This window comes from Amblyomma maculatum, chromosome 10 (genome assembly GCF_055883805.1).
Source record: "Amblyomma maculatum isolate TAMU_Amacu chromosome 10, ASM5588380v1, whole genome shotgun sequence".
Taxonomy (NCBI): Eukaryota; Metazoa; Arthropoda; class Arachnida; order Ixodida; family Ixodidae; genus Amblyomma; species Amblyomma maculatum.
Window position 1 is genome coordinate 9,340,538 of NC_139353.1, and position 72,089 is coordinate 9,412,626.

General features: G+C 43.4%; 1 protein-coding gene across 1 annotated transcript; it reads right to left on the reverse strand.

The window, feature by feature from the left end:
- Window positions 1-10,394: 10,394 nt before the first annotated feature.
- On the reverse strand, window positions 10,395-43,199 carry LOC146175534 (uncharacterized). Its single transcript, XM_084581926.1, has 7 exons — window positions 43,045-43,199; window positions 37,188-37,265; window positions 34,793-34,864; window positions 32,015-32,074; window positions 20,229-20,318; window positions 12,925-12,975; window positions 10,395-10,579 (listed from the first exon to the last, which is right to left on the reverse strand). Exons 1-7 carry the CDS (start codon window positions 43,112-43,114, stop codon window positions 10,473-10,475), a joined length of 528 nt encoding a protein of 175 aa, XP_084438052.1. The 5' UTR covers window positions 43,115-43,199; the 3' UTR covers window positions 10,395-10,472.
- Window positions 43,200-72,089: the final 28,890 nt, after the last annotated feature.

A 72,089-nucleotide genomic window follows, 5' to 3' on the forward strand; every position in this document is an offset into this window, starting at 1 on the left:
GGTGAACGTAAGAAACCCTCTTTAAATATTTCACTGCTGCCTATTGGCGCTGGTGCCCATGTACACTATTTAAACAATGCTGGCGACGTCATTTTCAGAGTTCTGTTTGCATGATGCACAGCTCTATTGCGTCTGTGTCTCTGAAAGGGGGGGGGGGGAGGAATAAATCCGATCTGGCGACCTGCACGTGGTCCCCCCTGCACGTTGAGTGGGCTAAGGTGGTTTCGGCTGCCTGGCTTTGCTCAATGACTGACAGCCAGCGGTCGGTATGGGTTGAGCCGGGGCCCATACTGAAGCGTGGCAAATCACCGGGGTGTCCCGAGCGTACTCCCTTAGCATTGCGAGCATGTCATGCACACGTTAGCTCGTCGCAGGCGGCGGCGGCGGCAGGTCCATGAGTGGCTCTGGGCGGGGCGCGTGTAATCCTGAAATTGAGTCTAGTGTTCGTGTCGGTTGGCAGGCCAAGGGAACGCCCTGCCTGCTGCCAAGGAAACGGCAGCGTAGCTGCGGAATACGCAAGGAAAATCGGCTAGCTGATGCTGGGCTCTTCTTCAGTATTCAGGTTGGTCGGGAGGGCAAACGAAATCTCTGCCCGCTGCCGACGGAAAGGCGGTGTAGCTGCGGAGTACGGTTAGGAAACGCTGTTTTGCTAACCTCGAATGCTGAACAAATGCCAACATACGGGGCGGTCTGTGGGCCGAGGGAAAGCCCTGCCCGCTGCCTAGAAACGGCAGCGTAGCTGCGGAGTGCGGTTAGGAAACCGCAGCTAGCTGACTCTGTATGTTGGATGGAAACTTCCTCTCATGCCTAAAGGCACTACCTAGCCGCCAACGCTTTGGCTTCCATTACCGAAGAGAATGGGGCCTCGACGGAATCCTGGCGGCTGGGACGAACCAAGCTTGGGTTCTGGGGAACTCACCTTTGGCTTGAAAGAGAGGAAAAGACAGTGGAAAATAGCTAAAAGCGAGCAAAAACCGAAAATTGGGAAAAGGCTGGTGGAAAACAGGTGAAACGCCTAGTACGGAAAGGCCTAAAGGCTGAGTACACACTCCGAAAGGGGCCGGGAGGGAATAGGGGCACATAACTGCGTTAAAGCACTTAATAATGTCCTGAAAGCGACCAGCACAAGTAGGGGTGCAGGAACGGCGGGAAACTGACCTCGGCAACGGTTAGCAGCCCGGCGAACATTTCGCCACGCGCTCACGCGGGAATCATCCTCTGTAGGATGCAAGGCCCTACAGCACGAGAGCGAACACAGGCGTGTAGCTACGGATTGGACTTCAAGATTGTCCACCCTGTATGCTTTGCCATTCTATATGCAATGTCGAGTGAACACCGGGAAAGAGTATCCATTAATGTGCGCCAGAGACCAAATTCTGGCCACTTGCCGAGTACCTTGAAGTAGGGATGAACGCTAAGCTAAATTCCCCTCTCTAATACCTCAAGTAGAGTCAGGGTGGGGGAACCGGGCTTGGGGGACAGGGAACCTGAAAAGTGGCTTCATCAGGGGAACCTGTGTCAGACGCCGGAGACCCTGCAAACGCCTTGTGGTGGTGGAATGATCTTGGGGCCAAGGGCCGTAGCACATTCGGCTAAGAGCGAGCGCTCGCCCTCTACGGAGGCCCGGAAGGGAGCTCGACTCAAATTGTCAGTCAGTCAAAATCTTACGATGCCACATTTCCTCCATATTCCCATAACCCTATCCTCACTTCTACTTTCCCTTTCCCTACAACCTTTTCCTGCCGCTACGTCCCAGGGGAGATACGTACGATCTCCTCGGGCCCGCTCCTTCGGCTGTGGGTTGCTGAGTAGAATCCCCAATTTGATTTAATAACTTCCAATCAAAAACATTTGTCCCAATGGGCCCGTTTATTTATTCTTTACCCCCGATACATTACTGGGTGGGCCTCGGGCATCTCTCAAGCTATCGCTGTAGCTTTTCGCCCGAGGCCCATTTCTTGTATACTACTGGAAATAATTTTTTTTTTTTTTAATTTTCAATTTTCTTACCAAATGTGTCTCTGAGGATGGGTGCGTCGCGCCGCCAGCTGACAACGTTTCAGAAGGTCCAGCACATTTTCGAGACAGCTTCAGAAAGTTGAAGACTGCGCGGAGTTTCGCCTGGTCCAGATGTATGGCCTTTTGGGCACAATGTGACTTAGTATGGTACGTTGCCAGCTCCGAAGTGGCGTTTATTCAAATCGAACTGCAATCCTGTGGAGGTCAGGCAGATCAACACTTGGAAAAGGCGAGTGAGATATGTTGGAAAGTCGGCCGAGAGCACAACAACGTCGTCCAGGTAACACAAACATATCTTCCAACACAGGCCTCGCAAGACGTTGTCCATCATTCGTTGGAATGTTGCGGTAGCATCACAGAGGCATTAAATCATGCATTAAACGTATATAAACTATGAGGTTTGAACAACGCTGTCTTATCATGGTTGTAATGGACCATCCGGATGTGGTAGTATGCTGACCTCAGGTCAAGCGAAAATAAGAATTCCGCGCCTTGGAGGCAATGCAGGACGTCATCGATGCGAGGCAAACGGTAGACGTCTTTTCTAGTTATCGCATTCAGGTGGCGGTAATCGACACAAAAATTGATAAAGCCATCTTTTTTTTTTTTTTGCAAACTACCAAAACCAGAGAAGCCTATGGGTTATTCGAAGGTCGTACGATCCCGCGCTCCAACATGTCGATCATTGCCCAGTGATGACACTACGCTATGGTGCTGAAACATAATACGGTCGCTGTCTCAGGGCTTCATAAGAGCCAATGTCGATGCTATGTTTGATGCTCCAGCGCGGACAAAGGGAGATTGGCGAGCACCAAAAGATGAGCGGAATTCGGGGAACAGGTGGGACAACTCGTTGAAGCATTGAACTTAGATCAGGAAACATGACACGGGACAAGACATCAAACATTAACCGGGATGATTGGTATACAGGCGAACAGAAGCACTTTTCTAAGACGGAGCAGCTCAGTTGGTTCGATGCACCTAGATATTTACCGTGAATCAGTCAGAGGAGATGGGATGGGTTTACGATACACATGACCGTGGTTCCAGAGGTCACCCTAATTTACTGCGAAGGGAAGCGGCAGATTTTGCGGCGAACGAATAACTCCGACGGAGTAAACAATACAAGTGTTTTGCTGAAGGCGACAAAGCGCCCGTCAAGGGACGAGGACTGACGAGAGAGCAGGAAGGTGCACATCGAGGGCGACAAAACATTTTTCCGGGTTCTCAGCAGGAAGTTCGGCCAAAACAACGTCGGGAAAGGCAACTTTGGCTTGGGCACACTCGAAAACGGCAGAGTGTGCAGACAGGAATTCCTATCCTACAATGACATCGTGCGAGCAAGAGGAGAGTACGAGAAACTCAGTCGTATATAAGACATCCCCGGGCTGTGCATGCTGCAAGCGGTTCGACGTTTTGGATGTTAGCAGTGCGAAGCTATAACTCCCTTGAATGGCGTCATCAGTTTCTAGAGTCGTCGACGGAGATTCGCATGCATAATTGACACAGCAGCACCGGTAACTACGAAACCACAAATCACAACACCTGTCACAAACACGGATGACATAAGAGGCCGTTTAAATTTCGACTGTATGAAACTCTTGCCTCGGGAACTGCGTGCTCTAGTTTTCCGCTCTATTTGAACCGACGCGACGACTCATTGTTAATACGGAAAGAAGCCGCGGCAAAGCGAAGCGGCGATTGCGACGAACTCGTTTTCATAAGTGGACCCCATCCCCAAAGAAGCTGGTGAACATCTCACTTGGTTGCTGCGCCCGCTCCCGCACGCGCTGTTCTGTGCGGAGCTTGCCAACGCCTGGACGACCAAATGCCTCTGTGAAGCTGGTTTTGAAAGCAGCCCAGGTAGTGATCTCAGCTTCATGGCTTCTGTATTAGAGATTGCTGACGTCAGCCAGGTAGAAGATGGTATTGTTCAAATTCATTGTGTTGTCCCCGCGGGTTGTGGGTGCCTACCCGCTAGCAGGAGGCCAGGCATCAGAGTCGCAAGTCCCACTGAAGACGGCTAGGTGGTGCTGGCGAGGTGTGCCAGAACAGACAACCGGCCCCGGCGTTGGCTGTTCCGACAAGGAGGCATCGGTCGGCAATATGGACTTGAGATGGGCTGCTGCGTAGTACCAGCATGGGATTTCAAGTGGTCTCCGCCACTTGTAATAATGGCTTACTACCTCTCCAAGGACTGACCATTAGGATACTTCAATAAATGGGTGCCGTAAGTTCAGAGCAACGGGTGTTCTATGGCAGCCAGCAGCTCGCGCTATGTGATCACGCGTTGCGACTTGTGCACATCGTCTCCTTTACACTGCTTAGAAATCTTCTGCTCTCTTCCTTAATTATTTTTATAATAATGAATCGTTCCTTTACCACATCCTGCACAAAATATATTCTTTCTTTTCGTTAATTGTTCCCGCTGTGCGCTACCAAAATGTCGCACTGAGCGGGAACTCTGAGCCGAGCAACTCGGACCTCCGGTCACACATATAGGTAGAAAAATTTGTTTCACAGTGGTAACTTTAAATGATGAGCGTTAAAAGTGTGGCGCGCGATGCATGCTGAAATAAAATGCCATGGAGTATACATGCTAACATGCCCGAGTTCAAGCTCCACAATTATTAAACTATGTGAAAAATGTTTGCGTGAAACGGCGTAGTCAAGAAACCAGAGGGATTACACTATCGTCTCTCCGCTCTTAAGACCCCTCGGAGTTCATTATCACTGAAATGGAATCGGCACTTTTCACAAAATAATATCTTCAGCATATTCAAATTTAAAAGCATCAATTTCCTTTTTCATATATCTTAATTGCTTCCCTAGTGCTTATGAAAAAAAAATTAATAAGGCACACGATTCTACACAATATTGGGTAGTGACAGTGTTCTGAGCGAAATATCACGAGCATCCCTCTGAAAAGTGGTTATTTACCGGTGCCATAACCGGGAACTGATTTGTCACCGCATTGTCTCCTCAGGAACCTGTATGAAGGGCAAGAGGCCACAGTCAGAGCTGGGCATGGTCTTACTGATTGGTTTCCGATCGAGAAAGGAGTGAGGCAAGGCTGCATACTGTCGCCCTGCCTATTTAACCGATATGCAGAGTGCATCATGAGGAAGGCCGGTCTGGACGAGTCTTCAGCTGGAGTGAAGATTGCTGGAAAATGTATCAACAACCTTAGATATGCGGATGATACCACTTTAATGGCAGAAAGTGAAGTGGAACTCAAGAGACTTCTGATCCGCGGACAAGAAGAGAGTGAGAAGTTTGGGCTTAAACTGAACATTAAAAAGACAAAGATCATGGCGTCTTGCCCTATCAAGTCCTGGAGCATCAAGGGAGAAGAAGTGGAAGCTGTGACAGATTTTCACTTCTTGGGCTCCAAGATTACCTCGGAAGGAGACTGCAGCCATGAAATTAGGAGACGCCTGCTTCTGGGAAAGAGAGCAATTGTTAGCCTTGACCGCCTAGTAAAGAGCAGAGACATTAGTCTGCCAACCAAGATCCGTATAACTCGTGCTATGGTCTTTCCAGTTGTGATGTATGGATGCGAGAGTTGGACTGTGAAGAAGGCTGACCGCCGAAGAATTGACGCGTTTGAATTGTGGTGCTGGCGAAGACTCTTGAGAGTTCCTTGGACTGCCAGAAGATCAAATCAATCGATATTGTCGACCATAAACCCTGACTGCTCATTGGAGGGTCAAATTTTAAAGTTAAAGCTCAGCTACTTTGGTCATCTGATGACAAAAGAGGAGTCGCTGAAGAAAGATTTGATGTTGGGAAAGGTTGAGGGTCGCCGGAGAAGGGGTAGGCAGCGAACGCATTGGTTAGATGGCATCCTCGAGGCACTGCAGATGAAGTTATGTGATGTTAGGAAAATAGTGAGAGACCGGAAAGCGTGGCGTGACATGGTCCATAGGGTCACGAAGAGTCGGACACGACTAAACGACTAAACTGAACTGAACTGTGTGGCGACATGAGACCGCATGAAATAGAAGAATTGGCAGAAGCTGCTAACCCGCGTATATCCTGCGAGATATGAGAAAGGGGATGAGAACGGCACTATTGGATCACGAACCAGACAATTCAGCTACCCGTAAGTCGCGCAGTCACGTTCCTGCGTCTTTGTTGAAGCGTGACTTCATATCTATGTCCAGTGGTCCTTTGTATAACGTGTTTGTAGTATGCTGATGATGTGTGCTGTAATATGAGGCAAAAGAAAGGGATTACTTTTAGGCCTTTGACAACAAGCTTTTACGCGAACTACTATCCTCGGACAGAAGCCATTAACGTTCTCTCATCATACACGTAAACAAGGAGCTTTGGTTTCCCCAAATTTTCCAACTCCCTTATTGACTGGCTAAATTACTCTGTAAAAAATATACATGTTTATGTGACGTTCAAACAATAATTCACCGCGAGACTTTCCATTTTATCCTATGTAAGAATATCATTTTTCCCCAGTCCTGCTTTACGGGTCGAAAACAGTGTTAATATCTGCACATGGGGCAACGTGAATAAAGAGCGAATGGAAGGAACTGGAAACTTCAAGCTGTCAATGGTCGCAAGTTGTGCGTGCAAATTATGTGATCGCACTTTGTCGTGATTCAAAATTATTCTAGGAGAGTGACACGCACGCGGCTTCTTGTTTTAGTGCCGGCCTGTTACTATTCTTTGGCACTTTCTGAATCGAGGTGATAGTGACTGCATGCTCCCTGAGAGTGCACTCCTCCTAACTGCACTTTCTATGAAAAAATAGCGAAAGAATGTTTTATGCGTAAAGAGGAGAGGAGAGTTCTAGCGTGGTTTGCTTTGAAAGACTGAAGGCACCAAAGCCGCTCAATCCACCAGGGAGACCAGTAGGGGAGAGCTTTCAGAAACTTCCACCATCGATGGTTGTTTAATGTGTCGCAGACTACCCGGAAGTCTTCCTTTTCTGCTCAATCTTAAAGCGGCCATCGCGGCTGAGATTGAGCGCTTCGTCCTTCGAATCGGCAGTTGGACGTGGTGAGTGCCGCCATTCAAATCATGCTATTTTTGTTTCTGAACTACAGTGAATCACTTATGTGTAATTTTTCGTTATGGGATTAAAGAGAAGGACTTCACTCTTTTGGTAAAATGACTCATGCGTTTAGCGCTAAGTGAGCACTCCAAGCGATGCGCTACGCTTTTCGTTTCCGTAGGAAGCATTTTTGCTGATACCTTCAGAAACAGGAACATATCATATCTAATATAATCGACGGCACCACGGCATAAGCGCACATCTGTGGCTAATTCATTCGTATTTTCTGAATAGTTTGCACCTGTCATCCCATCGATAGCTGCGAAACCGTCCGACACCACTTCTCGACGAGTTCTATACCAGCAAAAATCACCGCTCATATGCGTCACCCATTTCTGAGTTTTCCATGTCATTCAATGAAATTCTCCTCTGCAAGCTCAGCTGTCATTCAATGTTTCATTCTAATTCCCATAAAATTCTAACTTTTAAAATAGTTGATAACACATCTGTTTTGTTTCCTACATAAGTCACGTTTGTCAGCTAATTTTGCATCTCTAATATGACAGGCCCCGCCGGGGTGGCGCAGTGGTTACGGCGCTCGACTACTGTTCCCAAGGACGCGGGATCGAATACCGGCCTCGGCGGCCGCTTTTCGATGGAGGCGAAAAGCAAGGCGCCCGTGTGCTGTGCGATGTAGTGCACGTTAAAGAACCCCAGGTGGTCGAAATTTCCGGAGTCCTCCACTACGGCGTCTCTGATAGCTTGAGTCGCTTTGGGACGTTAAACCCCACAAACCACAAACCACCACTAATATGACGGCACTTCACTATTTTTTCCCTGCCACAAATTTGGCATTATATGCAGAGCTAGGAGAGAGAGAGAACTTTTATTCGTCCAACAGAGTGACTATCCCGCTCTTCGGGGGTTAGACCCGGAAGGTGGGACAGTCGCCTTAGTTGCAGGCCGGTAGTTCTTGGACTCCGGCGGCATCTTCGGCCAGTCGAACAATTTCTCTCTGGGCTCTTGGGTCTGAGCTTCGCGGAAGGGTCTCCCAGGTGTCTTTAGTTATATTTTTAGCCCTGCCTGGTGACTTTGCCCATTCCCATATTATGCGATCTAGAGATCCCCTTTGTTTTATTGCGAAAGCAATACTGCTAGCACTTTTCTGCCGTCGGTGCGGGTGGAGGTCGTTCCTTCGCTTTGGCGCGGCTGCGGCGCACGACCACGTGACAGTGTGACGTCACGACCACGTCACGACCACAGGAGAAAGGACCCTAACAAATCTCGGTGGTGTCGCCCTAACTCGTCTCTTCGGCCGTAGTCGTTTCTTCGCTCGGCGCGGCGGCTACCACTTGACGGCCTCCTCGGCCCGCCGCGTGAGGGCGCTCGCTAGGAGAGGATAAACGGGGCGCCGCAGGTGCGCTCCGCGTAGTCATGTCTTAGGAGTTCTACAAGGCGTCGCTGGAGCGACGTGCTGCGCGCAAACGCCGGCGCCGTGCCGAGGAGACAGATGAAGAAAGGCAAGAGCGGTTGGCTAAGCAACGGGCCTATGCCGCAGAATGGCGAGCCCGGCGGCGTTCTACAAGTTCAGTGAGCGAGAGTAGTTTCATGTACTCTCTGAATGCCGAAGAATCGTCTATGAGTAGTGCAGAGCGATATAATTACCACAGTAGAAAGCGCCGTGTAGAAGAGCCACCGGAGCGCAGAGAAGAACGGCTTGCTAAAAGAAGAAAGACGTATGCAGAGAAGAAGCAGAACGTTGTGGTGAACCGAGGCGGCGACATTATGGCTCAACTACTGCAAGAACAAGAGATGAGAGTCGGCGAGTTTGAGTGAAAAAAAAAAAAAAAAAGGCGAAGCCACGCCAAACCACCAGCAGACCCAAGCGCAGCCAAGGAGGTATTGCTCAGGCTTAACCAGAGCTAAGCCACAGCTAAGTTTCAAGCCTTGAAGATTATATAGCAAAAGTTCAATTTTTTAAAATGAATTCGCCACTTTCAGTTCACAAATCAAGAAAGCATGTATTCAAACACGTATGTTTTAGCACTGCCGAAAAAAAAGCGAAAGTGTGCGTCTTTACAGTGTTATTCACACATATAAAGGACAAAAACCAGCCGTAAAAGCGCATCCACGATGGATGCCTCCGCCGCAACGTGATGAACGAGATCAAGCAAGTGGTGAAAAAAGATTTTCAATAAATTAGCTTGCCCTATTCTAGCCATGAAAATGAAATTGGTTCACAGGAAGGGAAAGGCGCAGTATTTTTCACACTTGCTTTGTGGACGCCTGAACCGCGCCGTAAGGGAAGGGAGGAAGGTGGGAGTGAAAGTAGAAAGAGAGAAAGGGGAGCCGTAGTGGAGAGCTTTGAAGTAAACATAAGACAATTTCATGCTTTATTCAGGAAACGCAGGCGCTGTCATACTTTCAAAAACTGAGAGAAATGTGATTGTTAGTGCAGATGGTGCTATGTTGTTGTTGTTGTTGTGGCTGTAGGAAGAAGGAAAAGAAAATGCACGGGCCTGCTACTGGCTCTGTAGCTGAGCCACCTCCGCTGCCTCGTGCAGACAGAAGAGAAAATAGAGAAGAAAGAAAAGGAAGAGGGAAAGAAAGATGCGCGCCGCAACAACAGCCGCCGTCCACCACCGAAGCGGTGGCGGGTGCAACGACGGCCCACAACAGACAAAAATTCGGTGGCAGGCAAGCCCCCGCCGCAAGCGGCGGTGACATATCTGCCCTAGCCCTATCAGGGAAGTTGAGCAATCTCGCACTCAAGACCTTTTAAAATCCGCGATATCTTTACAGCACTCGGTTCGAGGTCTTCTCAGTATTTTTTTTTTTTCTGTTCTGCTTTGGAAACTTCATGAATAAGTGATGCACCTCTTAGCCTTTGCTTATTTCTTAAATACAATGAAGTATAAGTATAGGTCGTTGGCAGAAATATGAGCCATGTCTAGATGATTAAAACTCATGCGCTTTGATATGGACCAGAAATGCTGTGTACACTAACCTCGCCATAGCCCAGCTGGTATGAGAGCCTTGACGCAGATCGCAGTGTAGGTCTATCCGAAAGCTAGTCGCTGGTTTTGCTCACGGAGCAGCCTTCTCCCCACTGCTGCACACATTGAGGTCTTTATTCTCACCTCCTCCACCGTCACCCTTCAAACACTGATGTTGACTTGTTTTACCTCTATCAACTCTTGCTAAGGGAACATTAGCGAACAGCAGTGGTCCTGGGCTTCTTATGACTTCTCCTTCCCTCTATCTTTTAGACATGCTTTGATAAGCGATACATTCAAGGATGCATAATTCAACATGTATATCTTTTCCTCCTTGTGATTCCATATTTTTGAATAAACTACAGTCAAAAGATGTGAACTTTTTTATTTTCGGCCAGTGGTCACGAAGCTTCAATGATGACTTGGATTCATAAGAATTTTGGGAATTACTCGGCTCTTTTTTCACTTGCCCCGTTTGTTTCCTCCTTCGTCTTTTGCTCATCTGCATCTTTGGGATCTATTTGATCTTGATATTCTTCTCCATACTGGCCTTCTGTAAAACATATAGTTATTACAAGTCCTCTTGGAGAACCTTCCAATCACCTTACCAAATAGAAATTTGAAGATTTCTTGCCACAATCATCACTAGTGTTTGCAAGAGCTTATCTACAAGCAGTAGCCTTCAAGTCAAAAGGCGATGCTAATAAATCGAAATATTGTTTTGCTTTTCACCACCAGCACACGGATAGGTTCTACTACACTGGTGTTACAATCAAAGAATTCTGTATAGGTTGTTAGGACAAATCAACTTTAATATTTGTCAAAACCCCTTTTTTCGCACATTGGCTGATTTTAAATGTTATAATTTAAATTAACTGCATCCAATATGGAACTTAAATCTTAGTTATAGCATCCCGGAAATTAAAAGCAAACACACTGGCTATAAATAGCTTGCACTTCTTCGCCAAAGCGCCGTGAAAGCAGCGCTTCTACTGAACGCTGTTTACACCTTTCGTAGCCAGAAGTACGATTGAGTATTACCCAATAAAGTTTACAATTTCATAATGGTGATTTAGAAATAACATCCTAAACCCCCGTGTTGCAATAGTTTTTGCCCCTTCCTTGCATCGTAGAGCGTGGAAACAAATATCGTCTTCCCAAGACACTGAACGCGTTATTTGTTTGTGCGTCCTGCCTATAACTGCGCACGAACTGACTGCTTCAACAACCAGCAACCTCATGTTTGCCGGAATCCTCACACAAACTTAAGACAGTTCCACAATGTTCTCGCCCTTTGAGTAGATCATTCATTGACTAAAGCCTTCTTTCGCCTGCTGCTGCCTGTTTTCAATACAAACATAAAATATATATTGCATTGAGAGTGAGAAAAACTTTATTTGTTGTCCAGCAGGGTTTAGCATAGATTATTAATAGAGAATATCATTTCAGGTATGATAGTACTTGCAAGCATCGGTCGTGGAGCCCAGACGTTTGCCAACAACCATAGTAGTCTTGAGGAATACGTGCACTTCTTCAATTTACAAAGCCAAGTTTAAACGTCGACACAGATGTTTAAGTTCTTTCTGAAGACGTGTTCGAACCAGAGCAATTTTAAGCACTTCTCAACCATAACAGCCCAGTCGGAAATGTTTTCTTGTAATTTCTCTCCTATAAGGACCACCTCCACTCGCAGAGATGACTTGATGGCTTACTCTCTCTATCTCTCTCTGTTTAGTCGGTATATAGCAGTTTTAATATTAATCTCGACCTTGCGATGATCTCAGAGCAACGCAATGCGAACTGAAGGGTACTATTAACACGAAAAAGGGAGTAGATAGACGTGAGAGAAATACATTCCTAACCTATGATTCCTCGTGTACAACTATCTTATAAAGCTTTATTAAATGCTAAAAATGTTTTCAGTAGAAAAAATGCTAGAGTACAGCCGAACACAGCTAATTAGCCTTTGGTGTTGTAGCTGCATGTTTTTTTCCAGCCAGCATGTTTATGCGAACCCCTTACCAGCTTCAATACGAAAAAACACGTATTGCGAACTATGTGTACGCAAAGTGGTAAATATGGGCATAGTTTTCAAACAAAGTTTTCTTGCATTTCATTATAAATACATACGATAGGAAAGAATCATTTCTATAGTTTCGCGAAATCTTTGTTAATATTTGTTATTTTATTCGTTAGATTTTATTTTGTGAACGTGTCGTGAAAGATTTTTTTCTCACAAATGTTGCGACGCAATTTATGCAACAAAGCCACTAAATTTTCTAGTAAATGAAAAGCATCGAGCGGAATTTTCTCACTGCATTGAGGTTTTGTTTTTCATCCTGACTCACAACGAATAAGAATGTAAAACAAAAATCCTCATCAACTCCTCCAACACACAAAAAAAAAAATAAGGAAATATTCTCGGTTATTAGGCTGTCACTTCATCAATCTCTTTTGCCTCTTTCTACACCTTGCCATCAACCTGGAGTGTATATTTTTTAATAATAATGTTGCTTCTGGTGTTGTTCTCTTGCATTTATGCATTTGGCGTGCATCTGGAATACTCTATACCCTTTTGGCACAGCAATAATTGTTTCCTTTCCGGCTACTGTGGCAGAATATTTCTTGTAGTGTTCTTTGGCTGTTTAATGCTGTTTCTTGAATTGTCTTTCGTATCGTTCATTTTTTCCTTGCTTTTGAGAAAAAGCCCGTTCCTCACAAACACCTAAAAAGAGGCTGAGTGTGCCTGGTATATAAATAAATATTAAATATTCTTTTATCGAAAACACTTCTTTCGAATAATTGGAGAAAATGATAAATATATAGCAACGTGACGTTCGTTCTTAAACCGAAAATGTTTTCTACTTTTATTAAATATCAAGCGGATTGAATACTAACCAGGATAATAGACAAAATTCAAAGGGCCGGAAGGATACCTTTCGTCATAGCCTGAAAGAAAAAATAGGCGTAAAAAATTTCGAACAATTTGATCCAGGGTATAAAATGTTTGCACGGCGCTCGTCAGAAACGATTTTACTGTAAGCCAATAAGAGCAAGGTAGCAGGAGATTTGGCGCCTTCAAACCTCTAGTTCCCATAGTTTAAATAGTACACTTAAAGCAAACAGCAATCTTGAATGGGAAACAGCGCCACAGACAAACATTAAAGCAGAGCACAGCAAGACGAGCGCTGAGCAGGCGAGTTGGTGAAACGTAATAAATGAAAAACAACGCAACTGACAAACGCCCCAGCAGAGAACAGGACGAGCGCTGGCTATAGTGTCGAACAGCATTTGCAATACAAGTCATATATATGGGCAGTTTGGCTCATATCTGGCAGCAGAAGAGTGCTGAGGGCAGAACGGAGCAGAAAAACGGGTTGGCGTTTTTCTGTGTTCCCCTTCCTCCATCTCATTTTCATCTGAGATAGGCGTCATCATACTTTTAACAGGGACTAACTTAACCAGCTTACGTCTTAAAAAGTAGCCTGTGCACAGAGTAAGAGAGAAAAAAAACAGCAGGAGATGATAATGTTTTTCTTTATAGCAGGTAGACGCAATAGCTGTGCCCATTCTGCCGTCTTGTTTTTTTCTCCACTAAATGTCTCGCGATTTAGTCAAATCCCACTAATGGGCCTTATGTATCGTCGTGGCCACTTTGACAGGAATTCCTTAGTTTGTTGGCTTTCCAGATTCAGATACGCTAACTGGGCTTGCCAACTAAGCTATAGATTTTATGATTTGCCTGAGGCAAGATGCAATCTCTGGAATACATTACAGTATGGGAAATGGGCCCATATCTCTTAACGCGCACCCGCCCTAGGGTCATTATTGCAGTACTACACCCAATGCGTTCAATCAGATCTTAGAAAAGACGAAAAACAGGAATTTCAAATTTTCTTCTCAGATCCCTTCAAAATGGAGCTATCCTACACGGGACGCACTGCAGATATTATTCTTTGTAACAATGTCCAACATTATATTACTCCAGTCAGAAAAGGGTCAGTTATAGCTATATGTGTTCGTAACCCTCGTGCACCCACGTCTGCTGTGCACGAGCTTCTCAATCCCTCTCAGTTCAGGCGGAGATAATGTACAATAGGTGATATCATTGTGTGGGGCAGCTTTGGTTCTGGTATTGAACTCTAATTAAATTCTCCTATACAGATCTAATATACCGTCTTTCTATCACGGCACCAGTGGTGCCTCTTTTCTAGTTATTTTCACTGAGTTTATCCTTTCCGTGTTGCCTATATTTATTATTGAAATGCAGCGTATAGTTAAGCCAGCGGGCTTAAAAAGAAAATTCGGCATAATAAAATACAATATGCTATGCAGCTTTCCGCGCGTTAAAATTCGTTGTATTAAGCTTTGACATACAAAAATTTGCATAGAATGTGGAATGGCGTTGATATCCGAACTTTTAAGCAAAATGTTCCCTTTTATATTAACTCGAGCAATTCGTGCATACTAATATTCCTTTAAACTGCGCGCTCTTAAGACCTTCAACCTTGACGTACATAAAGACAAAACCGCTAATTCACACAACACTCTGATATTGAAAAAAAAAAAAAATATTGCGTTTAGTCTGGCTTGAAGTCTCATTCCAAACATTTTTACTCACGACTTACGAATCCAATCCAATCGTAGATCCACTGAGCATCGTAGAGCGAAAGAACACCAGCCAAATATCAAAACGGAAAAAAATTCGGACAATGACACGATGAAGAGAAATTTCGCATAGTCAGGCTGCAGGTTGATCCTAATATCAGAACTGTCAAATTTTGGTAGCACATGGAACAAAATTTTGACTGGCTCGGTCAGATGTGGGGTGTTATCTAATTCAAAGCGGTTAATGCAGTTTTGTTAGAAGTACAAGCAGGCAACCCCATTTGCAATGATTCCACATATTAATAAAGGGATAAGATTGAAGGAAAGTAGCGCAAGCTTTCCCGCAAGTAGCGAAAACTGAAACGTTTTGAGCTGATAAATCTCATTAAACAGCAGTGTGTGCCCCTTCCCCTTCCTGTTTCACATTTTGCTAGACTGATAAAAGGACAGTAGAAGGTACATTGCGGAAGCTTCTTTTTAGTGTCCGCCAGCGACAAAAAGGCGGTGATAATTCCAAAATTTGACTAGTACGTGTTCCTTCCACTCCGTCCTGATATCAGTGAAAACGCATCAGTTTGGAAATTTGGCACTCAGGTAAATTCAAATCAACAAACCTCGGACAAAACGTCATATTGCTGCCAGTGTGAAGAGGAGAAGGAAGAAAGGCAGAAGACTACGAAGTTCCCGTTTCGCACTCGCACCGTTCGTCCGTGGACTTCGCCAACACCGGGCTATCTGTGTTACCGGCTCTGCGGCCTTCACACGCCTTTTTGCTACGTGACAATATCACCATCTTCCGTTTAGGCAAATGGACAGTAGCGACCCATGGCCCTCAAAAAGTCCTTAATATCACAACTTTAGTGACAAATTGCTATCCAACATATGGTTATGCTCATGTTTTAAGGCGAAAGCCTTTAATGGCTCATACTCGCAGTCATGACCCTGTCCGTCCGGCCACGAGAAGTGTCATACTTCTTCGCGAGATTCCGTGGGCGACCGCGAGATAGTGCCGTCATCACCTGGTCCATAAATCTCCTTGTCTACTGTGAGGGAAATAGCTAAAAACAAATACATAAATCCTGCCTCCACTGTGAATCGAAAGTCCAACCCTCGGATACTACGTCGAGCGCTTTAACCAACTGCGCCATGACCGGGATTGAGAAACGCACATCGTAATTCTTGTCTACGGTGAGGATGATAGTAGCAGGATTCCGCGAGTGACAGGTACATCGTCTTTCCTTTTTTGTAAACAAATTATAAAACGCCGGTGAATTTGGTGCGATCAACGGAACGCTCGTTGTGTTCGGCAATGGCAGCGCTATGTACCATCACGACTCAAGTCGTCACCAGGCAATTCACGCATATAACTAAGGTGACCCTACCGGGCGTCCGACCCAGGCGTCCATGCGGCGCCTTTCATTTGCCGCTTCCTCGAATGATGCACCACACAGGAAACAGAAACAGACCCGGTACAGAAGGAATCAGCGGCGTCTCAAACTGCGTTACAGCAAAGAAAAGGCGCAGTATCTGTCACACTGCGGACACCTGACCCGCGCCGTTAAGTAAGAGGTAGGTAAAGGTGCCATAGTGGAAGGCCAGGATCCACCAATAGCCTTCGCCTCGTCGCATTTTGGTTCTCCACAGTGCCCTCTAGAATTTCTTCTTCTCAGTAGACGTCTGTTATCTTGCAATCACACTTATTAGAAGCTTGGGCGCATGCCTGGGGCAGTACACGCAATCAACCATTATTTATCAATAAATACGTTGTGTTGAGTATACAGGTAGAACCCCAAAACTCATGCAAGAGTTGTGAAAAAGGTTCGTATGAATAATAATGTCATAAACAAAATCATGCAAAAGGAAGAGAAAGAAAAAGAACAATACATGGCTATATAAACATCAAATGTTATTTAGTCAGGAAGAGTGAAATATTCAAAATAATGTAGATATTGAGAGAATGTGCCGCTTTAATTGATTGGAAAATTGTTGGTAGCTTTTATTGATTGTAATGTGTGGTGGTAGTGCGTTCGAATAATTGACTGCAGTATACGTAAATGAATGTGTGCCACAATTATTTCTAATGAAGGGGACATGTAGAACAATATAGATGATCGACTGGAGTAGATACTGCTTCGTTGCAGGAGTTTCACAGCAAGGCAAATTGCTATGTTATTCAGTATTTTGAACTTTAAATTGATAATACAGTACTGGATGCTATTGTGGATGTTCTGTTGAGCGATACGTTGAGCAGTACATAGCTACTGCCTAAATTATATGTGAATTTATGAAGCTGTTGTATAGTGTGAGCAGTGTTTTTATAAGAAAAAATCGTAATTTATAAAATATCGGTATATTTCTGTAAACCTTTGAACATACCTGTTGAACATGTGAGGGCCACTTTAACTGATTACCAATCAAAATTCTGAGAAATTTTCTTTCGTTCACTCTCTGCAAAGCGGTGTTATTGAGAAGAAGGTTGTAAGTCTTTGAGAGACGGGTGTTTTGGATGTGTTCGAGGGAACGTATTGAATTATTGTCATAAAGATAGTTTTAGTAGTGTTTTTTGAGCCATGGTGTCAATAATGCCGTCATTTTCAGCTGTTATATATATATATGTTAGTGCCGTCAGCTTATAGTATACAGTTCTGTGATAGCTATGATGGTAAGTCGTTAACAAATGTTAAAAATAGAAATAGGCCCAATATTGATCCTTGAGGTAACCCAATATTAGTTCGAGAGTTATGATGCTGTGTCATTAACGACCACATAATACTGCCTATTGTTTAAAAAGCTTTTAACCAAATCTAGCTGGACTCCTCTGGCACCATAGCCACATTTATCTAATAGTGTTGAATGGTCCAAAGTATCAAAAGCCTTGTTTAGGTCTACTATTTACCTTTCGTGAGACGCTTATTTGCAATATTTTGCCGTATTTTTTCTGTAACATTTAGTAAAGCTAATTCTGTTTACTTCCCTCCAGTATACCCGTATTGCGCGGAATCTGAAGGATTACTGCACAGGAACTATTGGTTCAAGTCTTGATGAAGTACCTTTTTTTATGGGTTTAGATATAGGCGATAAAAAAGATATCGGGCGAGAGTTTTAAAACTTCAACATAGCCGCAGCGAAAAAAACACAATCACAGAAGGAAGACACGTACACAAGGACCAACGCTGCGTTGGTCCTTGTGTACGTGTCTTCCTTCTGTGATTGTGTTTTTTTCGCTGCGGCTATGTCGAATGTAAGCTACCAACTCGCCCAAAAGCTTGTTTTACTTTAAAACTTCAGTTTATCCCCTTTTTTTAAATACAGCCAAAACTAGATTTAACGAAACCAGATTCAATAAAAGTTCAAATTCAGCGAAAATATCTCGATTCTCCCTCAGACGCTCATATGGCCCAATGCTTTGAGTACCTAGAAATACCGAAACTAATTAAGCTACCTGTCACGATTTAACAAAACGTTTAGTGAAAATTAAAGGTGAAAAAGTCTATATTTGGTGTATTTTGTACAAAACGCTCAATAATGTATTGACTGCGAGCCAACGGTAACATCGTGCAGCAACAACATCCCGCTTTTGCCGAACTACGCGGTGCGAAACGCGAGTTTTATTGATTTAATTTCACGAGATTTCGCCAGCAGCAGAAAACCGGCCCATCGACCCGGAGTCGGCAGCGGTGCCCCATGCCAACACAGGCACAAATTATGGCTGCCCTTAATCTGCTCAGACAGTTTGCCGACTGACGACAAAAGATCGCACAAAGAATCCCTGCAGATGTTGCTTACAAACCGAAAGCAAGCAAAGATCAGCGGCGTCTTTTTCAGCGGGAAAGAAATTGAGTCCCCTGGGACCCTCCCTGCCGAGGTAAAATTTTCGTTGCTTCTTTTTGTTGCTTTTTAGGTGCTTTTTTTCCTATCGGTGTCGGTGGTTGCGCGGGCCGCAATTTCATTGTAGCAACATAGCATAGTGGATAAGTTGGCATTTTACTTAGAGATGACTTAACAGCACAGGTTCCTTGGGCCTTAGTTTAAGTTGGCTGTTATGTCCTTTGAAAACATGATTTCATTTTCAGCGCATAACACTTCGCAAATATGATGCCGCGGTATTTCCTTGATACCGCGACACCATATAATAATCGACTTTATTGACTTTAAGTGACCGAGAAATGCTTTCCTCGATTTAGCGAAGTTCCCAATTGAACGAAATATTTTGCGGCTCCCTCCAACTTGGTTAAATCGATTTTTAACTATATTGGTAATAGTTTTGATATGTTTGGCGCTGTAGGCAACACCCCAGTGTGAAAACATGTGTTAATTACATAGCATAGAGGCAAAGAATTGTGATCTGCAATTGCATTGAAGGGTTTTGTAGATATGTTATCATGAGCAACTTATGATGTGTTATTTAATATTAATATAGTGGCAACTACATCCGCTTCGTTGACGGGACTAAGGAAGAACGATGATGTGTTACGTTCAACATTTGGAACCTGCAAATCATTAAAATCAAGGCTAAAGGCTCTAGGTGGAGAAGGTAAGTTAGAGAAGTACTTGTTAAATTCATTGGCGATCACTGTTTCTTCCCTGAATATGCTTTTATCGGTTGCTATTGCGAGTACATTGATTTGTTCGGAGTCCTTGTTGACAGCCTACCGAGTGACAATTCAACTGGTAGCGCTCTTGTTTCCAGCTTGTGTTATTTCGTCGTGAAAAGAGTTTTCCTTGCAATAGGTTATCAGCTTGGCAAGACATTTTGGTATGTTTTGTGGCGCTGTTCCAGACGCATATTATACGGTTGATGTTTCAATTTCCTATACATAATATGTTGTCTTCCTGATATAATATGCGTTAGTATTGTTTATAGAAATGAATAAGATTTGATGTCAACTGAATCGCCTTGGTAGACACCTTCCCATGTTTCTCGTGGTAACGTTTACACACATTATACAGGCATTATTGTTTATATAATAAGGGAACATGGAAAATGGGAGATGGAAGAAATGTCAAGGGAAGGCTCCTGCTAGAGGTTGTGTTCTCCGCTCATCCGTCTTCCACTCGTCTATTCAGGCTGCTATATTCCTCGGTACTCTGTTCCACTATAATTGAACAGTCTGCATGAATATATTGTAGTCTGCTTTGCGGTTTGGATGAACTATTTTGGAGGCAGAAGGATTGTTTCCTCAATTCTTCCTCAAATGAGGGACCGGACATCTTATATAACTTAATTTACACGATTACATTATAAGCCGTTTTTCGTGCCTAAATGTTTTAAATGTTGTTTTAAGCATTTTCTGGCGTCCTAGTTAACGGAAAATTATTACGTACGTTTGGAAAAGCTAACATATCTAAAAAGGAGAGGTTCAGTTGAAAAACTCTATGTTTTTAACTCAGTTTGCAAAAAAAAAGTATTCAGTTTTTCTGCGAACAAATTGTACTCAAACTATGCCTTCACGCTGTAGTCTTTGAGCTCCGACAGTTTGGTTCATAGGAGTAAGGCTTCTACATCCTGCTTAAACACTACATTGAGATTCATTTGGTATATGATAACATGCCGATCTGCTTGTAAAATAGACGCAGAAATAATATGCACTTACCGTAGAAATATGAATAGGAGGGATATTGGAATGGGCCATAGTACGGATATTGGAATGGCCTATAGTGCGGATATCGCTGAGCATAGACTCCTGAAAATATCGACAGAGAGGTCATGTGTGATCATTCCCGTATACACAATTTTTTTAGCGTGTATATTTATTTGGTTATTTGGCACTTGAATGCCAAATTAGCTATATATCAATCAATCAGTCAGTCAATCAGTCAGTTATTTATTTCAATAAATATACAAATTGCAAAAAATGTTGGGTTAATAGCCGAAACTAGTTTAGGCCCGTACGTACGTACGTACATACATACATACATACATACATACATACATACATACATACATACATACATACATACATACATACATACATACATACATACATACATACATACATACATACATACATACATGCATACATGCATACATGCATACATACATACATGCATACATACATACATGCATACATGCATACATGCATACATGCATACATGCATGCATGCATGCATACATGCATGCATGCATGCATACATGCATACATGCATGCATACATGCATGCATACATGCATACATGCATACATGCATACATGCATACATGCATACATACATACATACATACATACATACATACATACATACATACATACATACATACATACATACATACATACATACATACATACATACATACATACATACATACATACATACATACATACATACATACATACATACATACATACATACATACATACATACATACATACATACATACATACATACATACATACATACATACATACATACATACATACACAGCAGTGGAGACCCGCTAAAGGACCTATGACAGCAAGACAGATATTTCTAAATCACTCTTATTTGTTAATTCTCACCGTGAACAATTGATTGCGAATATATGAATGCGCGCTTTCTTCACGAACAGGTTTTCTTTTTGCAGTTGAGGAAAGCATATATCAGAATGCCTTTTGGACGAGTTCACTGGTCGCGAAGAAAAAATGCTTTGCTTCAGAGAAATTGGGCGAAACAAAACGAAGAATACATTCACTAGAGCGCATTATCGATTTTCTTCTCTGCCCGTGTCATTGAAGCGATGCATTTTGCTACATTGTAGATATACTAACTGTATATAATCATACAGTGCTGCAAACAAATTAGAGAAACAGCTATGAACCGCCACCGTATAGAATAAAAATCTTGAGTGTGCATTACACTTTAAATGTCTTCTCGCTTTAGCGAATCGCAAACGTGCGTTTAATAACCTACTAAGCACTTTCTTTTACATGTTCTGGTGATAGCGTTTGCGGGAAATGTGACCGCCACGCCTAAAATAAGAATTCCAATAGTATTAAGACTAGCAAACACACAAAAGCGAGCAAATTAAAAATAACGCAGCAGCACAAAATGAAGCCCACTATCTTTTCCACAAAGGGTAATGCATGTGTGCTGCACACAGTAATGAATCAGCTAATCCACTTGCGAATCGTATAAGGGTAAATTTCACCACGTTGTTTCAGTTGGTATACCATCCCAAAGTAACTCAGGCTATGAAGGACACCTTAGTGGAGGTCTCCGGAAATTTCGGTCAATTGGCGTTCTTTGACGTGCACAGCGATCGCACAATGCACGCATACCTTCCTTTTTGCATCCATCAAAAAGCGGGAGCCGTTGCCGGGATTCGGTCCAGTGACCTTGGGTTCACGGGTCGAGTACCTCGACCTCTGAGCCACCGCGGCGAGGTAAGACTGATTCTCCTAAGAGTGATGGCTTTAGTAAAACACCGTAATCTATTTTCTTTTGTATCTTGTCGTAAAGTTTAGGGGAATAAATGGCTCATCTTTGTATCGATATGAAAGAAGCTAGCAGTCAATGATGCAAGCGAAAATATAAAACAAACCTTTTTCCCTTACTCCTGGTGGCAGCGATACAATACCTATTATTCCCATCATATTGTGATTGAAAATTAAATAGTTAAAAATTCGAAGGAAATGAACCATATGCTGGGTTTGCGATTTGCCTAAAACTTTGGCATATGTTCCTCTACGAACTTGCATGCAGCGGCTGCTGTTGAATGTTCCTCTTTCGTGTGTAGATAATTTTTCACGCACAGCGTACACAGCTATTCGATCGAAAAATGGTCAACCAAGGTTTTGCAGGGAGTTCAGAACGTGGCGGGAAAAACCGAAGTTTAAGTTCATCGCTAAGTGTTCGGGAATAGGTGAGAAGTGTATGAGTGATTTTGGTTGGAGCTAAACCCATATTTATTTCATTATTATCGAGGATTAACAATAATATTAGAAGTACATATTACAAATAAAATAAATATAATTGAAATGTAACAAAATAAAAGAGTACTGAAACAAGAAAAAGTAAAATATAATAAACATTAAAATTTTGATACAGCAAACACTAAAATACTTCGTGTTTGTGTCATGATTCATTGCAGATATAAACACCAATGTTGCGAGTCGTGTCGCAGACCGAAAGAAATAAAAAAATGAGTAGGAGGGGAGTACACATGACAATATACTTAAAAAGAGAGCATGAAAAAGGTAATATAATGTGGATGTTTCCCTTTCCTTGCAATCTTTCTACTTGCTGCTGTCCGTTTATATTAGTGCATCAGATATATCTGTGTGCATAAAAAATTACACCTGTTCAAAGACGATGACAGAACACATCAGCATTAGTAAAGTACGACGTTCTGAGGTTGGTCTGCAATAAAGCGATGCAGTGTTAAGATGTAAGACATTGGTTACCCTTCGTGATAGCCACGAAAAAGATTCAGCGTGTTTACGACCACGACTTCTACAACCGACACAAATATACAAAGCATGAAACAGCAAAGTTCACTGCACAAATAAAAAAATAACCACTATAAAGTTAAGCGGCCGTGGAGTATTTTCTTACGCATTTTAGGAAACGTAGCGCAAAGAGGACAAGGACAAAAAAGAAGGAAACACACACGAGCGCTTACTCACAACTGGTTTTTTATTAGAAAAGCTAACAGAATATATAGGGTACAAAAAATTATCAAATACATGCAATAAAGGGGTGAAATTGACAAAAATTGACAAAAATGTGGAAAAAAGGCAAGTCTGCAAAGATACACCAAAAACACGTGAAAAAACTACTTGACCACTGATTCAAGGTATGTAATCTCTACTTTTGTTAAGTTAATGGAAGCTTCGCTGACACACTTCCTTTCATAATATGATATGCCTCTATAGTTTCTCGTATACGTTGATTGCGCGATGTACCAAGAACGATAGTTTTATCGAAAATGGGGCGGCATTTACACTTCGTGCAATGTTTAGGCAAATTGTCTTGTGATGTAGGGGTTAAAGAATTTCTATGTTCGAAGAGCAGGACATTCAAACAACGGCCAGTCTGCCCTATGTAGTATTTTTCACAAGAAAAAGGAACTTTGTAAATTACCTGCGTTCTGCACTGTACAAACCTAGATTTATGGTTAACATAGCAGCGATGCTCACTTTTTAACGCGTCTGTCTTTCTTCTTACCAAGGCACACACACCTGACAATTTCGTGGAGGCTGACATTACTGTGCCTACATCATACCGATTGGCGACATTCCGCAAGCCATGTGAAAAACGGTGCACGTACGGCAGAACCACTGGTTTCCTTTTATTGCTGCAACACTTAGACTTTTTCGTGTCCTTTCCCTTCACCTAAAGCAGGAGTTTATCACATCTGCTGCTGATTAAAGGAAGCGGATAACCAGAATTACTCAATCTATTGACTTGATCGAGAAAACTTTAACAAATTTTATGCTCGCAAGATTTAATTAAAGCAGAGCGCAAACAAGACAAGACAATTGCGTTTCTCACCACTTTGGAATGTCCGGAGCGAAAATGTAGTAAAGGCTTAGATGATCTAGGGGGATAACCCTAAACCAAATGCTTATTCCCAAAATGAAGAGATAAGTGAAGAAATTGTAGAATATCATCATTGGGCAACTCAAAAGTAAAGTTCAAACCATGAGCACTTTCTTTGAAAACCTTTAAAATATTAACAACAGAATGATTGAACCGATTGGAAGGGAGAAGGACTAAATAATCATCAACGTAACGAAAAATACTCAATGAAAAGTCATCTAGATTCTTTTGAATGGCTTTGTCTATTTGGCTAAGAAAAATGTCTGAAAGAACTGGCGCTACACGCGAACCTATGCAAACGCCAGATTTTTGTAAGTATAAAGAACCCTTCCACCCAACAAAAGTTGACTTGAGCACCTTCAAAGAAAGTGCTCATGGTTTGAACTTTACTTTTCAGTTGCCCAATGATGATATTCTACAATTTCTTGACTTATCTCTTCATTTTGGGAATAAGCATTTGGTTTAGGGTTATCCCCCTAGATCATCTAAGCCTTTACTACATTTTCGCTCCGGATATTCCAAAGTGGTGAAAAACGCAATTGTCTTGTCTTGTTTGCGCTCTGCTTTAAATAAATCTTGCGAGCATAAAATTTGTTAAAGTTTTCTCGATCAAGTCAATAGATTGAGTAATTCTGGTTATCCGCTTCCTTTAATCAGCAGCAGATGTGATAAACTCCTGCTTTAGGTGAAGGGAAAGGACACGAAAAAGTCTAAGTGTTGCAGTAATAAAAGGAAACTAGTGGTTCTGCCGTACGTGCACCGTTTTTCACATGACTTGCGGAATGTCGCCAATCGGTATGATGTAGGCACAGTAATGTCAGCCTCCACGAAATTGTCAGGTGTGTGTGCCTTGGTAAGAAGAAAGACAGACGCGTTAAAAAGTGAGCATCGCTGCTATGTTAACCATAAATCTTGGTTTGTACAGTGCAGAACGCAGGTAATTTACAAAATTCCTCTTTCTTGTGAAAAATACTACATAGGGCAGACTGGCCGTTGTTTGAATATCCGGCTCCTCGAACATAGAAATTCTTTAACCCCTACATCACAAGATAATTTGCCTAAACATTGCACGAAGTGTAAATGCCGCCCTCTTTTCGATAAAACTATCGTTCTTGGCACATCGCGCAATCAACGTACACGAGAAATTATAGAGGCATATCATGTCATGAAAGGAGGGGATAAGTGTGTTAGTGGAGCTTCCATTACCTTAACAAAAGTAGAGATTACATACCTTGAATTAGTGGTCAAGTAGTTTTTTTTTCACGTGTTTTTTTGTGTATCTTTGCAGACTCGCCTTTTTTCCACATTTTTGTCAAGTTTTGCCAATTTCACCCCTTTATTACATGTATTTGATAATTTGTTTGTACCCTATATATTCTGTTAGCTTTTCTAATAAAAAATTAGTTGTGAGTAAGTGCTCGTGTGTGTTTCCTTCTTTTTTGTCCTTGTCTTCTTTGCGCTACGTTTCCTAAAATGCGAATGCACCAACTCGCCCAATTTAGCATTCTTGTGCAGTATTTGCTTACGCCCGGTTAAAATTACTGGCCTACGCGGATGATATCGTTGTTTTGTTTTGTTTTTTGCACAAATCAGGAAAGTGTTAAATAAGTCGTGCGAGTTGGAGGCGACTACTGCCGAAAGACAGTGTGCGAAATTCATTTGGAGAAGAGCATTGTTTCTTAGCACAGTGAATGGGATAATTCGCCGGTAATATTTGCTAATATGCGGTGAACGACATTTCCGGCCAAGTCATCGGGTGTACCATTAGAATAATAAAAAATCAACAGAGAGTTGTGGAATGACAGAACGAAAACTGCTAAGCAAAAAGTGGACGGGGGGAAAGGACGCGAACTCTCAAGGTTCGTACATGCAGTTCAGTTCAGTTCAGTCGTTCAGTCGTGTCCGACTCTTCGTGACCCTATTGACCATGTCACGCCACGCTTTCCGGTCTCTCACTATCTTCCTAACATCACATAACTTCATCTGCAGTGCCTCGAGGATGCCATCTAACCATCGCGTCCGCTGCCTACCCCTTCTCCGGCGACCCTCAACCTTTCCCAACATCAAATCTTTCTCCAGCGACTCCTCTCTTCTCATCAGATGACCAAAGTAGCTGAGCTTTAACTTTAACATTTGACCCTCCAATGAGCAGTCAGGGTTTATGGTCGACAATATCGATTGATTTGATCTTCTGGCAGTCCAAGGAACTCTCAAGAGTCTTCGCCAGCACCACAATTCAAACGCGTCAGTTCTTCGGCGGTCAGCCTTTTTTACAGTCCAACTCTCGCATCCATACATCACAACTGGAAAGACCATAGCACGAGTTATACGGATCTTGGTTGGCAGACTAATGTCTCTGCTCTTTACTAGGCGGTCAAGGCTAACCATTGCTCTCTTTCCCAGAAGCAGGCGTCTCCTAATTTCATGGCTGCAGTCTCCTTCCGAGATAATCTTGTAGCCCAAGAAGGGAAAATCTGTCACAGCTTCCACTTCTTCTCCCTTGATGCTCCAGGACTTGATAGGGCAAGACGCCATGATCTTTGTCTTTTTAATGTTCAGTTTAAGCCCAAACTTCTCACTCTCTTCATGTACGCGCATCAGAAGTCTCTTGAGTTCCGCTTTACTTTCTGCCATTAAAGTGTTATCATCCGCATATCAAAGATTGTTGATACGTTTTCCGTTGATACGTACATGCAAGTGTGTGCAATGCGTTTTTGATTACCAAGATTTGGTATTTCCTGCAATTTTCATGCATCTCACGCTTTAACGTGCAGAAACTGCAGAGTATTTGCATTTTTTATTGAAAGCTCAAATTAGGAACGACTAGCCACACTAATTGTTTCTTCCCATAAAGAGGGGTCTTTCTAACAAGTTTCTGACGCAAGTGGTATCACGATTTCTTTTTTTTGCCGATCAAAGAGACCCTCTGTTGCGCACATTACTGCTGATGCTCATAGGTAATGAGATACCGGACTTTGTTGTTTATAGTTATCCCGTCACAAAACACGCTCTCACTGAATTTTTACGAGAAGTTGTTTTTGCTTTAAAAATTTTGCGTGCACATTTTTCGGTGGAGTATCTTAGTAATCTTGGAAAGCAAAACAAGGCACTTCAAAACACAGACACAGAAAGGAAACGACAACACTGTTTTGCTTTCCAAGATGACGTACCAACCAGCCCGTTCCTTCACCCTTGCATCTTAGTAATGTACCCAGGAGAAAATTGTATAACGACTTGCTCAACCTGTGTGTACCCGTACCGGTATACCAATCCATATAGTGTGGAATCCCAGGGCAAGATGTCATAAAGAAAGTTAGAATGATGACGGTTAAGCCGACCCTCGAATCATTTTTCTTCAAGCTTCACTTGGGTACCCTTCCCGTAAAAACGTGGCCTAATAATTAAGATATATTTGTACCTTGCACCCTGAATTGCAAAATATGAAAAACCCAGGGGTCATCGATCAGGGTTTTATAGACTGCAGAGATCCAGTTTTTCACTTTTCACAATCGGCCGATCTGCTACTCTTGCGGGCTGCCGGGCCATTTACCATTTTATTCGTCCCCTCGAACTGAGAAAAAAAAAAAAAAAATTGAGGGGGAGCCCGGACCCTCGGCTGCCGGGCCATGTTGCAAACACCTGTGCCGCCAACGCCTTGCACCTTGTCGCCCTGACCCCTAGAACTACTCGTACGACATCGACCAGCCCTCGCCGAGAACTCCACCCGGTTCCGACTTTGTTTCTCGGGACAATCAAACGTATGCCTCTCGCCGATCATCTTCCCCTCGTCGCCGTTCACCATCCCCGCTTCTCCGACGTTCTACCGGGGCTGTTGATGGAAACTAACAGTCGCAGTTCCCGGGGCAAGAACTGCGCTTGGTTCGAACTCTTCAAGTCCTCCGTCTTCTCCCGCTAACGTAATACAAGTGTTTGTCGACGGTGTCGCAGTACTGGCTCTTGTTGACACGGGCGCTGCCGTATCCGTCATCTGTGAACCTCTTTGCCATCGTTTTCGCAAGGTGGTCACCGCACTGTCCGACTTTTCGTTTAGCACCGCCTCATCCCAGCGCATTCATCCCTCGGCGGCGTGCACGGCCCGTATTCTCGTCGAAGGCATCTTATACACCATTGAGTTTATTGTACTGACTCACTGCTCACAGGAAGTCATCCTGGGCTACGATTTCCTTTCCACTCATCGTGCCGTTGTTGACTGCGCCCACGCGGAAGTTGCCTTTTTTTTTCCTGTTTGTGCTACTATCTTGTGTGACGTCCCTACCCGGTCTGCAAAACTCCTTGTCGCCAATGACACAGACATTCCTCCATTTTCTGCTGCCCTCGTTCCAATCTCCTGTGAAAGTATTACTTCTTCGACTGTCTTCTTCCCATCTTCCGATGCCGCTTCACGCCATTCCTGCCTCCTGCTTCCATGTTCTGTTCTCAAGTTCGAAGATGGCCTTAGTGCAATGTACGTCTAGAATCCATTTTCGTGCCCGTCCGTCCTGCTACACGGCGAGTGTCTCGGTCGTATTGAAGAACTTGATCCCACGTTTGTAAATACTCTTCCTGCCCTGCCTACTTCATTAGACGTTAATGTTCTCAGCTCTTGCGATATAGCGACCAATTTCTTCGTCCTCGAGTGCGCGAGGACGCGATGCATGTCAGTGGCTATGATGACGAAGATTACCACACTACATTTTATACTACAAAGAACCTTAAAGAAAGGACTATCATTAATCCTTACAGCATATGGTTTCTATGCGCACAAATTGACGAGGTCACCTACGACATGATTATGGTGCTGCGCCTCCAAAGCATTTAGAAAACATGGGTGGCATTTAGGCACGCAGAAGAAATTGTACGATCTGTCAGGGGCAACTTTATTGAAAGTGTAACATTACTCAGAGATGTTCTCCGTAGTCGGCCTGAGCAACCTCAGTGGATGGGTGTGGTCGAAAGATTATTAAACAGGAAAACGTTTTGTTATACCGTTTTAGCCAAAAGTAGAGCACCAATCTTTATGCTTGTATGCACTTTGTTGACCGGAAATAAAGAAAAAAAAAGCAGGCCATAGAGTAGTGCGTTAAGTACCTGTCTGTGAGCGTCAGCACTTCAGTTCGCATTACAGCTGGTCCATGAAATGTTTGTTCTGTTCATTAGTATTTTTCATCTCTCAGATTTACTCATGTTAATTTATACCTCTCCATGCTTTATCAGCTGAAGTCATGATGTTTTATACCCCTGCAATTTGTTTACATGTTGGCGTCGCGTTTTCCTACAGAAACGAGGGCCGCCGACCACACGGGAAATTTCGGCAACAGAGCTCCGCGCGGTTTCATTCGGTTCAGCCTGTATCAATCAACGGAAGCCCGGACGAACCCGTCATGTATGGAATCGATACCGGACAGAGTATTCCAACTTCTCTACTCAAGCCGGGCCGATCGATGAAGTTGAAGCAGAATGAATATTCCGTAACAATGCAGCGCGCGAAAGAAGCACGAAAGCTTACATATTATACGTGGCAACTTGTCTGTATTCGCGTTGTTTCACAAATACCTCGAATGTGTGAAGCCGTCAAAGGATGTAGTTTTAAGGACAGTCATGCAATTGCGGTTGGGCCGTCTGCTGCCCGAGTTCGTTTGCTCGACTGAAACCATGAGTGATTTAGCAAGGGGGTACCTGCGATACCCCTTCATGGATCGCTGCCTTGTCGTGGCGGCGGGGCTTGCGAAACTCGATGAAGTCGTGAGCTCTGCTCTGTAGGGCCACCCAAGATAGACAGGTCACGGCAGAGTGTTCTGACAAAATGTGATTGACTGGAGAAGTTAATAGCAACCCACTCCAGTATTTCCTGCCAAGAAAACCCTCTGGCAGTCACAAAAAAAGCATTGATAGGGCGCCGGAAGATGAGCCCCCCAGGTTGGAAGGTGTCCCACATGTTACTGGGGATTCCTTGTACTGCCAGAAGATCAAATCAGTCGATATTGTCGACCATAAACCCTGACTGCTCATTGGAAGGACAAATTCTAAAGTTAAAGCCCAGCTACTTTGGTCATCTGATGAGAAGAGAGGAGTCGCTGGAGAAAGATTTGATGTTGGGAAAGGTTGAGGGTGACCGGAGAAGGGGTAGGCAGCGAACGCGGTGGTTAGATGGCATCCTCGAGGCGCTGCAGATGAAGTTATGTGATGTTAGGAAGATAGTGAGAGACCGGAAAGCATGGCGTGATATGGTCCATAGGGTCACGAAGAGTCGGACACGACTGAACGACCGAACTGAACTGAACCTGCAATAAGTGGCGCTCTCTTACAAGATTGCACGTGCGGTTTTCCATGGACCATCTGAGTAGTGTCACGAGGGAAAAATAGTATAGAGATTTAGTGGACATAATGCTTCCTGGGCCATTGTACCGTTTGCCGCATTGTGGAGGCTAAGGAGGAGACGTCCTTAACAGAGTTAAATGAATTCCAATACTATCCTCAATAAAACATATTTCTTTAAACTTCACACTAATACATTATCAGTCAAGACATGAATGACTGACGTTGTTGTACCTTGGTGGGCTGACTGTTTCGTCTGTAATAAGCCTCAACAATAGAAGGCTTTTTTTTGGATTCTTGTGAGGCGATGTTTTCTAGGATATCCTTCAGAGAACATTGAAAACCGTTATATCCCTCTGGCATTAGTTTCTTACGTGTGCAAACAGATGGCATTCCTTTTGGTGCTATTATGCCCCTGGGCCTCCCGAGTTTGTGGAAAATGAGGATGCAGTGCCTCAACGCAGATAACGAAGTTCGAACTGTACGTGAGCACTTCATTGAGAGTGTCATACCGTTTAGAGAAGCGCATCGTGCACTTCCTGATCAGCCAAAATGGGTTGGGGTGCTTGATACATTGAAACATGTGCGTTGAAAAAAATTTTGAGACCTATCATGCCAGTAAATGTGTTGATGACGTGTTCTGCCATTGCGTTTTGTATCTCTCCCATGTCAAAGTCGGTAATAACGAAAAAGGAAACGGCCGTGGAAAAGTGGATAAGGTACCTGTCTGTGACACGTCAGGACTAAAAGATCGAATCCCGTCCAGTCTGCGCAAAATTGTATTTAGTTTTTATTATTTTTATTTTTCAGCTATAGTCGCGTCATTTTATACCCCTGCATATTTTTTTCAGCTGGCGCGTTTTCTTTGCAGAAACGAGGGTCACCGACCATACAAGAAATTCCGAGATCAGAGCCCCACGCCTTTTCATGGTGGTTTATAATGCGTAATTAACCGGCATACCGAGTCCGGTATGAAATCGATACAGGATTTTTTATTAGGGTTGAAACTTTTATTAGTATTAGTTAGATGGTAATATTCTGAGTAGTGTGTAAGCGTGCCTCTTGCTCAGTGTAACTAAATAATAACGATAATAGATCGGTTCTGTCTTGAAAAAGACAGCGCTCCAATTCCTACTCCTGTTTATACAGTTATGTAAAAGCAGATTACTTATCAGATATAAAACACGAAACTGAAATGACACCCAGTCTCTCTGCCGTATCTCTTCAGGCGGAGAAGCGATATCTTGCAATATATTTCAGATTTTCAGTTATTTTGTATGGGTCGTGTTATGGTCATATTTTGTGGAAAGAGATGTGTAATCTAGGACGTAAACTTTCAACGGAAAGCTGGTAAATAAATTTTCAGCGCTCAATTTGCTATCGTCCCCAATGATTCGAGCGCGGAATAGATATCCAGTTTAGCTACTGAATCCAATTTTATTGCACGTTGTGGCCCAAACTAAACTAGTTACCATTATTGCAAATTGTGACATATATTTCTTAAAAAACGCAAACAAAATTTATTGAACAAGAACGGACTAAACTTACCGTAATACGGCCCTCCTCCATAACGATAATCTCCGTAAAGTGGGCCATGAGCTTCTTTTCCTACAGGTTATAAAAATACGGGGTACATACATTGCATTACTGCCGAAGTTGCATTACGAACATTTTTTTCTACATGTATTTCCTGCACCGCGAAACATTACGCCAGCGCCTTCACTTGAGCCCACCAGCCTGAAATGGGGACGTCCAGGTGCCAGCGTAAGTTAACAACATTTATATAAGTTCAATCATTTTGATCACGACCACCGCAATGTAATCATTCAGATTCGCCAATACGCGACGCGAAGGCGACCAGCCATTGGGAAACAGTGCGTTTAAATATGTCAAGAAGTATGATGTATGCAATCGGCATAAAACAGCACTTTAATCAAATTAAATGGCGTGCTTATACGGTTAGGGAGGCAATTTGTTTCCTTAACCTACGAGCAGAATCGCCAAGCAAGTAACTGTGAGCAAGAAGGAGCGAGGACAAATGTCATTGAAGCCTGAATCATTTAGAAGTGTACATGATTAGCACTAAATATTCCTTATTTTAGGGATGGAGGGGACGCTCAATTTCGGCATTTAATGATATGGCGCTCAGTCCTAACGGCTCCCGTTTGCGAACATGAAATTTTCAACTGGTGTAATAATTAGTTCCTTAATTTCCGCCTCTATTATCTGACGCGTGCAAGTCGCTGCAGCTCGTCCGATCTTACGGTAAATTATCAATATATTACGCAGACGATCTGCTGCCTTCAACTGGAAACTGTAAGGAAGAATATATGGTTTCTTAAGCCAGGACAAAAATACGCCCAAGAATAAATGAACACATCCGTGACCATCTAAATATGCACACGTTTCCTGGGCGACGTTTCCTGGTGTCATTGCATATTCAAAACACTTAGTTGGAAGTATATTCATTGGTGTCGCTGCTTCGCTGATAGCACGTGAAGCTATAAAAGACAGTATTACCAGTATTAGTGCACTGGATGTCTCTGTATGTAGAAAAAATTACATGCGTTCGAAGCCAATGCCGAACACATCAGTACTAGTAAATTGCGATATTCTGAGGTTGCGCATCAATAAAGCGATGTAGTATAAAAATGCGATACATTGGTGACCCCTCGTGAAAGCCAGGAAAAAGATTCAGCGTGTTTAAAGGGTGATAGGGTAATTACGACCACAACTTCTACACTCTAGATAAATATACAAAACTTGAAAGAGCAAAGTTCAGTACACAAATAGAAATATAACCATTAAAACGTTAAGCGGTTGTGGAGTATTTTCTTAAGCACGGGTAAAATTACTTGGTTACGCGGACGATATCACCATTCAATTTTTTTTTTTTTTTTGACAAATCGGGAAAGCGCTAAAGAAGTTAAAGGTTAGAGTTGCGGGCGACTACTGCAAAAACACAAGGGGTGAAATCAGCTGGTGGAAAAGCATTCTTTCTTGGCACAGTGAATAGGATAATTCACCGGTAATATTTGCTAATGTGCGGTGGACGACGTTTCCGGCGAAGTAATCGGGTGTACCCTCAGAATATTACAAGATATGCAGAGAGGTAATGAACGGCACAACGCAAAAAACTAAGCGACAATCTGATGGGTGGAAAGCACGCGACCTCTCAGCGTTCGCACGTGCAAGGGTGTGCAATGTGTTTTTATTTACCAAAATTGGTATTTCCGGCAATTTTTATGCATCTCTCGCTTGAATGCGCAAAGACTGCAGAGTATTTGCAGTTTTTGTTATTTGGAGCTCAAATTTGGAGCGAACTAGCCGCACTAATTTCTTTCTTCCCATGAAGAGGGGTGGCCTTGGTCTTTCCAACTTGTATCTGTGAAAGGTTGTGTCACGATCTCTTTTTTATTTGGGCGATCAAACAGGCCCTTTGCTGCACGCAATACTGCAGATGCGCTTATGTAGTAATGTGATACGGGACATTGTTGTGCATAGTTATCCTGCCCCAAATCGCGCCGTCACTAGATGAGAAGTTATTCTTGCTTTACGAATTTTTTTTTGCGCACATATTTTGGTGGAGTATCTTAGTACTGTACGCAGGAAAGAATTTTATAACAACTTGGTCAAAATCTCTCCACCTCTACCATATGCCGATCCATATATTGGGGAGGCACAGGACATAATGTCCTAAAGAGAGCAGGGAAGATGCCGGTTAAACATACAGTCAAATCGTTCTTCAAGCTCCGCTCTGGTACCTTTCCCGTAAAAACATTGCTCAATGATAAAAATATATTTGTACCTTGGACCCTCAACTGCACAATGTATAAAAAGACCAGAGATCATCGATCATGTTTTTATAGACTTCTGGTATCCTGTTCTTCGCTGGGATATACTACAAAGAACCTTAAAGAAAGCACTACCAATAATCCTTACAGCATATGGTTTGTACGCGCACAAATTGACGAGGTCACCTACGACATGATTATGGTGCTAGGCCTCCACAGCATTTGGAAAAGGCGGATGGCATTTAGGCACGCAGAAGAAATTGTACGATCGGTCAGGGACAACTTTATTGAAAATGTAACATTACTCAGAGACGTTCTCCGTAGTCGGCCTAAACAACCTCAGTGGATGAATGTGGTCGACGCATTAATAACATGAAAAAGTTGTAATATGTCATTTCAGCCAAAGGTAGGCTAGAGATTTCCTGCCTTTATGTATTTTGTTGACCGGCAATGAAGGAAAAAAGGCGGCCGTGGGGTTGTGGGTTAAGTACGTGCCTGTGGAGCATCAGCAGACTAAACAGACTAAACTTACCATGATGGGGCCATGATGCATAAGGATCCTCTTCTTTAACAGGGTCATGTGCTTCTGTTCCTTCTTCAGTTTCTGAAATATATGGGGTACATACATGGCTTTACTGCCGAAGTTGCATTTACAAAAATATTCATTCAGATTCGCTAACATGCGACGCGATGGAGACCAGCGACCGCGAAACAGTGCGTTTATGTCATGCCTTATGATGTATACAATGGGTTAAAAACAGCGTGTAATAGCGTGCCTAAAAAGTTAGGGAGGCCATTTGCTTCCTTAAGCCACCAGCAGTTTCGCCCAGCAAGGAACTGTGAGCAAGAAGGGCGAGGACAAATTCCATAGAAGCCTGAATCACTGAGAATTGTACATGATTAGCATTAAATATTCCAAAATTTTAGGATTGAGGGGATACTCAATTTCGCCCTTTAATGATATGGCGCACCAATCTTAACGGCTCCTGTTCGCGAACATAAATTTGGATTCTGGTGTAATAATTAGTTCCTTAATTTCTGCCTCTCTTGTTTGACGTATACTCTAACGTACAGAAGTATCCTACCGTATTATGTAAAAGACCTCCGAACGTAAGTATAAAGGCTCGTTTTACCAAGACGTACAAATGTGCTTACATAGGGGGTAGCCTGCGTAATTCGGAATGCAAAGGTGCAGGAGAGCTCGATTCCTGTCACCCTGCTATCGAGTTCGCAACTGCTCTTAAATCGGCCGTGTCACGCGGCTGCGTGAAGTGTGTGCGGGACGTCACAAACCTATGCGACTCACCAGTTCCCGGCCATGTCCTGCCATCTACAACCTGCTAGAGCAATACACGCGACTCTTCGCACACAATGCCGAAAACATTAGCGATGTGTTTCCTGGAGAACAGCGCCTTGACGCCACTGATTTACAAAATAGGAATGCCTAAAACAGCGCATTGACGTTGGCGTCCTGTTGACATAACTGATTATAGAAATAAAGGGCATAACTATTAAAAGGTGTTTGCTTGTTGTGGTTCTCATAGGGTTCATAACGTGAACTATTGTCACACACAGTGAAACAATGATATTCAATAGCAGATTAGATACTTTTTAGCACACATCACAGTGCTGCCTTCCGACTAGAATTTAAGCCTGCACATCCTGCTAACAGGCATAGCGATCGAAGGAGGAAACCTAATATAAGTTTTATGTTACCTCGAATGTTCTCAATGATATGGCGTTCATTTACAACCATTTATCGTCGCACAGGAGGGACTGTATGCGGAAATCTTCTTTGAGTTAAATGCACACTTCTTTCAGAGTTTCTCTGAAACCATTACCCTTAAGGATGACATATGAGTAGATAGCAAGCATCGTCTAATATATTAGACGATGCTTTCTGTGGAGGACAAACCCCGCGCGCAGCCCTTGTGACGTCATATAAGTGTAACCAAGCGCACACCTTTAACTACCTATCCGCTGTGCAAGCGCGTAATTTGTAAGCTTCCTGAATTCTTCGTCCTGATTGATAGCGTTTTTGCTTTATGTACTCCTCTGAAATCCATCATCTGTTCATTTAGCAATGTTCTTCGTACATTGTAAAAGTGGTACCTCCTTTCCAGGACAGTAGAAACTAGCACTCGTGTTCCCATGAAATGTTTAACATCTGGAGTGACATATAACATCATCCCTTCAGCGACCCACGTAATCATAAAACTAATTCAACGTTCAAAACTAAACCATCATGCATCTATAAAAAATTGGCGACCTGTATGCAGTAATTTGCGATCGATATCTAATTCAGCAAGAAGTGGAAAAGTACTGCTATATTCCTTGCATATTTTCTGGCGTATTGCCAGTCATAATTCTTTTTTTTTTTCATTGAATATCATTTGAAAGAAAGCACCAATATTACCGCTGGCGCATCTACAAAGGTTATAACTGCTTCATCACTTTAGGGAACGCAAACTCTGTACAAGAGCCCACTTCTACACTTGAATTATTGTTGTATATTTTCGTAGACACATGAAATAAAAAACGTATATATCAAGTAACCGAAAACAGGTACCTCTGCCGCCGTTATTGTCAGATGCCATATAGTGCTTTCAATATCATGTACGAAATAAATATGTCATAGGCATCCTGTATGCATGTAAGAAATAAATAGGTCATAAGCATCCTGTACGCATCATCATTAACTCATTTGACATTTCTACACTTGAAAGACACTCCTGTGGTGCAGGTGTCATGCATAAAACCCCGGTCTCTCGTGGTCGAAATTTGTCACAATACTGTAATGTTTATCCCCAGGCATACGACAACGTCTACAGCTCTTGTTAAAATACCTCAGAAGAAATAATAGTACTGTTCTGCTTTTTCATCATTTTATTTTGTGGGGGATATATGCAATAAACTCCTGCACGCACCTTCGGCCTCTTTGCCAGGCTTTTCCGTATCGCCGCCTGCTTCAGGGAAAGAAGCATCTTCTGTACTCACGGGCAGCGCTGAAAAACAATTTAACACAATTAGCTGACATATACTCTCAGAAGAGGTCAGCATACTTATCATCACTTAAACTGACTGAGTAATGGACGGAACTCCGTTTATACGCCCTTTCTATCTATGCGGTCTTGCGGAGAACTGAGTGTCAATGAATCCCGGAGATTTGTTATGGAAGAAGTGTTTAGAGGATCCCTCTCAACGGATATCCGAGTTAATGGAGCCCTAGTACTAGGTTCTTGAAATATGAAATCATCCATAGGCTGCGATATTTTGAGTTATTTTGTTGCTTTTCCAGGTTCTCAACAGTACACTAAATTACCGCGAGCTTGAAAAAAAAACAATAAATAAAGAAACAATTTTGCCTGCCTGGTGAAACCGCACCCGATATGTGCCAGTCTCGCGGGGATCAATACTAACCCGACAGTGTTACAGTTACCCATTAGAGGGGTATTTGTCGACGGCACTACAGCGGTCAGCGGGAGAGAAAAATTCGGAGTTTCCACCTTGCAAGTGTCCGTTTCCAGGTGGTATGACCGAGCAGTGATTCATCACAAGACTGTGAAACATCACCAGAGCACGCGACATGGCTGAAGTGACAAAAAATGGCAGTGAGTTGCCAGGTGAGGGGAATCAAACCCGGGACCCTGGAATCCCCAGTTAGATTTAACATCAGTATAGGGCAAGCAGCGATATTACTACGCCTTGATTAAAGAGTGTGCTTATATTTATGTCGAATGGTTTTACTCGTAACATGTATAGCAACTTATGACTGTATGCTAATGGGCCCGTGTCAGAAATTAGAGAAATAAATTAACGTATTATGGACAAAACTAATAGTAAAGAGTGTGAAGGCTAACAGGGATCATCAAAGGGAGCCCCAGACGCGTTTTTACAGCTGCCATGTTTTAATCCAGAAGGCAGCGCTTGCGTTCCGCGGAAACCTTTTGATATCATCTTCAAATGACATTTCGTATTTCTGAGAGAGATTTATCAAAGGAACAAAGGTTTTAGCATCATCTCACTTAACCAGCAACCTGCGTTCGGAGTAAGTATTTTGGCCTTCGGTTAATGTCCTCCGGATTTGCGATGCAGCGCCGTGCAGTTATCGCCTTTCAGTATAGTTTTAACTGTATTTTTCTTGTCGAAGGTAGCTAACGTTTTTCGTCGCATTATAACAAGACTAACAGTCATTAAACAGGTCTACAGCATATAACCTGCTTTCGGCAGCTATCCTTAGCTGCTCTCAGTGTCGGTGAAGCTTAACATCCATTTGTGTTTCGCACTTGAATTTTGTAGTAAAATTGCTCAGGCTAAAATGAAGCGAAAGCTGAAAACTGCTTATCGGCCACTAGTCAAAATAAAGGGTAAACATTCCTACATTAAGAGCTGCAAACGCACGTTGACAGATCGCAGAAGATCAATTCGTGGTGTGTATGTTCTATATGAAATGAAATATAATGGTGCCTGCTTTCACCGGAATCTCCGCATATTAAGCGACTGCTTAAATAGGTCGTTAGGTCGAAGAGCCGTCGTCGGCTTGGTAGTAGTAGTAGTAGTAGTGGTAGTAGTAGTAGTAGTAGTAGTAGTAGTAGTAACAGTAGTAGTAGTACAAGTAGTAGCAGTAATTATAGGGATGGGCACCGCGTGCCGTAAATAACCGGGGTCACTTATCTTATTGAAACTTTGTAGATGATTCATTGATATGTGATAGTCGATGATGAGGTAAAGAACCCAATATAATTGATTGAATATTGGATGAAATACACAAACTGAAAATGAATATTGGAAAAAGGGGTTCAAAGCTGTAAAAACTCTCAAAAAGAAGGGAAATCCTTGATGATGGTAAGAAACATTTTTAGTCTATAGTAGATCAATTATTTATTGAAATAATTCAGAAATGAATATTTTGAAGATGTGGTATAAGGACGTCAGAATGCTTAGGGTGAAAAGCCAATGTTTGCTGGTGTTAAGTAGCGGTGTACAAAAAAATAAAAACAAGAAAAAAATAAAATTCAGAAAATAGAAAAGTTTAAAAAAAAAACGCGAAAACACATGGTTCTTGTATCTATGAAAAGATATTGCGTCGATGGAGCTTTAGTGTCCGCTTAGTTTTTCGTTCATAATAATTCATATGGCTTAGTTAATGTATAACCTTAGAAATTAAAGTGGCCCTAGTGTTCTCCTAAGGCAGAATATACAAATGAATTTTAAGGCAGATTTCAAAATAAATGCTCTTTGTTCTTAAAAGGGTATATGTTTTAGCAAAAACTAGTTTCATTTTCTTAGAAAATGACCTGATTTCTCTGAATATTTGTCGTTCAGTTCAGAGAGCTTTGGTAAATATAAACTAGTTCTTTAATACATCTCTATCTTAGCAAATTGCAAATTGAGTCTGTTGACAACGTCGACCTTGAGTGCTTCCTCGTGTTCAAACCTGTGTTGACAAGCCGCTGTTTCAAGCGCAAGCAGCAGAAATAATTGTTCTCTGGAAGGTCGTAATTTCGTCAGTCAGATGTCGCCGCTTTTGGTGATATTTAATCTTCTTCCTTTCCCCGCCAAGCTCAGCTGATAATTGTTGTTTTTTCGGTTTCTCTCCGCTCCTCAATATTCATTCTAGGCGTAGTAACTGTTTACATTTTATAAAGCACTATAGGTGTATCAGCGTTGCATAATATGTATTCAGTTTAGTACATCAGTTTTATTACATCAAAGACCTCCTGCTGAAGGTATTACATAAGGTGTATCTTCCTAAGCCGACCACCAGGAGAGAAGCTGAGCATACATCTAGCTATTTCGCTGTATACCAGTATGAGGTACAGTTTAAATCGTTTTGATTTATGTGGTTTTGTGCCCAAAAGCGGCTAAGTCTATGAAATGCGCCGTAGTGGAGGGCACCGTAAATTTTCATCACCAGGGATTCTTTAACGTGCCCTGACATTGCACAGCACACCTTTCTTTTCGCTTCCATCGAAAAGAGGCCGCCGCAGCCAAGATTCGATCCCGCAGCCTTGACAACAGCAGTCGAGCGCCGTAACCACTGCACCACGACGGCGCAACTATGATTGACGTGCTACGTGGCTCACATAGGCTCAGTCCTAAATGATCGGGGTGCTCCACACTAACAATATGCAGTGGTTTTGATCACGTGATTTTCTTAAGACTTGGTACTAACGGCCAGGGTAAAGTACTACCACGCCGAATGGCCGAGAAAACCCACCGCCTGCACTGCTCGCCCAGAAAAACTAGTTACCACTTCTTACTTGTTCTAAAGCACTGCTTAACACAAGACGCTGACCACTCCGAGCAGAGCGGCAGGGCGAAGCCAATGGGATAAATTTCATATAGTGGTATGAGGTGCCTTCTCTATACGACTCTTGACTGGTGCAAGCCCATTACTCTACGCTGTGCAGTAGTAAGTGCTATGGCATGAATCAAACAGGAATATTTTTTTTTTTTTTTTTCAGACAGAACGTCAAATGCTTTTCTTCTGAGATAAGAAAGGCGGCATAAGGCATTTGGGATAAACTTGTTTAACAACGGAATTTTTTTCCGAAAAATCTAATAAAGCATAACACTTTCGTTTGATATTTCTTTGGCTATATAATTGTGTTGTTGTTGTTGTTTTTCTGAAATCGCTTTCTCCAGCGAAAGAGAAAAAACTTCAGTACAATGAAAGGGCAAAATAATTGTTGCAGATAACCGGGTCATTTTTTATGATCTTTAATAACTTAGGCACAATGATGAACATTTTAGAATAATACTGCCCTATTCCTTGAATTCGTTATGGTGCTACGACTCGCAAATTGTCAAATTGAGCAAGAAGTACCGAGAGCACTGCCGAGTCGCAGTGGAGAAATGCGAAAGCCTCAGCGTTGCTGCAGCGCACGGTACATCGCGCGCCCCTTGTCGGTACATCGCGCGCCACTTCAAGTAATCAAAGTTCACCCGCGTTCTATAATTGATTTACAGGAAAAGAAAGGCCCAAAGTCTATCGTTCGCGGATCTCGCGAACACAAATAGCAAAAAATCTCGACTACGCGAGATTTTGACGCTCATTAAACACTTCTGATCAGTGTCACGGATTTTTTTGGCTCATTACGTCAGAAACACTTCCATTTCTGGTTGGCGTGACGCCAAATTCCTTGGACGTCAACATTAATTATATAGCTACTTCGACGTCTGCTCTATTTTATTTTTACTTTTTTGGTTCTAGTTAAGTACCTAATCATTCAATTGGTATATTTCATTTTGTGCAGTATCCCCACATAATCTTCTATCAATAACAACCATTCGTTTGATCTTAACTCTTCTAAGAACGACACAACGGCGGCGGACACTTTCTGCACACATATTCTCTACACACTTTCTGTACATGCGACCTTACCAACATAGCGTAATAATAGTTTCTCATTGATATTTACCTTCCTATGCTAGGAACCAATGACATGACCTTAATTCATGTGGAGGTGGTGAAATCTGTGATTAGAATCAACGCTACAGTCTCCGAGTATCGTGAATTGCCCATTGAAGAGCTCTTGCGTTTTGAATGCTGCTGAAAATTATAAGTTCCGTAGAAATTGGTTATGGAGCTGGCAGAGACCCTGCGAATTCTTTGAAATAGTTACTGCACAAGCCTATATCGCTTCAAGGTTGGTGTCAATATACTTTTAGTTAAAATCGGTTATGAAGTCGAAGAAGCGCCAGGATGTTGTCAGCAAAAGCATCTCTTAAAAAATGTTTATAGCTTCTGGCAAAAATTAAATGTAATGTTTTACTATGTGTACCATTAACTATGCAGAAAATTTAGCGTTTAATGAGCTGTAAAAATAGCCTGAGTGTGTTCCGCGGTTGGCCGAATACATATTTATCAATATATATAAGCCACCTCTATCTTGCGAGATCATTATTTCATTAATTATTACTGCCGTACCATTAGATTCGAGCGCATTGGAGAAATCAGGCTGCGAATCACCGGAAGATGCGTACTTTGACTATTTAGCCCGCTTCACTAGGCGCGGATGCCTACAGTTTTAAACAGTGGTCGCGGTGATGTTTCGGTTGCCTCGCCCGCAGGACGCCCCAGCTCGCTAGCCACCCCACTCCATGGCATCAGTGTGTTGTGTGTTATTTATTGCAGATGTATTGTACGCCACAACATCCGCTGAGGACCTCTGGAAAGCGCTTAAATGATTTCAAGAGTAGCATCTTCATTTCTCTCTTTTTTGTTCGCGCACCGCTAAGAAATGTAGATGTCGTGCTCGGAAGCCCATAAATCCCCCTTTTAAAGATGAATAATATTAGAATACTTTCCTTCTCTGAATCAAAGGCTTGGTTTAAAAAGGCATAGGACGGCTTTGATAATTCTCACTTTGACTAGAGCATCAAGTAATACGGGGCACCATACTTCAGAACGTATTATAAATGACATATGCCGTCGAGTGCATTAGGAAACATGACCTCCAATGAGGGCTTTCAAATGCAACATCCGAGCATAACACAAACAGGCGATGCAGCAGCAGTCGAGGGCTTTTCGCGCTTGTAGCCTGTTATGTAAAGAACATTTTTATAGCACATTAAATTCAAAACGTCACACTCAATTTTACAAAGCCGATCAAACCGAGAGCGTCGGCAAGATAACAATATAACTTATAATCAACAGACTCGGCAAAAGAACTGCACACAGCCCAATTTTCACTGGTCTCTATGTTCTTGTATGCGGTGCGACAAGTAAGTCTGAAAATGCTTCAGTTCTCGGTACGTGGAAAGCAAAATATTCCTTACCATCAACCCAAACACTCCCAGCGAAGCAGCAAAGTGCCAGCAAAAAGACAGCAAAGCGAATAGTCACCATCTCTGTTTAGAAGATGATGTGGAACGATGAAACCTTGGCTTCGATTTTGCTCGGAGCTGTCCCGTATATATTCAGAATAGTCAGCACATAAATTTTGTGAGTTTTTTTTTTTTTTTTGGCTATCAATTTCCGGTTTAACAATCGAAATATTCTGTCATTGCAAGTATCTAGAAAGCTCTTCTTAGAAACCACTAACCAGGTTCTGCAATAACAGACTTGAATATGTTAAATTAAAAATACGGCCCCAATTTACGGCGCAAATTGCATACATTTTCGGATGCCTATGCATACCGAGAACGACGGTGGCGATATGATAGCGATACGTTCCAAATTTTATTACGTTATATTAAGCGTTTTCGTAAGAAATTCTGGACTTTACTGGAAAATAGCATTAGACTCATCGATTTTCCGACACTATTTTCGGATGTTTAGCGCGCAAGAGCTGCACGGGGGAAAGATATTCAAGGGAAAGGTCTCAGTATTGAAATAATATATCGCGAAATCGTATCTTTCCAATTTCTTCTGCTCTGGTTAGTCGCTTGGCAGTTAGGAAAACTTTGGTTTAGCATAATGAGCTGCATTGCTGACAAAATGGAAATCTTCTCACATAAAGATGATTGCTCATCTCATTTGCGATGTCCTCGCTCACATTATTAACCTGGTGTTGAAATCCGGAATTTTTCCTACTGCGTTGAAAAAGACTAAGCTCATTCCTATCTTCAAAAAGGGAGATAAGCATAACATTTTCAATTATCGCCCTATAGCTATTCTGTCATTTTTTAGTAAAATCATCGAAAAACTCATTGTTGTCGGACTAAATAGCTATTTATCTCAATTTGACATTCTCTCGCCTAACCAATTTGGTTTTAGATTGGGATTCTCTACTGAATTAGCTGTGATCGCTCTCACTGATCAAATTAAATCCGTCATTGGTGCGGGTAACATCGCTGGTGCATTATTCATCGATCTCTCCAAAGCATTTGATTCCCTTAACCATACTATTCCATTCAATAAGCTTGACGCTATCGGAATAACTGGGCCTGCCCTTACTTTAATCAAAAGCTATTTATTCAAAAGAAAACAAGCAATATTCATATCAGAGACATATTCAAAATACAAGACCACAAACATTGGTGTTCCGCAAGGTTCACTTCTTGGTCCTCTTTTATTTTTATTGTACATTAATGACCTCCCAGTGCGCCTTAATAATTCTGTTTTCTTTATGCCGATGACACCACCATCTTAACCTCGGGTTCACACATAAACATGGTGGTTGAAAAACTGAATGCTGATGCAGACAATGTATTAAGCTGGTGCCGGGATAATATGCTGTCCATTAATGCATCCAAATCTAGTTTTATAGTTTTCAGCTCATCTCATAAAATTATCTGCGAAACCCCGTCTGTTAACATCGGCTCTAATTCTATCTTTGCTTCTGATCATGTGTCATTTTTAGGTGTGGAACTTGATAAACATCTAAAATTTCGGACTCACATCACATTTATTTCTCGTAAAATGGCTTATGGCATTAGAGTGCTAATTAAAGTTCGGCCGTATTTTGATATTCTCACGCTCATTTCTCTATATTACTCGTTCATCCACACTCACATTCAGTACTGCGTTTCATCTTGGGGAACCCTTCGCACTTATCTTCCCTGCAAATTATCCAAAATCAAGCTATACGCATTATTACTTGTAGTCACCGCTCAGAAAATGCCCTTCGTTTGCTCCAATCACACAATATTCTTTCTGTGAAGAAAATAATCGACTACAGTTTATGTATCCTAATGCACAAATATGTTAGAGAGCTACTTCCATTCTCACTAACCACCAATGATCAAATTCCGCGTCGTACGGACACACGTTTCGCCAACAACAACAACTTCTTGCTGCCTAAACCAAACACTAATTATGGGAAACAATCAGTCCGATTCTCTGCTACCACTCTTTGGAATTCATTACCTACAACTATCAAACAATCATTAACTATTTTTGCCTTTAAATCCGCTTTTCGTCAGTTTTTGTTATCACACTTATCGTAATTTTCAAGGTAATCTGTCCCAGTGTTATCCTTCATATCTTTTTATGAATTGTTTCCTATGTTTTCTTTATGGGATTAGGTGTTTATTCTTTGTTATTACATCAATAGTGCCTGTACTAATTCATGTTTCATTCGCCCCAACCCACTAATGCGAAATATTGTATAATTTCTGCAACTGCTCAATATGTATTTCTTTTCAATAATCATTATAGGAGGTCCCGTTCCGCAGTCCTTGACTTTGGGACCTCCTTCTGTATTCATGTTTTGTTAACCTTTGAAATACAATAAACTTCAAACTTCAATAAATTTCAAACTTCAAACTTCTCCTCTGTGGGAGACAATTTAAGCGAGGAAATTTAGACAAATTATTTTTCCAGCCCACCACTATTGCTGCGTGGCCACCCATTGACGCTCCCTTTGATACTAAAGCTACGAAGTGGTAAATGTTCATTTCTGCAGACCTCTCATCACACGGAGGTCGATTTGGGTCATAAACGAAGAAACTTGGATGGGGATGCACTTCCTACAAAACGTCGGGGAAGCAGTGTTAGATCTCACAAGATTGTGTAAAACAGAAAAGAGGCAAATGTGTTGAAAAGAAACAAATGAGGTCACACGCGAGAAAGGAGCACAAAGGATCGCACAACGGTTTACGCATTAGCGCACTTAAGAGATATCAAGTGCCTGCAACGAATTCCTGGTACACAAAGTAAACTAAGTTGAATTGAGAGTGATTGCAAGACATGTGGCATCTATTAGGAGAGTACTAATTAACAACATTACTAAATGTCAAAAAGTATTAATTGGTATTCAACCTCAAGCGGCAGCCGGTGGAATAACGATACATGAACTCCATCTTGAAAAGGTTGAGCGCTGCCGATATTTTGAGCCTATTCGTTTTTTCAAAATTAATGTGGAATGGACATAACGAAAAACAACCTTTGCATTCAGCAGGAATACTTAACCTATCACAGAGTAGTTTTGATAAGACCCGAAAGAAACTAAGAACACAGCAGGACCTTACAAACGTAGTCCAATGCTGCAACACGCTTTTACAGTGTGGTACAATTGCTCGTACCATGCAAACACGCTCGAGCGCATTAAAAACCCATGCAGCAAAGTTTATCTCTGGCCCACTTAAATTTAGCTTTAATCTGACATTAGGTGCCTTGGATGAATTGTAGTAGCGCGCTGTCAATCCATTGGATACGAAATTTAAACTTGTTGTTCCCGAATACTTTCGTTTCACCTGAATATTCTTCCGCATATCTTCCGAAAATCATTTTTGCGAGCACTTCTTCAGTATAAAACAAGCACTGTAACTTACAGCTTTAAATCTTTTCAGAAGTCAAATCTTTTTATCAGTAACCCTTTCATAGCCATTTAACGCGTAATGCATAACATTATTTCACCCCAGTGTGTGCGCCTAGGCAAAAAAAAATTGCATTTCATGTCTTCTCATTTTTTACGGTCCCCATACCCGTGATGTTGCCCTTATAATGCTTCAGTGCGGCTTTATGTTTTTTTTTTTTTTGAGCGCGCGTGATTTTCTGAATATATATTGTTTGATAGGGAGCTCATAATGATGTAAGATTCTAATAAATGTCTCGCTGGCCACATGCTCTTGTGCCGCTATAGGTGTCGGCGAAAATACACCCTGGCATTATAGTTGGTGTTGTCTGGAGAAAATTTGAATTGAGTCACCGTAAGTCATCGTCTTCTCGGCCGGGAGGGGCAGCATCAACTGGTGCACGAGACAAGCAATCGGCGTCGCTGTGCTTACGGCCGCTCTTGTATACAACCGTAATGTCGTATTCTTGGAGACGGAGGCTCCACCTTTCAAACCGTCCAGAGGGGTCTTTGAGGTTGGCTAGCCAGCATAACGAATGGTGGTCTCTCACAGCCCTAAAAGGGCGGTCTAAAGATAGGGTCGGAACTTAGTTATCGCCCAAACTACCCGAGACATTCCTTTTCCGTGGTTGAATAGTTTGCCTCTGCTTTTGAAAGAGAGTAACTCGCGTAAGCGATAACTTTCTCGGTGCCATTTTGCCACTGAATCAGAACGGCACCGAGTCCAAAATTACTGGCATCGGTATGAATATCCGTAGCAGCGTTTTCATCAAAATGGGCAAGTATCGGGGCGGCCTGCAGTCGTCGGCTTAACTCGTTGAAGGCATCCTCTTGATCATCTTGCCACGCAAAAGGAACATTGTCTCGGATAAGAAGAGTAAGGGGCTCGGCAATCGCTGAAAAATTCTCGACGAAACGCCTGTAATAGGCACAAAGCCCCAAAAACCTTCTAACGGACTTTTTGTCGGTTGGGCGCGGGAAGTTTCTCACAGCAGCAGTCTTGTCGGGATCCGGTTTCACGCCCTCAGCACTAATAACACGGCCAAGAAAGCGGAGCTCCTGGAATCCGGAATGGCATTTCTGTGGTTTTATCGTCAGTTGGGCTGAACGCAGCGCCTGTAGTACCATTCGAAGCCAGTTGAGGTGTTCCTCAAAACTAGCCGCGAAAATGACGACATCGTCAAGATACACTAGGCACGCTTGCCACTTCAGTCCAGAGAGAACGGTGTCCATCATTCGTTGGAAGGTTGCTGGCGCGGAACAGAGACTGAAAGGAAGCACTTTAAATTCATAAAGGCCGTCAGGGGTGACGAACGCTGTTTTCTCTCTGTCCCTTTCATCCACTTCTATCTGCCAGAAGCCATTCTTGAGGTCAAGCGACGAGAAATATTTGGCATTGCGTAACCGGTCTAATGCGTCGTCGATACGTGGGAGCGGGCATACGTCCCGTTTCGTTACCTGATTTAACTTACGATAATCGACGCAAAAACGCAAGGTGTTGTCTTTTTTCTCCACCAACACTACAGGCGAATCCCAGGGGCTGGTAGACGGCTGTACCACGTCGTCGGTAAGCATTTCTTGCACCTGGTTCCGAATAGCCTGTCGTTCCGTTGGCGACACGCGGTATGGGTGTTGTGAAATCGGCTTGGTCTCCGCGTCAACCATAATGCGGTGTTTGGCTACTGGGGTTCGCCCAACTTTCGAAGACGTTGCAAAGCATCCAGCAAAATCCTGAAGGAGCTCTAAGAGTCGCCGCCGCTCAGCCACCGACAGATTGGGATTAATGTCCACCGTTGATAAAACCTCGGGTACATCGCATCCGGCTGGCGACGGCGGCGCCAGAGTACAGATGTTCGCTGGCTCAATAAAGTCGGCAACATAGGCGATGGCCGTTCCTTTCGCAATGTGCTGAAACTCGGTCCCGATATTTGTAATCCAGAGCTTCGCACAACCGTCCCGCAAGCGAATCAGTTCTCTTGCAGCGCAGATCCCTTTCTCAAGAAGCAGGCCCACGTTCCTCTCCGCCAGTACGTCGCGGTCGCATGGTGGGTCACTTTCTACCAAGACCATAATGCTGCTCCTTGGCGGGACCGTAACGTCGGCAGCTGTAATACGTAAGGCGGGCGGATCTGAGGCCCAGTCCACTCGGTTAAAACTTTCTTCAATTTCCTGGCTAGCCCACTGCTCATAACTGAATAGTCCGCCCCCGTGTCAACTAACGCTGTAAGGAGAAAATCGTCGATATAAACCGGTACGTCCGAAGCTGCGCACTCAGTTTCATCGCTACATGACGCCGTCTGATAGCCGCTATCTTGTGCTAAACTTGATGAAGAATGTTCGACACTTCGCTCGTCAGTGGTCTGACCTCCGCAGGTCGCTGTTCCTAGTTTTCCCGACTGCTCAGGGAGCGGGGGCTCGGCGTGCGGCCAGTGCGGTATGTAGATGGACGTGGACTTGGAGAACGATAACGGGAAAAGGTAACGACGCGGGACCCGTATTGCGGGACGTCTGGAGGATTCGTATGAGTCGCCAGGTACTCCTCGATTTTGGGTGGTCGTTCACCACTTCGAGGATATCGTGCACGCGGATGGAAGCCACGAAGTCCGGCGCGGCGGTACGGACAGAACCTCAACATGTGACCGGCCTCAAGACAGTAGTAACAAAGGGGCCGATTGTCAGGGGCACGCCAGACGTCAGTCCTCCGAAACCGTGCCTCGGCTAGAAGAGGAGAACGGCGCGGGCTTGAATCACGAGTAGGGGTTTCCACTCTGACTGTGGGAGAATCGTACCAAGTATGATGCTGGTTGGGATGAGGCACAGTGGGGTTCACTCTTGGAGGATCACAAAGGATATGCTGCTGAAGCCCGGACGCGTACGTGGGCACACTCCGAGGCGGTGGGTGCGCACCAGGCACAGACGGTTCCGGGACGGCTTGCCTAACTTCTTCGCGAACGACCTCCGCGAGTGATGGAAGCCTCGACGACGACGTTAGGCCCTGTAGCTGAATGTGTCTCAGCTCTTCTCTGACCACAGATCGAATAAGCTCCCTTAAGGCATCATCTGAACCGTTGAAGCCGGAACCATAGACGACCGTTAAGATGGCGGACACGTTACGGTTATAGTGCTGAGCCCCATATCGAAGTGTTTGTTCTATTATGGTGGCCTCTCTTATAAAATCTGATGTTGTGCCAGGTGGATTGCGCACAAGCCCAGCAAATAGTTCTCGTTTCACCCCGCGCATTAGGTGGCGCACTTTCTTCTCCTCTGCATTATTCGGATCAGCACGCCTAAAAAGGCGGATCATGTCCTCGCAGTACATTCCGATACTTTCGCTAGGGGCTTGAACGCGAGATTGCAGCGCCGACTCCGCACGCTCTCTTCAGTCGTTGGCGGTGTAGGTAGCCAACAGCTGGAGACGAAAGAGGTCCCATGATGACAGTGTCGTTTTGTGGCTCACGAACCACGTCCGCGCTGAATCTTCGAGAGCAAAGTACACATTATAAAGCTTCCTTTGCTCATCCAAGCCGTTGTAATTGGCGACCCGTTCGAATTGGTCCAGCCAGACGTCAGCGTGCTCATAAAGCTCGCCATGGAAGGACGGTGGCGTTCGAGACTGGAGGACAACGAACTGGGGTGAAGACTCTCCGTTAGCCGCAATGTTCGTGTTAGATCTATGCATGTTGGCGACAGGCGTGCAGGAAAGAGGCCCGTACTCTGGCGACTGACCTCGAAGGCGGCGGCTGCAACAGCGATGGACCGGTGTCAAATCCGTGGTGGCTCTTGGCTGCCCTTGAGGGGTGGAACTCAGCAAAAAGGGAAATCTTACACAGTACCTCCACCAGAAAATGTAACGGGTACAAGGCAGCGATCACTGATCGGAACAGTTCCACGCGCTACGCTCAGTTTCGTCCTCTTTGTCCTCTGTTCCTCTTTGTCCTCTTTTCAGAGAGGCACGCGGCAATATGTTGGCTGGTAGCTTACGTTATCGCGTCATCGCCAAGGTGGAGTGAAAACAGAGAAAGAGGTGCCGTAGTGCAGGACTTCGGACCACCGCGTGGTAGAGGCTTTCGCCTCATCACACTTTGGTGGTCAAAAGTGCCAACTATGGCATAAATATTACTGAAAACAGAGTAAACTACTATATGGAAGCGTCATATGTATTTACTTTCAAGTCAAACCTAAACGTAGCCATGCAGATAGCTCTCGCGTAACTCCCGGTTTAACCACAAGCTAAACCACAGCTAAGTGTTATGCCACAGGAGGCACTTTGACCTCTAAAGTGCGATGAAAGAAAGCCTCTATCGCGCGATGGTCTGAAGCCCTCTGCTACAGCACCTCTTTATCTCTGTTTCCACTCGCACCTTCGCGATGACGCGATAGCGTAAGAACCCCGCTTTAACCGAGCCGTATGAACGTGCCTGCATGGTCTATGGATAACGTGAATGCAATGGTATTGGCAAGTTGATTCTGATATCATCCTCCCATATGAAAGGAGAGACCTGAGTTGGCAGCTCCTGCCAAACGTAATGTCAGGAATTCCTACGTCCAGTTAGTGCTAGGCCATGTCAGCTCCGAGCAACCGCCTCCCACAACTTCTTCTTCTTCTCCTTTCTTCGCTCTTCGAAATGCATTACAACCGCACGAAGGGGCTGAGAGCAGACGCATTGGGCTCTACACGTTTGTAGCGAGAGCTACATTGGTCACAGTCTCGCCTTTTCGCCGTGCCTGTCCGTGCCTGTCCGAAGAGAGAAGAAGAAGGCGAAGGAGAAGTAGTAGTAGTAGCAGTAGCATTAGTAGTAGTAGTAGTCATAGTAGTAGTAGTAATTAGTAGTAGCAGTAGTAGTCTTAGTAGTAGTAGTAGTAGTAAGCAGTAGTAGTAGTAGTACTAGTAGTAGTAAGTAGTAGTGGCAGCAGTAGCAGTAGTAGTACTAGTAGTAGTAGTTAGCAGCAGTAGTAGTAGTAGTAGTAGTAGTAGTAGTAGTAGTAGTAGTAGTAGTAGTAGTAGTAGTAGTAGTAGTAGTAGTAGTCGTAGTAGTAGTAGTAGTAGTAGAGGTATTAGTAGTAGTAGTAGTAGTTAGCAGTAGTAGTATTAGTATTAGTATTAGTGGTAGTGGTAGTAGAAACGGATTAGTGACCTGCAATGGTGCAGCCACCATGACATTATTCAAAATACCGAAAAAAAGAGACATTTCTAGAGAAGCACTGATTAGCCAGTAAATAAGTTAAAAACAGCTCTAAGGGGACAAAATGAATTTTTAAATAACAAGCTGAATTCGGGTGCACTTCATTAGTTATAAAGGTGATGACAAGCATCATCAAGACTAAATAGCAATAGATTAATGATTAAGCAGTCATATTGTGCATTATTCACAAATTCAAAGCAGCAGAATGAAAGCTTTGCTGATATTCAAGAAAAGGTTCTCAACACTTTTTCAATAAAGGGCAAATTACATCCTGGCAATAATGTTTTTCGCTAATATATAATAGCTTTTTCTTTAAATGTGAGTTCAATTCATATTTTATCAATAACATCCAGCAGTCGATGTTTACTATGGTAGCTGTTGGCAAATGTCCTCCCTTTTAAGCCGGCTACAGTTTTGTAACTATTTAAGGATATTGTTTGCATATAAATGCAGTGTTCGAAATGGTCTGCAAAATAATGTCGGTTCCGTTTTATAATCGCAGCTTTTTTTCCCTCTTCGCTCGTTGGTTTTATTCCATAGCCTAGTTTTTTTGTTTTTTTTTTTTAATAAAAAGCAGTGTTATTTCTTGAATCGCTCATTGCAGATAACAGAAGTTTGAAATCTGTTAAGCCAAAAGCTTTTACTTGGCTCATGGGCTGTGGGAAATGTTCGCAGGAAATGGCTATAAATTCCCGCACCATCTGCCAGAAATAAAGTTGTATCCACCGGGAATCGAACCACTATTCCTCTGACAACTAGCCGTGAGCGCAAAGCACTACTTCACTCCGGTCGCATGAGAAACCGGTCGTAATTCTTTTTTTCCTAGAGCGAGGATGACAGCAGCGATGGCATCATCGACGACGTTAGTGCTAATGATAATGATAGCAGCTAGGTTAATGACGCGACAGTTAGTGATAATGACGGTAGCAGCGATAATGATGACGGTGCGTTTGGTTGATAATGATAGTACATGTAGTGAAATTGATAGCAGGGATGAAAACTTTTATGCGGTTGTTCAAAACAGTACTTAAGAGTGACTTTTGCCATTTACGCTATTAAGCCGGCTTAAGCGCCTCCCTGTAATATTTATTTTATATTCGAGTTGCTCTTTGCAATCGTTCTATATAAAAATACCGCATAAAGCATTGGTCACCTTATCAGCATTGTGATCACCACAAGCCTCATAAATAGTGTAGATTACTTCCCAGAATACATGCAATAGGATTGAACTTTTCGAGGAAATGCTGCGCGAAAAAATTAAGTTGCTTCCTGCATAGAAAACGTCGCTTACAAAGGAAGTGGGATAAAATGTCAGAGCGATTTGTCCTTCAGAAAAATTTGAGTTTTCACAAAAGCATTTTTTCATATCCTAGGATTTTTGTAGTGATAGAAATAATGCCAAAACCTTACAACTAGCCAGATTTAATTCCTGCTGCCATATATATTGCGGAATCCGACATATACTCCAGTTGATCGAATAATTACTATCTTGGTATACTGGGTGAGCATCTGTACTTGTAATACCCGATAAAGAATATTCTGCTCCGAACTTTTACCACAGTATGCAAAACAAAAAGCAGGGGTGGTGATAGGCACAGTGAACACATATGCTGTCCTAAATTGCGTGTTTCCTTTTCTACCAATTAAAATGAGCTGACGGGCGTCAAATAAAACAAAATTTTAAGCTTCAGCTTAAAGTCAAGTATCTGTGATTAGCATAAAAAGACACCGCAGGACACGACAGCACATGTTGCAGCATTTGAAACTGACACGTCAGAACAATAATCCTGCAAAGAATTTTTGGAGTGCCTTTGTAACGTGCCTTTTTGAACTTCAGCGCTATGAGGAATACAATTCTGAAGGCATTTGATTATATGATTTGAGACAATATATGGAAATATTTAACGACCTCGTGACTTTACCTTAGAACCAAATCTGTCTGGATTATACAAGACCAGCATATTCAGCTTTCGTGTTTGTTTGTTTGGTTTTTAACCATCGCCATTTGCTCCCTTTCCTTCTAAAAGATAGGACGCTCGACGCCCATCGTAGCTTTATGTCCTTGACTTGCCGCCGCTCTCGATTCTCTTACGTTTTGCTTCCGACAAAAATAAAATGTTTCCTTTCCTCCTTATTGCACCTCACTGTGAAACACCCACATATTACAAAAAGATTATTTCAAACGCGCTGAATGCCAAAATGAATGCTCGGAGCTCGAAATAAAAGAGATTCGGTTCCCAGTAACGCTCCCAAACTGGAAATTGCTTTAACATGGTGACTATTTTGGCTAGTTGGTGCGAACCTAACATATTGAACCAACAAAGACGCAGAAATGCAAGAAAAGAAGTACATTGGACAGCGCTGTCCCGTGTACTTCTTTTCTTAGTTTCTGTGTCTCTATTTAATTATGCACAATCGCACACATTTCTTTGCCCTGCCTGCCAATAGAACTGGGTGTTATTGGTCTTGCTTGTGTTCAACTTCATCCTTTTCAACTTTTCTTACTGGAACCATTTCCATACCTTTGCCGTTGGAAAAGCCCTACAATCTGAAAATACTGGAAATATCTATAGTGGGTGCACAGCAAACATGCTCATCTACTGAAAAGAAATTAAATTCACATCAAGACTGGTGTTAGGCGAGGGGAAACGATCTCTCCTGCGGTAATCAGATCTTCCTTACAGGAAGTATTCAGACCACTAGATTGGGATTAGCCCGTGCTGAAGGTTCATGAAGAATACCTGTTTAAGCTGCTATAATTTAACTGATAAGCAAATCAGGACACCAATTCCAAATGACAACAAATAACCGAGGGAGGCAAGGCAAACAGAAAGCCAGAAATTTATATGCAAAAGGCTAAAGATGCGCACCACGAAAAAGATAAAAATAGGAGTGTCATAGTGGAACGAATGCAAGGTATTCATCGATTGCTGTCAGGTCATAAATTTCAGTAAACTACTAACCATAAAGAGGAAACAAATGACAGCAGTACGTTCTCGCCACTCACTTATGAGGCAGAAACGTGGAGAATAACGAAATGTGTTAAGCTTAAATTCTGGACAAGCCAAGGGAAGTATTGCAATGAAACTTTGATGAGCCATGTGAAGACACAAAGTGTGCAGGCTTGGCCGGCGAACAAACGTTTAGCCAAAATCAAGAAGAAATTAACATGTGTAGGACATTGCAACAGTTGCAAAAAGAAGGGAAGCGTAGCAGGAGGCATCTAATAGCTCGTTGGCAGATGAGATTATTAAGTTGGCTGAGTTCAATTCGACGCCGTTGGCACAGAAACGGATCAGTAACAAGTATACGGGAGCGTTCATTGCCCTGCAGTGGCTTTATTCAGCCTTATGATGATTGGCAATCACTCAGGAACGGACCCAAGCTGGCAGAAAAGCGCGAGCGCTGTCGGCTGGTTGTGCAGTGATCTCCGCCATCATATCAAGAGGTTCTACAAGCGCTGGGATAGATATATAACCAAACGTTACGGGTCGACGAGCTCTGCTTTTCAGGATATGATGTGAAAACGTAGTGGATCATGTCCACAGACTCCCCTTGTGGGCCCTTGTTCGCACACATGCTCTTTACTAATTCTTAATTACCACAGGGAAATATATAGTGTCCTATTGTAGCACACAACTCATCAGTAATTCTCTTTAGCTACCACGTCATGTGAAGCGCCCGCCGATATGCATAATGAAGACTGCTTAAACATCGTACGCGAACTTGTTTCAGCATGACTCGCATCATGCATGGTATGTATATCATCAATGCATATAACGAAATGCAGTGCCGTCAGAAATAACACATCGATCCATCAGTGCACGTCCATATCATTTGACGTCTGCTGCCTGTCAAATGGTAGGTCGTGATTTTTTTCGTTCGCAATGCTGACGTGTATAACGCTGAACATACCGACACCGGATTTTGTGGAGAGCCCTACCGTTATCGTGTTAACACATGTATAAGATTACAAAGCCTTAAAAGGAATTAAAGCATTCTGTTTCCTGAATAATTATATTTACACAGTGTTCATGCAGTTTCTATCAAGAAATGCTATTTTGAGAGATTAGTGCTAGGCTTACCGCTGTATAAAAATTGACCCGGCAAAATTTTGTGTTCATCGCCGGTGTTCGGAGTGAGAAAACGTTGACAGTGGCTTAGCCCTGCTTTGCTAGGATATATGGAGCAAGTTGTAGATTTCCCTGGCTGTGCTTGTTGTAGTCACTGTATTTAGAAATTAGACAGATTGCATACACTCATCTTTTATCCATTTTGCTTGACAGAAGCGAAGACTGCCTAGTGACTGTGAAGTAGCATACAGAGGTCTTAAACGGTTCGTGACAGCTAACATATTTGACCATAAACAGATTATTGCCTTTTGCTCCACACGTTAAATTATATACATTCGAAATTTGAGCTCATTCGGTGCAGAATATATTTTAAAATGAATTTTTATTATCAATATAGGAAGCAAACCATTAAATCATTCTGGCAACCATTGGCCTCTGATGCCTCAATGGTTTTGGCAGCATGTCCAAAGGGGCCGTAAAAACACTTACCCAGCTGACACTGCGGAAAGCCCCGGATGCAGAGGAACTGCGCTCTGACGACTGCATTCCTTTGTTGGAGGAGCGGCTGCAGATCCCCCTACAGGCATAGGGCATAACAGCTCCCACTGAACACGATCAGTGTCCTCTGTTCAAGGGCACACTGGCAGCACAGAAGAGGCTGGGCTTCGTCAAGCCCCAACTAATAAGGAGAAGGTGCGAGCCATGAAGAGGGTAGACGCGGGAGCAGCCCCACGATGTGACGGGATTTCCCTGATCATGGGGAAGGCTTTGGGACCTCCGGTCCAGGCTTGCCTGTGTGATCTGCTGGCACTGGTGCTGACAGAAGCAGGCATTCCAGATTACTGAAAGATCGTGAAGTTGATACCGCTGTACAAGGGTCCGGGGGACAGGAGGGATCTGGCTAACTACAGACACATTGCTGTCACCCCAGTACTGTACAGCGTGGCAATGCAGGTCATCAAGGCCGGGCTTCAGAGGTGGACATAGAAACAAGTAGTCCTGGGGGAGCTGCAAATGGGTTTCCGCACCGCTCGCCAGATAGAGGACAATCTATTCGTCCTTACACAGTGTATTGAAAGGGCTACGAGGTACAGTTCACTCCTTTATGTGGCATTTCTGGACATAGCAAAAGCGTATGACTGCGTCCTCCTGTGGATAATGCTGCAGGGAATGGGGCTGGCGGCGCAAGATATTGAGCTCCTCCAGACATTTATGCAGCTCCATCAGCAGTGGTGGAGTGGAACAATGTGGTGATGGCGCCCATGGGGATGCACCAAGGCCTGCGGCGAGGATGCCCGCTCTCCCCACTGCTTTTCATGCTGATGTTAGTGGGGTGACACAAATGCTGGCAGAGTCGGGATGTGGCTACACCTTGGAGCACAGCGAGGAAGCAGCGCAGGTAGTTCACCGGATCCCAGCTTTAGTATACGCCGACGATTTCGTTTGTTGGCAAAATTCCCTGAGGAGTTGCAGCAGTTGCTGGACATATGCGGTGTGGAAATGGGACGGCTCGGACTACGCTTTAGCTCAACCGAGTGTGGGGGGTGTGGGGGCCTCTCAACCATCAACCAGATGGAGTGTAGGATCTTCGGGGCAATGCATTGTCACAAACCAATGTGACCAAATACCTTGGCGCACGACTGAGTGCGGGAGCAGAGTATTTAACGGCACATATGAGGTTCCTCATGATACCTCATGAGCGATACCTTATGAGAGTTATCGCTCAAGAGGAAAGTATAAAATAGTTGCATCTTACCTGTACTCACCTATAGGGCTGAAACGTGGAGGCTAACCAAAAGAGTTCTACTTAAGGACACTCCAGAGGGCTATGGAACGAAAAATAGTAGGAGTAACATTAAGAGATATGAAGCGTGCACAGTGGGTCAGAGAAATAACTCAAGTTACCACATTCTAGCGGAAATTAAGAAGAAGAAATGGACATGGGCAGAACATGTAGTGCGAAGAGAGGATAACCGATGGTCGCTTAGGGTAACAAACTGGATTTCAAGGGAAGGAAAGCGTAGCAGGGGGCGGCAGAAAGTTAGGTGGGCGGATGAGGTTAAGAAGTTCGCAGGGGTCAGTGGATGCAGCTAGCACAGAACCGGGTTAAGTGGAGAAAAATGGGAGAGGGCTTCGCCCCGCAGTGGGTATAGTCAGGATGATGATGATGATGATGATGATGATGATGATGATGATGATGATGATGATGATGATGATGATGATGATGATGATGATGATGATGATGATGTTGTTGTTGTTCCTCAGAGCGAAGGTTTCTCGCACGAGAGGCATGTTAGGCCAACGGGCCTTGTGGACCTATAACTTTTAGGAGGTGACAAGGGCACTCTGGAAGATGGTGGCTGTCCCGGGCCTGATTTACGCCAATGCTGTGCTGTCTTTCGGCGGGTACGAGAAATATTTTGGAGAGGCTCTAGAAGGAAGCCGGCCGAATGGCCCTCGGGATACCCGAACCCGTCCCTATCGAAATCATCCAGGGCTACATGGGTTGGTCGTCATTCACAGCCCGGGAAACAGTGGCGAAGGCGTGATTTGAGAACCGTTTTTTCCGTCTCCTCGAGTCGAATGAGGCCCGTCAGATACTCATTCACCCTGTCTTCCCCGCCAAACGACGAGATGGACGCGCCGAACACGAACCCTCCGTCAGAGATGCCGGCTCCCGACAGTATCGTTGGCTACACAGGCATCTGAGCTGGACTGCAGAGCAGAGCAGAAGATCCGGATCCAAGTACAGCTGGTCGAGACGGAGGAATGGAAGAAGACTTCCGGGGAGAAAGTGTCACTGGGCCTGTACTGGGCGGAGAACGACACCATCTGAAAGCAGCTGTGGTGTGATATTTCGCGCGGCAGTGGTTTTCTGGCAGAGGCACGCTCGGGAGCGTTAAGTACACGCAGATGGAGAGCGAGATTTACGGCTGGCCTCACGACTATATGCGCCCTCTGCGGGGTGGCAAAAGAGTCAATAGACCACGTGGTACTCGAGTGTCCAGCCATCTCTCCGTCTGCCTGTATGATGTCACAACTCATAGCACTCGGCTTTAGACCGGTAAGTGGGGAGGTAGCCTCAGTGGATGCGATCGAGGGTACGAAGAGACGGTTGGAACTTTGGTGGCGAGCAGCAGGAAGCAGCATGCCTGTAACGCGGCAGCAACTACAGTGATCTTTTGGGGGCTTTTCTTTATTTTTTGGCCACGCCTTTAGCTTTGTGATGTTAAACCGGCGACCCGCTATAAAGGGTGGGTCACGATCACCATCATCAACAATGTCATCCCCATGTCGTCTGCTATTCGCGGTGTCGGCTGCACTCTTGCATGCATGCTGTGTACGGTGGACACTGAGAGCTTTTCTTTTGAGAAAAAATATGATATTCGCATATTATTTCCTTTTTAACAAGCCTTCGCAATAATATGCAACCTTACTGATCCTCGTTATTGCTTTGAGCTTCGTCTAGAGATTTCCAGGTGGCTGAAATCGACGGGCCCATGCTGTATCTTTTAAGCATACAATCAGAAGCATATTATTCTTACGTTATGAGAGTTGACTTGTTTAGCACTTGTTTAGCTGAACAAGTCAACTTGTTTAGCAACAAGTCAACAGTTTAGCGGCTCGTGCTGGGACTCACAAGAGGACACAGCTGGGCCTTAGACGTTCGTCCTGCGTCAATTAAAACATCGCTCGTAACATCTTGGTGAAGGTGATGGGTTGACGTTCACCAGAAACCCCGAAGACGGATTGCCAGCTTGAACCGCGCCGAAGTCGCCGTCTTGCTGGCCTGGCGCCATCTGTGCCTACGATGTCTGTTGACAGCAATGCTCCGAGGTTAGTGCCTAGCAGCTCACTGCAGCAAAACCGGAAGCCGCGTTCCTTCTCGGGCGCATCCAGCCAAGGCGTGGATAAGTGGCTCACTCACTCTCAGCGAGCGAGCCGTTACAAAAACTGTGACTCTTCCGCCCAGTTAGCTAACGTGGTATTCGCGCTTAAAGACACAGCACTAACCTGGTACGACAACCACGAGGGCACTTTCCCTACCTGGGGCCGCTTTGTGGAAGAGATAGAAGTGTTTTGGGGATTGTGACGCGAAGAAGAAGCGAACTGAACAAGCGCTCTCTCAAGGAGGTAAGCTTCCTGGGGAAACATGCACCAAGTATATCGAGGAAGTCTTGAAGCTGTGCAAGCTTGGCTCTGCTCGCATGACTGACGATGACAAAGTTGGCCATCTGCTTAAATGGTTTGCCGAATATATATATAATTTCCTTATCGGCAAATCAAGTCTTTACTGAGTGGCTGACGTCGTCCAGCATTGCCACACGTTCGAGACGCTGAAAATGCGTCGGATAGCACCCAAGTTCGAACGTTTGGCTGGCGTGACGTCCGTGACCGCTTTTGACGCTGCTGACGTAACATCGTCTGGCGATCTGGCCTCCACGATCCGTCAGATAGTTCGCGAGGAAGCGAGCCGATCGCTAGACCTAGCCTGGGGCTCCACAGCGCTGCCCCTGTTGCATCCGCCACGTCTGCCTACTACAACCGCCTTTAATGCAGCGGACTTCGTTAATCCAGTAGACTGCGATGAATATCGGGGACCGTAGCAGCTCCGCCAGAGTGAATCGCAAGCGGACGCATGGTGCATCGGCTCCGTGAGCTTTCGCTTGTGATCGTGGCACAGCAACTCGACCCCCGAAGAAATCAGAGCGACTGCATCACGCAAGTGACCTAACATCTGGAGCCACAAGTTTTATCCAGGTGGGCCCTTATTTCAACTGATTAGGGGCTGAATTTCACCCTCGCATCGTGGCAGCGGCGCTAAGCCTAACGGCTGCGCCGCTCCCCGCCGCTCGGTTTCTCACCTCTCTTTCTCCAATATGACTTATACCTTGCAACTACGGCCCAAGATACTGATTCTTCTGTCTCACAGGCCCTTGAAAACGAGAATCGTTTCAAACTTGTACAGCGCCCCTTCCAGTCCAGAGGTTGGCGCAAGATGGCGTCCGACACGTCAGCGGCCTCCCAAACTCAAGCCAACAAGGACGCTGGCGCGCAGACCCACGCTCGTCCTGTCCAAACTACTGACCAACCAAAAACTGCAGCAGGCATGCAATGGCGTCCACGACCCATGCCACACCCGCACCCCCAAGGCATTGGTATTCCTCAAGCCCCGCGTCACGGCGAACTTGCGGAATGTATTCCAACATGGCGAACTGGGAGCGGCGCTCACCGCCTACCTTGGCAAGCAGGAGGCAGCCACTCTCAACATCAACCGGGCGTGGTACCAAAATCTTGCAGTAGTGGGCACCCAGGACCCTCCCACAGCAGACCACCTAATTTGCGACTTCAACTTGGACACCGACAAGGGACCCCTCCCTATGCGTGGACATTTGAAACAGACCGGCGAAATCTGCTGAGGTGTGATCTCTGTGGCGAACCAGGAGACAAGCAACACCCTGAAAGACAAAGTGCTGTGGCGAGCTGGCGAACTCGCAGAAGTACGCAAGCTGGGAAAGACGAACGTCGCGGTTCTCACTTTTGCGGGGAAGGCGGTGCCGCGTTTTGTGCATTACAATTCAGAACTGGAAGCCAAAGTACGGACGCTTCATTGAGCTATAAGCGAAAAAATAAAGTAACTGGCAATAATCCCCGTTGTTTCGAGGACGGATATCGCTCCATATGTAGTAAGCCTAGTCAGCCAAGGTCGCAATTGCCACTGCTTGCTAACACTCAGAAGTACCCCATGCTTTTCGCGGTTGCAGCGCCTTGGTTAATGCGGAAAATGTGAGTAACGAGTGCGACTGCATCAAAGGTAATTGTAAAACAGTGATTGCGTGAGGTAAATGTGCGCAACCTTTGACGCACCAAGAAAAACCCCTCTTGCGTAGGGTGCCTAAGAAGAAATTGTTTTTCTATGTGGCTGTTTGCTGTCACCACACGTGGCGGGCTAAGTGGGAAAAAACTGAAAGAAGGGAATGGCATTTCGTCCATTATCTAGTACATGACCAAGTAGTACCATGACCTATATTGATGTGTGAAGGGCTGGGTGAAAGTAAGCAACTTTTCCTTTGTATGGCATCCTAACAGAACAATCCTCCTCCGGAAAGCAACAGGAGGCCCGCCATCGAAAACAAAATATGGTTGGATAATTGGGTGTAAATGGTAATAGGTCCTATGTAAAGTAAACACTTCAGGAATGCAAAATTGTCGCGACACCCTACATCACATCCCACATTTCTAAGCGCAAAAATGGATCTTTTATTTCGATATTCAAAGTACCGGCCTGTAAAGACAAAATGTATGCTTTGGGCATGTTTTTAGTTACCTTATAATCTTTGATTTGCTGTGCCGGTGCTAATAGAGACGCTGTATTCAAGTGTCCGAAATGTTCGCTCCGCCATCATACTTTAATTTTTTTTTATTACATGAGAAAACAATCGCGGTGGTGGCGTGCCTGTTTTTTTCAGTTGGTCCTGCAAGTGCTATCCTAAATATGATTTGATTAATTGTCACAGATGAGTATGAGACCTTAGCATAATCTTGCGGTGCGGTTGTATAGACCACTCAATGCTTGGTAAAATACAGGACGTAAATTTCTTGAACCGATGCTTACTTTTGCAACTTAACGCGGAATCTTGTTATACGCCGGCTTGCTAGGAAGAGATCCAAAAGATTCTCATTTGTCTACAGTTTCACCTTAAACGGGTTTACTAGTACAACAAAAGTCACTGAAACATATACAGAACTTTTAAACTTCTCCATAACAATTCAACTAAGCTGTTTATTTCCATAAAAGATATGGATGAGATCAAGGGAAAGAAAAAAAAGCTGCACGGCAGCAGCTTGAGGAGTCATTGGCCCCTATTACAAGCAGGAAAACCGGAGCGATGCTCGTATGATCTCTGAAGGCTATTACAAGGCTTTTTTTTTTTACATGGCTAACTTTATAAACATAGACACGCCGTAAACTAATGTATAATGATAAATCACAACGCTGGTGCATTTGCACCAAAATAAATCAAGAAATTACTGCCATCAGTGGTTTTCACTTCATGGCATTTCGAAGCACATCTTTCGCATGAGAATAAAATTAATACAACGTAAAAAAGCATCTACACATTTCTTACACCAGAAGGTTAGAGAAGAAGTTTGAGTTTAAGAAGGATTTCAATTTGAATGTTCAGTTGCTTTTGGAAAAGCTTACATGTTTTAGATCGGCGGGCTCGCAGCTAGCTTTTGTAAATTTTGTATATAGACGCTCATGTTTCTTTAATGTAATCAGAAGGTCTCGAAACCCGAGGTTTTCCATCTTCTTGTTATATTTCATTTTATTGATTTATTCCTTAAGGCCCCAACGCATTACATAAGGGGGGACATTTGTTTTTGGAAATGTCGGAAAAAATTAAACTAAAGCGCGCAGACAAAACTAAAAAAGGAACTACAAAGTGCAACACAAATGAGAATTGTGGTATTTATGTAAGAGTTCAGCAGAAGATTATACAGTACTATAACATAAACCTTCTGGAAAGGTGCACAAAACAGTCGATATCTATATAAAATGAGCTCTTAATTTTTCGAGGAATATTTTTCAATAAGTGCATGAAGCGATGTCCTTATGTAGTCAATTCCAGAGTACTATTGCGTTAGGAAAAAATGAGTTGTTATAAGGAGACGTTTGGCCGCTTACACGTGCTATCATTGTGGCTGAGGTGGGAGGAAGTTCTTAGTGGGTCAGCTATCAAGTGGTGGCGTGATTTTGTATTTTGATCAAATATGTGAAATAAACATACGCGAGAAATGACACGGTGTGATTCGAGTGTTGAGAGACGAAGGGACTGCTTGAGGGAGGTGACACTGGATTTTCGTGAGTAACATGAAGAGGTGAACCGAGCTGCACGATTTTGGTTTGATTCTAATTCAATGGTGAGACAGGCTTGCCATGGATGCCGGCTGGATGACGCATACTCTAACTTTGGGCATACAGATATTTCGTACGCTAATTGTTTTATTTCAGGAGATACAGCACGGTCGCAGGTACCCAAGTGAGTGTGAAGTGTCGGAGTGAATTGGTTCGATGAGAGTGACTCATGAAAGTGACGACGTCAGATGTACACCAAGATATTTGTAGGGCAATGCTCCATTGATAAGCACTGATGAAATGCTGTAAGTGTGGTGGTTCAAGGTGTGTTCGCGTGTGAAAGACAATTATTTGCCCTTAGTAAGGTTTGAAGGCATCTACCATTTTTCGCACTACGATGCAACAATGTTCAGGTTCTGTTGTAAGTCAGCATTATCTGCAGGGCTATGGATTGTGGCTTTTGTTTCCTATTTATGCAGTTTTTGCGTACGGTTACAAATTTATCAATAAACTTCTTTATTAACTTTTACAGCATCAGTTTCCGAAAAAATATCTGTCCAGCACATTTGTTACAATTCTGACTGGAATGCTGTCAGTAATGTATCATTAATGGTTTGAAAGGTGGGTCCATCTTGCGGCTATCCCAAGCACGTTTAGTCTTATGAAACGTATATATAGGCATATATGGTTACACAGTGGACAACTCAACAGTCTATTGTTAACACAAAAAATATCGTAGTTTATAAAAATAAATCAAGAATGGTGTTCGATCTTCCAGCAATTCTTCTTTCTGATAAACCATTACCTGCTAGATAATAAGACAGGCGTCATGGCCGTATATCAGCGACCACTTTCCAGTCTATATGCTTGTAAGCGGAATGAATAAAAGAAACTAAACTGAAAAAAAAAAAGAAAACGTAACGCACGTTTTCGCGGCGTATTGCACAGAAGCTTACTTCGCTATAGAGAAGCCATTAAGAACGCTTCATGGGACCGAGTATACAATACACGTAGGCATATATATATATATATAGTTCTCGATTTTCTATTAGTATGATCGTGCAGGAATCGTGAGAATCATAAGCCCTAAGTAATCAAATAATAGAAATGATTACCTTAAGGAATCGTTCAGATCAAAAGTTTATTGAAACTAAGAAGTCAAAAGTTCTGAGCGTGGAATAGCGTTGCATGTGAAGGTTCCCCTGCCTTGGCGGCCTCTTTTCGATGGATTCGAAAAGCAAAGCTCCCATAGCATTTACGATGTCATTGCACCGAACTTCAGGTGAGCTATAATTCCACAGCTCTCAACTACGGCGTGTCTCCTAACTTGAGTCAGCTTGCATTGTTAAACCCCCTAAACCAGACCAATGTTTGCATCCAACATTCCATTAAACGAGTTACCATTTTTCCAGTGGGCAGTAAACGATCAATAAAGTGGCTAGGTAGTAATTCAGTTCAGTTCAGTCGTTCAGTCGTGTCCGACTCTTCGTGACCCTATGGACCATGTCACGCCACGCTTTCCGGTCTCTCGCTATCTTCTTAACATCACATAGCTTCATCTGCAATGCCTCGAGGATGCCATCTAACCATCGCGTTCGCTGCTTACCCCTTCTCCGGCGACCCTCAACCTTTCCCAATATCAAATCTTTTTCCAACGACTCCTCTCTTCTCATCAGATGACCAAAGTAGCTGAGCTTTAACTAACTACTAACACAAAAACATTTCCGCGTCCTAACGCCGCGTGTCCGATTTTCTTTCTAATTTCTAGAGGGTATTGATATCTGGTTCAATAAAGGACCCTATTTTTTACAAAACAAATTAATCTTGCTCTTGGCGCATGATAGCCTTAGTTGCTTATGCGCCAAAAAACCCAACACAACACAACACAACAAAAGAGGTCCCCGGCAAAAAACGGCCCTATTTATTGTAAAAGGGTGTGACGCATGTTCCAGGTGTCAGAGTTACAGAACTTCTCCCAGTTTGCTCACGAAGGAAAAAAAAAAAATTGTCCGCAGGTTACTGCAAAAAGGTATTTATCCGCACAAAGCAACTACAGGCACAAAAAAAAAATAAACGGCTGGAAACCTTGCCTCATTTTTTTATCTTCTCCAGCAAAACGAAACGCCACAACAAAGCAGGTTGTCGTCATAACAGAAGGCTACAAACCACAGGAAGAAAAAAAAGACGCATAAAATTTTTGAGATGCATTCCCTTTTTCACTTCACTAACATTCCAAATGAGCAGGAGAAAACATTTTTGCCCAATCGTTTCACCTACGGGATCTGTATACTGATGAGAAACACGCAAGGCATTCTAATGAGGAACATAGCTTCACAACGGTAGCCTAAAAGGAGATTAAGCGAGTTATATATTCTATGCGGAGCGTGCTTCGTTAGTTGTACGGCGTGCCGAAGACGCAAATCCGTGTGCCGCATATGATTTTCGTTTTTCTTTTTATCATCTTACGGGAGATCGAAGGAGTAGGGGTCGCCAGCTATTTTATGCTCTTAGCCGGAGAGCAGCAGCCAGCGAAGGTGACCGCAGAGCTGGCGCTTGACCAAGGGCCCGCTCCGCTGGCCGGCGGGGCTGCTCGGTTACTTTCGGCAAAAAGGAAAAAGGAAAGAACGGTATGGGTCTAGAAGATTTCTGCGCAATTGGCTGACTATTAAGCATTATATTACCAACACAGACACATAAAAAAAATAAAGTAGCAGCAGTCAATTTTGAGTAAGCACACCGGAATGGACAGCACGTTAGCTCCCCGTAGCTGGTCGATTTAACTGCAGTCATAGCGACTCCATGACGCTTAAAACACAGGAAACAATCAGGTCATCACTGCCACAAGAAAAAACAGAGCACACGCTGCCATTTTTGTTTTAATTTCAGGCAAAATATTGCAGTACTCACAAGGCTACCACAAGTCATACACATTGCTTGCAGTACGCGATCGTCGACTGAGACCCAAACAAATTTCCCTTCAGGGTGGTCTGTGTGTTCAATTCGCTTGTGTAGAGAACTGAACCTCCGTAGCTTCCTCTGTTCTCCGCTGTGTCAACGCGCTGCATTTCCGTCACGATACCAGTGTAGACACGCACGCGCTGCCAGCCGGTTTGTGAGCCGGCCTTTATCGACAGGATCTTTGTGCTTGCTTCTCTTCTGCTGTGTACATAAATAGATGCAGATGGCTATGATAAACCACGTAAACAACATAGACATTGTTCACAATTTTCGCAACGGCTTCATTGCATATTAAAATCGTAAGGAAGGACAGCGGACAAGGAAGAAGCGAACAGGACGTTGGTTTCTTGGACGGGTTTCTTTAGCGCCGTTGTATAATGCATTCTAATACCAAACATGAACTATCTCGCCTTTTTCTGTAATATCTCACAGCTACCCTATGTGTTGTATTGTATTGTATTGTGTAGAACCGGGTGTATTGTATGAATAGATTTCGGCAGTTAAATAAGTGTTCGATCTCTGTGACTCACTTTGCTTTTGCAGTCGCCTTTGAAAGTGTAACCTCAGGTTAACTCGGTGACTAGCTGTATGGTACCAGATATCTGCCCGGAGAAGTAAAATTAACGTAACTTGTTTTATTGTATCTATATTTTAAGCGGCCAGCATATGTTGTAGATGGTTGCTCTATAGGAGGAATACAAATTATATGAATTCAAGAATTATTACAGCACGTGATGTTTACGCAAAATCTTGAGCCGTTATTTCGGTTTTCTATTGGCTCCTAGTCAGAGAAAGAAGTGTCAAGCTTGATTTAAATGGGCCAGCGCAGTCTGAATAGTATATACACTGTCATGGTGCACAAGCAGGGTCCGTGCTGCAATGGTCACTTTGATTTAAAAATACACCAAGACGACGGGAGTAAGGTCGAGGATGAGGATACGCGATCGACACTCTTTCAGCCTGGGCAAACGTGTACCCTGCTTCCGGACACAATCCAAATACACAGCATGTATTCGCCAAGAGCGATGGCACTGTTCCCAGCCGGACGCAACACGACAGGAACGGCGAGCTCCACATGAGAAGCGTTTCTGACCGCATAATTTAGTAAACGTTAATGAAAGCATAGGGCACTGACAGAGCTTGAAGGGGATGAGGCGGTGCCAGCAATCAATCATCAACGATTTAACTAAAACTGAAAGGAAGGATTTTGCGAATATTATATGAGAGTTCGATCTCTAGACAATTTTATTAACCAACTCGGTACACCAGTGTTAGAAGGCACCCATTCACAGTGAGGAAAAAAATAAACGCCTTTGCATAACGTAGTGTGATACTACGCATCGCACGTTCGTTACGTCATGTAGAATACAAAACCAAAATTTTGTCATCGCACGAATAAAGAAAGTTAGCAGGATCTTTTATGTTAATGCACGAATGAACATTTATTTCACTAGATGCTTCAATCAAATGGGTCTCGTAACATTCAGCGATAAAATAGGCGCTAGTGTAGAAAAACACAACACAGCATTGATGGCATTCAAGAACAGATATACTGAAGAAAAAATAGAGCATTAGCTATATGTCATGGTAAACAACTAAACCTGTCTAAACAGAATGCAGCAGTTTTCCAGTGTCTAGAAGTTGATAAAGAACGAGGTTTCGCTCTAAAATGTTCTCTTATTCATAAAGTGGCTGCGTTGTAATCAAAACGGCAGTGGCGAAAGAACTAGCATGTTTTCCTTCAAGCCGAACATAATAAAACAGATGCAGTGCGCAAATGCTCCGCAGAGTTATTTAATTCCTTTTGATTACGCATGAACTTTTATGTTTCTTATTTATGATTTCCTAAGCCCAATGGAGCAAAATATAAAACTGCTAACAGCCATTCAATGATGCCCTTGAGCCAAGACCTTGGACTGTGTGTAATGACTTGGCGTAAATACATCAGAATTCATCGCCACTATCACCACGGATAAATTCACTAATAATGTTTTCAGTGCCTGCCTTTCCATCCAAATAACTGTCACACACATCAAGCTACAGGCTGTGAGACGCTATGGTATACTTACTAGTCGCCAGCATTACGCTATGGGCATCACCGATTTTACCGAGTAATTGTAATAATGATTAGTGCTAAGAAGTACAATTCATTGACAGTGTGACTTAGTAGTACAAATCATTTTCCTTAATTTATTTTGTGTTTCTGCAAAGCGTGGGTGCCGTCCACTATCAGCCAAGAGGTGGTCTTATAAAGCTCTGAACAGTCGCTGAACGGACACTTGGCGCACAGCTCGTGACCGAAATGACAGCGCTTGTATTACTGATCACTTCTCAACTGCTGTTTTTTTTTTTTTTTTTTTGTTTAGAAGGCACTTCGCAATTGAATGAACGACATCGTTGACCTATGACTGCACTTTCTATACAAATTGGACTTTCGCCGTCACGACGCAGGGGTTCTGTTCAATGTTTGCTCTAATGCTATCGCTTAAAGTAGCTTCCGTACTAGGTGACATTTCGACTTGCAGTGATGGACGAAACTAATCCTAGCTTCATAGCAAAAAAAAAATATATATATATATATATATATATATATATATATATATATATATATATATATATATATATATATATATATTTACGGTTCCGCTCTACTGTGTGAGCAAGATTTTCAAATGTGTGGGGTGACGGAGTCCCAGCAGAACATTCAGCATGCTTGGTACGACACACTATTTAAATTATTTTTAAAGTACACTAGAAAAAAGAATAGAAAGAATGAGGAGCACGCAAGGAGAAAGAAAAATGAGCCGACGCAAATATGCGCTTCAATGCGAGCAATAAGAAGGTCATGTTTCCTGCCCACAGCCCTGTAATAAAAGCAAAAAACAAAAAATATTTCGGCTAGTGTTGTGGAGCCGCTACTTCCTTCGCATTTCTTAGGCTTCACTTGTGATGTCATTAAAATTGTGTAGGCATGTTCGGGCCTTTTTGTTTTCCAGTTACGGGCGCTAACGACACCGCATGGCGCTAGCACACCGCTCAAAATACACAGCACGAACCGTTCGCCCCCCTTAGCGTCGCTTTTAAAGGACTCCGGGGAGGAAGAACATAACGAAAACGAAAGTTCGGTAAGGGCAAAGGCAAACATAGTGTTACTTATCATGAAAATAGCGCGCGAAACCATTTCGCACTGAGGGGGCGTGGAAGGTTCAAGGAAGTATCGAGAATTTTATGCGGCAGTGGCATTGTTCTAACCATGTCGGCATATTTCAATTATCAAGAGATTCTACTACTGCTTGGTCTCGCAGATTTTGTGATGACTTGGCCTGATTTAGCGGAGGCTAATAGACCCTACCATGGTGCCTCATAATGAAGGTCGCGATCCACATCTCGACCCCACTCCTTTGATCTGATAAAATATGGCTAGAGTTAAGCGTATAATATTACAAACATAATGTACTGCATTAGGGTCGTCGTTTCTCCAAGTGATAATCAGGGACACTTCTATATATTTACCCATTTTAACAGAAACAAATGGTCGGATCATATTTTATTTAGTCCTGTAAAGATTAAATTTGCGCTCGATTTAATTTTTTTCGAATCGGGGGTATATATTTTGAGCTGTCAATATTTCATTTGGTTTAAAAAACAAAAATCTGTACGCTGCACTAGCTATGTGGAAATTAGTGAATTTCTTCTATTGTTCTTTCTGATGGCTCGTGAAATTTTTGCCGGAATATCGAAATCGTAGCTATGCTTGCACCACAGCGAACAGGCGACCTTTTTCAGTCTACTTCTAGAACGAAACCACGCGAGACCCCCTGCGGAGAACGCTACTGCACCCCATATTTTTGAATCCGCGCTCATGCACGAGCGTGTTAAGAAAATGCCAAATAAAAAGTGTTTACCGCATGTGACATAATATCGCTATTGATATATTTAGCTTTAACGCGTAAAAAGAAGGGACCGCGCGTACGCATGACAGTATTATGCTATATCGTAGAGTTGCCAACGCCCTCACGCCTGTAAAGAGCTCAGTGACAGATCATTCTCCCAGCTCCCGTCGGCAACCCTTCACCGATATCTGACCCATAGTGGCAGTCCTTTCATATCCCACTCGATGTTATGTTCTCTTTTCTTCCTTTATTTGAAATCCGTAACGGTGTCTGATAACGAGACTCTTTAAGGGAGCTCTCCTCCCAGTTCCCCACTTCCTGCGTTCACGTTTCGAAACAATGCGGTGATGTACCTTATATCATACTGGTACGTAGCGCGATCCAAATTCTGGCGTTTAGAAAACGAATAATTAATCACGCGACTACGTGCGGATAGACGAAGGGGTCAAATGGTGATAGGCGACAAATGGTGACCGCGGCTGGCCCTTACCTGCCTCACTCACTGGACTGTGTGCGCGCGGGTAGTTTAAACAACAATAAAACACTACAAGGTGGGCTCCTAGGGTGTATAGCGCACCAAAGTGATGAGGACCTAGGCGAATTAACAGGCTGCGGTAAACAACGCTCCTATATCCAGTGTGGGATGTAGGAGAGAAAAGGCAGCATAATTCACAGCCACCACTTAGTACGCTTGCATTCCTTACTTAGTTGGCTGCCTTGTAGTGCGGTGTTAGCAGGCATCAGGGCCGAGAAAGAGGCATAAAAACCACTCTCCTAGAAAAAATACCTGCTATCTCTGATTTCTGTTCCCATTCATATATACAGCACGCGAGAGGGTCATTGTATATTTCAGGGGTGAGGGCCCTCAGGAAAGTGAGCATCCTTCACGCTATACCCACTGCAAACCTAATACGATTAATGGCAGCAGGAGGCGATGTTAGAAGTCTTGCGGCTGTTGTGCGTTCCATTTTGGAGGCTATAGAGAGCGTCCTTTATCACGATGAACTTGAGACTGACATGCTTGAACCACTTTACTTTCCTAGCTTGCATACTGAGCGCATGTTAGGAGGGCTAGCACCGAGTGCTGCATTCGCACATGACATGTTTTAAAGCAATGTTGTTTAGTGGAAAGAACAAGTGAATAAAATAACCTTTAAAAAACATTATCAATTGTTTCGCCAACCGTTTGAGTGCAAATTAATGAGCATACCCCTACGCAGAGCCGCAACAAGAAACCGATGCATAAAAATGGATCGGAAAATGCCAATGTAGAGCAGATATACGATAAATTCAATCCAATCCGATCTCCAATTTATTTCGCATCGACACCTGCAGCCAGTAATGTGGACAAAACAAGAATAAAATATTGTAGAGACAATTGAGCTCCCCTTGAAAAGCATGATGTGAAAGCTTTAATGTTTTCCCTTCCACAGGTCCTCTTGCAGGTCCTCTTTCACAAACATGCACCTTGCTTTTCCATTTATTAGTAATCCCACAATTTGTCTGAGAAGCAATCATCAGCATGCAGTACTAAGCTACCCATTAATTCAAAAGAGAGCCCAACATACGATACCTATAAATCCCCGCTTTCATCAGGCCGGACTGATGTTCATGCG

Bases quoted from the DNA above. Each gene is read 5' to 3' on its own strand.
- LOC146175534 (XM_084581926.1), bottom strand. From the start codon at position 43,114: ATGGTGACTATTCGCTTTGCTGTCTTTTTGCTGGCACTTTGCTGCTTC. The intron at 32,075-34,792 runs GTAAGTTTAGTC...TATAACCTGTAG, and splicing joins TGCATCATGGCCCCATCATG to GAAAAGAAGCTCATGGCCCA. The intron at 10,580-12,924 runs GTTAGTATTCAA...TATGTTTTACAG, and splicing joins GAATTTTGTCTATTATCCTG to AAGGCCAGTATGGAGAAGAA.